Genomic DNA, 72,089 nt, shown 5'->3' with positions numbered 1-72,089 from the left:
GAAGTGGGATGCTCCAGTAAGAACTAAGTGACTGATACCTTCAAAGTACATGCATAAATTAGAATTAAGCAAAGTATCAAACACATCAACCACATAGGCTTAAGGAAAAGAAAGGTTTCAGTTGATTATCACCTATTTAATAATAAACTTTTAATGATAAAATGTTGGTGACTTGTAATGTTGAAATAAATGTAAGTAAAAATAAGTAATTAAATTATTCACCATGAAAACAAATAAATATAAGTTACCAACACTTTGTTATAGTTTCCTGTGAACAAAAGTAGAAAAAAAAATCATAAAAGTACATCTTGCCATTACTTTCCAAACAACAAAACATAACAATTATTTCTGGGAGAATATTCTTTTCCCTGACATTGATTTTAGCATTTATTGATCAGATAGATTTTATATAAGGGCCATTAAGTAACAAAATAAGCAACTGCTCCAATATTAACTTTGCAGAGGATAGGTGCACAGCATTTATGTTTCCCCTCTGGAAAAATGGAAGTTCATAGTTAAATCTATATGCACTGACAGTATTTATACAGTGGTCCTGAGTGCCACAATCTAGAAAAATCCAGATGATATGACAATAAAGAAATATAATTTAAATAAATTGGAAGAATGTTTAACATATGCTTTCAAAAAGTATCTATTTATAATCAGAATTATGATGTAACGTTCTAAAAAGTCAACCTCCCAGTCTTAACCCTCTAACCACTGACCAAGAATTTCTAAATAGGATCAAATTATCTCTCCAAAGTACCAAAAATGTTTTGAGATTTTTGTGAGTGTGGATTATAGTGAGCTAATAATTTTATTTTCTAACAGTTAATAAAGTGTTCATATTTTATTTTAATTAAAGAAAAAGTCATATTCTTACAGCAAGATTTGCAGATCATATATTTGATATCAAGTTGTAAAAATTTAACTTACCAGAAATAATTTAACAATTAAGAAACTCCATTTGTTTCTGCGCAAGAGTGTATATATTAGCCATTAAAATAGGTCTAGGGGGCACCTGGGTGATTCAGTCAGTTAAGCAACTGACTCTTGTTTTCAGCTCAGGTCATGATCTCCTGGTTTGTGAGATGGAACCCCACATCAGGCTCTGTGCTGGTAGTGCAGAACCTGCTTGGGATTCTCTCTCCTGCTCTCTCTCTTTCTCTTTCTCAAAATAAATAAACATTGAAAAAAATATGTCTAAATCTGGCTAAGCACGTGGACAATCATTGCACTGATATCCAAATGTTGTACTAAACATGGAGGAAATGTAAGCAGAAAATATATTAGGACACATGTTACCAATCAGCTGCCACAATAATAAAAAATTAAAAGTTTGCCTTCTATAAAATGTATTGATAGGTCTAAATATTGTAACTTGATTTTTGCATATGTTGCATAGTAATAAGATCTGAATGTCATGGCTACAAAGATCATGAAGTAGCCCTACTTCAACTGTGAGAATTGTTTCTGACAACTCTAGCAAATGTTTTATTGAAGAGATTGAAACTCTATAGGAAATGTAAACAGTGGTTAAATATTGCCAATGAGCCCGTGAAATCCATTATAAATATGATGGTTATTCATTTAAAAGAAAAGCCAAGTGTTACCTGATGCTAAGGAATTGGAGGTCTCCCCCAATTTTCTCTTTATGACATCGTAGAAATGATGACACTTTAATGCACTAAATAAGTACTACCCCATAACTAGGTTTAAATGCAATTATGCAACTCAGTGTGTTTGATTTGGAAACATGACTTTTAAAATTACAGGACTTTTCAACTTTCACTTATGAGGCAGAAAACTAGAAGTAACATCATCTTCACCTGTTGAAAAACACCATAACAAAGCCATACAGTCAGCAAATCCACAACTTTTCTTTTTTTTTTTTTTTTCAACGTTTATTTATTTTTGGGACAGAGAGAGACAGAGCATGAACGGGGGAGGGGCAGAGAGAGAGGGAGACACAGAATCGGAAACAGGCTCCAGGCTCTGAGCCATCAGCCCATCAGCCCAGAGCCCGACGCGGGGCTCGAACTCACGGACCGCGAGATCGTGACCTGGCTGAAGTCGGACGCTTAACCGACTGCGCCACCCAGGCGCCCCAATCCACAACTTTTCTTGAACACTCCCTCATTAAGAAACTAAGATCATAGGCCAACTAACTAACCCAAAATTTATGGAATATTTGTCTTCAGGACAAATGAAGGTAAGCACTTGCTTACATGAGACAGATACCACTGGACACCAGCAAGAAGAATTCAGCTAAAATTCTTAACAAATTACTTTAGGTGGAATATGAACTAGTTACAGAATACAGAACTCCTGGGAGAAGAATGCAGACACAAAGGGACTTTACACTCACTTATAGGCTATTCTCAAAGACCTCTGCAGGAGCTCAAGAAAAAATATTAACAACAGTACTGAGAAAGCATAGCTTGTTATATAAACCTAGAGGGGTGACCAGCAGAGTTTGACGGAATCATCTTCACTATCTCTATTATAGATTGAAAGTTTTAACCTACTGGGGGAAGGGGGATTAGAGGATCGTTAAGAGTGTTCTTCCACTTCCCTACCTCCATGCCACCAGCCACCTGCCCCCCCCTGCACCCCGAACAAAGTGCCTACTTAAGACTCAGCCTTAGAAAGACAATGCCCTTGTCCAACTGTTACCTTTCCCCACCACCAAGTCAATAAGCACTGAGTGACAGTTCTCTACTTCTAGGAGAAGGGACAAGAACATAGAGAAAGATCCTCTCTGAGGAACAACACCAAAGAAAGACTTAAAGCTCAGAGTGGAGCAGACACTGAGGAAGTGTTTGGAAAAGACACACCTCTAATAAACCACCCTAAACTTAGAGTACCACTAGAGAAATTTGAAACGTAGGGTGCACTGACATATCCAAACCCACATCAACTCTGGGTTGACTTAACACCTCCCCTGACACACACACACACACACACACACACACACACACACACACACACAGCTGGAGCAATTCATGTTAGCTGGAGTTAATTCTTTTGTTAATCAGAAACTAGACAGAATTAAAGTCTTTCAAACTTAATTTTTCATATGAGAAGGCCATAGTTGAGTAGCAGAGAAGTTGCTATGTTTTTGACAATAAACAAAGCAGATAGTATATTTTTCTTAATGAATATTTAATTTTTGTGTGAACTACTACTAAACAAGAAACTAGGATTATTAATACTGGTGCCATTTTTCTTGTACATGTTATTTCCTTAAAAATCTTAAAATCATTATAATATTAAATAGTATGCTGACTACTTTAAAATTTATATGAAATTAAAAATAAATCCCAGTGATAAAGGAAAGATTGATATATGTGGATCAGTATTCACTTTATTGGATAACAGTACTTATAACAGAAATTACCCATTTGTGCTGGCTTGGCTGATATTCCATATACATGAACAATCTTCTTAGGATTTGTTGACTAGTTTTTTGCTGTCTCTTTATATACACTATCTGAGAGACAGAAAAGAGATATATAGCAGCCTGTTAGCATCCTAGAGAATTGAGAAGAATATAAGAATAAGTGTAAAATAGAAAAAAAATTTCATTTAGACTAGTTTAGTTATTAGAATCAAGTTCAATCTTGTCTGTTTTACCATAAAATTAATACTTATTGTCTTCCTTAGTGACCACTTTCTACTTTCAGGAACTTATAGAATAGTGAGGAAACACACACACATCATCATTATCATCATCATCTTCATCATCATCATTATGCCATGTGGTAAAGTGCAGAAAGAGAAATGTACACAGTGTTTTGAAAGCATAAAAATCATAACAGCTAATCCAGCTCTAGGTTGTAGGTAAAATAAGAAGAAGGTAGCCTTTTTGAGAAGACTTCCTGAATTCCTGATGTGAGTTAAATTCTGAAAAGTACATTCAGGACAAAAAAAAAATATTCTTCTCAAGTTGATCTAGTAGAAAGGGAGAGCAAGATATGATTCGCATGTGATTTATTAAAGGTGAGTCATAAAAACAGAAGAAAGCCCTTGCTTCTCACTTGAGTTATGAATTTAGATGACAGAGTGGGATGGACATTCAACTGTAACTTCAAAATAAGGTAATTAAAATGAAACAAAATATAGCAAACTCTTTCACACTTAGTAAAATATGTCTTGTGAAACTTTTTTATATTTTTTTAATGTTTATTTATTTTTGAGAGAGACAGAGACAGAGTGTGAGCGGGGCAGGGGTAGAGAGAAAGGGAGACAGAATCCAGAGCAGGCTCTAGGCTCTGAACAAGCTGTCAGCACAGAGCCTGACGCGGGGCTCGAACTCACAAACCGTGGGATCATGACCTGAGCTGAAGTTGTACTCTGTGTCTATAAATATATTTCTTACTAAGTTTTGTTTTCAAAAGTTTGAAAAACATAATCCCAGTCTACCTTTGCTTTATGCTTTGACATTGGAACAAACCTGTTTTATTTTTTTTTCCACTAAAGACTATTCTTTAAATCAGATGTTTTACACTGGGTAGCAGAGTGGTAAAATCAGAGATGAGGAATTGGGGGTCATCCAACTTTATGGTCAACTTTGGTCTGAAGTTAATTAGGCTTACCAAGAATTTTTTTTAATTCCCCAGATTCCCAAGTAGTTGATTACAAATCATCAGCCAGTGATAAAGCATTATCTTGCCTATTTTACTGTTGCTCCCTAGGTCTCTATTTGTTTTGGGTACTTCCCAAGCAGAAAAGTAGCTGAAAAAAGGCCAATATGTGGTGTTTCTGTACCTGCTGTATGTTTTCAAAATGTAATGACTGAATGGGTAAAACTAAAATCATTAAGGAAGTAATAATTTGTATTCTTTGATTAAGGAATTTCTTAAGAACTTTTCTTCTATATTGGATCGGTTCATACATTATATATACATTCATTTTGCCCCAAAAAATAATCATTTAATATCCCCAACATAGAAAATAAAAGCAAAAGGATAAAACAATGGAGTGTCCCTATAGACAACAAAAAAGAATAACATTGCTATTGTTTACTGGCTAGAACAATACACTATTCTTTTCCTCACCATAACCCTACAAGAATGGGATTATGAAAATATGTGAAAGATAAAGATATCCAGATTTAAATATAGATAATGATATAGATATAAGATATCTAATAGATATCTTATATCTATAGATATAAAGATTTAGATATAGATAAAAATATGTGAAAGATAAAGATATCCAGATTTAGAAAAGTTCTTAGTCAAGAACTTTTAGTGACACACTAAAAGTATCTAAGTTAAATCAATTAACTCCAAACCTATGATGGCATGTTGATACTTGCATTTTTAAGCTAATTATTTATTTACAATGGTTATGTTTGTTGTTTATATCTATGCCTGTTAATAAATAAAGGTGTTTGTGATGTCATATGAAATCACAGTTTTACCAGTTTTCAGTTATTCATAAAGGGAAAACAATGAAGTCTTTATGTTTATATTTAACCAGAAAAATAAGCAATCAATTTACTTTAAGACTCAAATTGATGTAAAATATATATAATATTAGTTGTTTTTTATATGGATTTTAGTTTGCGATTCCCAAAATGTTCTATTTGTCATTACTAAAACGTGCTCCTCTTCAACTTTTGTAATTCCACTGCATGATTTAGGATTTATATTTGGGGTAATAGTGCCACTAGGCCCTGCTGTCAATAATACAGACCTGAAAATTAAGTATATTTTTGAAATAAAATTGAGATCAGAGAGACTAGCTTTTAATGAATCCATTATATTTTTTTTCTAATTAAAGCAAGTGTTTTACTGAATGATTATATACAAAAGCATATTTTTTTCTACATAAATGGTATAGAAAATGCAATACCAACTTAAAACAAGATTGTTGGCAAAGATAAAATTCCTAAGAATTTTGACTTGCTTCTCATTATCTAGCTTTAATTTTTTTACTCCCACTACATGTTTTTATTTAACATAATCAGTTTGCAGGCACACAAGGTTTTATTTAAGATTTTTTGCATGTCTCATGCTCAGGAATTCTGAGAGTTTTAATCTGTTAGACCTGATTCCTAGCTGTAAGACTATATTAGAATCTAAGGCTCTCAATTACTTACTAATGTCCTAACACTTCTCTGTAAATTTAGGATTAGTTCCCTTGTTTCTCCAGTTCTGCTCTATTATAGTCACTGAAACATTTACTTACAACCATGGTTTTTATAGTGTTCGAGAATCACATGAAAATCACAAATGTCTTGTAAACAGAGATTCTGCTACAGGGTGTCTGATATCAGAGTCATAAATATGCATTTCAAAAATATTCCAAGTACTTTGATACAGATGGCCTTGGGCTTCTCTTTGAGAAACATTACATAATCCCTTGCTCCCAAACACTACAGTGTAGACCACTGCAGCCAGCCTCTGGAGCTAGTTCACAGTTCGGACCAGATCTCTTTGCCTGTTGCTTCTGGACCAAGCTTCGTTGCAAATCCCACAATTCTGTATCTGATCCCTATGCCTCTTAACTAAGAATAAATGAATTAGGATAAGTTGAAGTTTTCTCCACTGTGTTCTATTTCCAAAATGCAGTAAAAACTACCTACCTACCTACCTACCTAACTAACTAACTAGATGATCTTCCAAAAAACAATTTTATCACCCTCTTTTTTTGCTCAACATTTATTGAAACAAAAAACAAGAAATGCATCTCTTCCTGGCCTCCCTGTTATATATCCCACATCCCTTTATTTATAATGCTTTAGGTGATGAAGGAGAAATTCCCTAGACCCTTTTTCACCAGTACAAGTCAATTTCACACATATTGAAAACTGTTTACTTCCTTCTGTTTCTCTAAGTAAGCACTTGCACTATCAACCTGACTGCAGTTGACAGCAATTACTTTTTTAAATGGATGAAAACTGCTGTTAGACAATTTCATATATTTTCTACACAACTTTTAAGCAATTATGCATAATTGTGCACTTTCTCACACATACCTAATATTATACTCATGTATGTTATATTCACCAAATGCGTAAATATGCATAGCACTATTGTAAATTAACTGATATTACTAGAAATCAATTTTAAGACTTAAAACAGAAAGAAAGTTACAGTGGAAAAGACTAAGTATTTTTCTGATACCTATCTTTTCAGTTTCTTTTAATTAAGCCAGCTTTGTTATTTTGGATTCTGTTTCTTCATACTGAAATAGAATGTAGTTGCAAGTGCAAAACCACTGCTAATGAAAAATATTACATTTTTGTTTTAGTGTTCGTTTTTATTTTCTTAGATTCTGCATTTGTTTTTACTTGCTAACAAAGATAGCATAATTAAGATCAATGAGCAATTATCTATATATTACTTCATTCCAGTTAGTGTTGTGGGGTCGAGGTAAAATCAAAATTCCAAAGTTTTGCCAGATCTTATGTATCCTGAACAGTTGGAACCAGAAGAGATAAATATATCTGTTTGCTAGAGTATATTAATCATTAGCTATGCAAAGAGAGTTTGTGAGCCAAGAATAAAATAGACACTTACATTTTCTTTATAAGAAAGAACATGAGAAATTGAGTTCCCAAAGGTATTACCTTAAGAAAGAAGACATAAGTGAGAGAGGAAAAGGTGAATAGCAGAAAGTAAAAGCAAGCCACCAGAACAATGTGGCATAAAGAGACATTCACAGTGAACAGAACAGGAATGACCAAAGGACTTGCAAAAGCAAGGTTGCCTAATGTTCTATTTTAAGTTTCTGCTGTATAATATCATCTTATATCTATTGTCTTCAAGGTTTCCATAAGACAGGAAAATACACCAAGCCTGTATTTTCTTCTTCAGAATTACTGTGGAACACAGAGAAGTACCCAATGTAAGATATGAGCTATAATATAATGAGCAGTTAGCAAGTGTTTGTAATTTGAAGGGAAATAACTAGGAAACATATAAACTTTCTGAAAATTCAAGATATTGAGGTAGAGAGGCTCTGGGTTTTCCCATATGTGTTATGTGAATTTGAATAATTTTCATTCCAATAAAACTGAAAACATAAACTGAGGAACTGGGATCTCCAGGTAACTATTGGTGTTATGGATTTAATAATACCCACTTCCTATTTTACAGGCCTGCAATGCAGCTTAAATAGTATTGTGTATGAATCCATGTTGTACTCTATAAGATCAAGATCATACACAAGCATATTTAGAAAGCCATTGAAAAAGCAAAGGCTCATGATTGTAAAGAATGTGGGAAAAAAAAAACCTGGAAAATACATTTTAATCACAAAACACATTTTAATCAATTAAATTTAAATTTTAGTGTCATATTTTCCTATTTTGTGATGTTAATAATTTTCTACATTAATTTAGAAAACAAATGTCATATATGAGTGAAAGTGCGTAGAAGAACTTAACAAAGAACTAGCATGAATTCAAGGGAGCTCTAATAACTGTTATTTTTTGCTTTAAATCCCAAAATAGCTTTAAATATGCTAGAATAAGGGGCCCCTGGGTTGCTCAGTCAGTTAATTATCCTGCTCTTGATTTCAGCTCAGGTCATGATGTCACGGTTCATGAGTTCGAGTTCTGCATGGGGCTCCATGCTGAGTGTGAAACCCGCTTAGGATTCTCTCTTTCTCCCTGTGCCCATCTCCCCCACTTGCATTCTCCCTCTCTCTCAAAAAAAATTCTCTAGAATCACAGTGATAGCAAAACTAAAATAAATGAATTTTCAATGACTTAAAACAAGGCAATGATCTATTGTTGCTGCAATAGTGATTGAATGTATGTCAGATTGGACGGACAGGTCATGTACCATGACTTGAAGTACAACTCTCTTGACAGGTCATTCATTTTTAAACATAGATATTAATAGTTTTCAAATGGACCAGAATAGTTTTCAAATTAACCAAAATAGGTTTCAAATTCCTAGCATATTGCTTTGTTAATGCAAACATTTAGATTAAGTCAACTATTTATGGTATCACGATACAAATGACCTTCAAAAATTATAATAAATTTTCAAAAGCAGATGCTGAATATTATAAAAGAGTTAAAGTCAAAGGAGAGAAATTTGTAAGAAAATACTTTGAGTTCTCAATACTTTATTTGAGAACAAAAGTAGAAATGAGATTTAATAAAAGAAAAAATACCTAAAAAGCACGATTAAGCAAGATGAAACTTACGTATTTATTAGAGCAGCGAATAGTAATTTTAAAAGTTAAAGAGATTCAAATTGCTGTGAAGCTGATATAAATTAGTTCAAAATAGACTTGAGCTAAAAATTAAAGTCATAGAAATACATAGTCAAGAGAAAATTACAATTTAGTTTACATTTACACATTTGAACATTTTATGTTACTTCTTGGCATGCTATGAATTTCACGATAATTTTATTGGTTTATTCTCTCAAATTGTAATTAATTTCCCCATTATGTATACATACAGACAGATAGATAGATTCATGTATAGAAATATACTCATAACTCAAAAATGAAGATTTGTAACCTCCTCATCTTGTCACCTCAGACTAATGAGCAATAATAATTCTAATGTGGATATGGCATCACTGTCAAGTTTGACAAGAAAAAGCTTATGATGGTGCTAGAAATGTTTAAAAAATTGTTTTTCTATGTTAAAGCATGTTTTAAAAGTTTGACAATGATTTGAAGGAGAAATTACTCTTTATTAATGATATATCCCACAAGTAAAAGGCGAGGTTAAATACAAAACTCTTTTACTGATCTCTCTAATAAAGAGGCTCAAACCCTAAGATTAAAGGATATAGAGAAAAGAATCACAGTATTTAAAGCAAGACGGGCTATGTGGGAGAAACCAAGAAGATCCTTTCAATCAAGTGACTATGTAAAGACGCTTCTGATCCAGCTCTAATAGCACAGTTGCCAGTGCCCACTACACTCCTTAGGAGAGGCAGAAAAGTGTAGTGACTGAATGTGGTTTCTGGCACCAGCTATCCTGGTTTTGAATCCTAATTCCAGCCCTGGAGTAACCAAGACACTGAATTGTTATGTTCCTGATATAGTGTCTAAAACTAGATACTGACTTAACTTTTAGTGTACATGTATTCAGAACTAGACTATGGAATTGTAGATATGTACGTTTTATTAATTTTTGTATCTTCTGCATTGAGCACAATGAATAAGCTATTTTTATTGATGGGCAAAAAGAAGAGAAAAAAGAGACAGAAAGAGGTATACAGTGGGAGAGAACAGACAAGCTAAGTCTATTTTGGTTATAAAGATCTTCCCTCTAGCTGTTGAAGAATTGGCATAAAAATTGGGTTGGGGAGGGGCTCAGGTCATGATCTCTCTTGGTTCATGAGTTCAGCCGCACGTTGGGCTATGTGTGAGAGCTCTGTGCCTGGAGCCTACTTTGGATTCTGTGTACTCCCTCCTTCTACCCCTCTCACGCTCTGTCTCTCTCTCTCTCTGTCAAAAATAAACATTAAAAAAAAGAAAAGAAGAAAAGAAAAGAAAAGAAAAGAGAAGAAAAGAAAAGAAAAAAAGAAAAGAACTGTCAGCACAGAGCCCAACATAGGGCTCGAGCTCATGAACTGAGAGATTATGACCTGAGCTGAAGTCAGAGGCTTAACTGACTGAGTCACCCAGTACACCTAAAAAAAATATATTTTTTAATTGGGTTAGGGGATGATTCTGGGTACATTAGCATGAAAATAAACCTATGGATATAAGACATTGAGAATCCATATCCTCAGTTTAGGATTCACATATTGACCTCTGGAGCTAATTGACAGATACAAAAGAGTCTTTAGCTAAGACTAGAATACACAATTTGACTTAGAGCCTTCAGTTAAAAAAAAAAAATCTTTAAAGACAAAACTGACTTCAAACTTTTAGACTTGCAAGAAAACAAGATATGGAGAATTAAAAAAAAAATCCACAGGAAAAGAACACAAAAACAAAATTTCTCAAAAAGCAATTCTTAAAAAGACAGCATGTGTGAACCAGTGGCTTTTTTTTTATTCAAAATATATTTCAATGATCTTTTTGGAATTATTAAGAAGAGAAGGATTCTAGAACACTGAAAATGTGACAGAATGGACTATATGGGATGTGATTTCAAGATGGAAAATTCTTAAGTTCAGTCCAAAGGGACGTATCTCCTATAAAAAGGAAAAGTGTGGCTGATTCAAATTGTATAGTGGTGTTTGAAAAAGTTGAAGCAATCTGAAAGTAACCTGCAAGGTTACAGATCCTTTGAATATCAATAAAGACATGCTTATATATTTTTTGTTTTTTCCTTACTTCCTTTTACATTCATTAATTTATTCACTCAACAGAAAACATGAATTAAGGGTCTATACAAGGTACTATTCTAGGTCCAGGAGAAATAAAAATTAGGAAGTTAAAAACAGGTCTTCAAAGTACACAGTTTAGTAAAGTAGGAAAAATAATTATGAAGAATTGTATAAATATAAAATAGTATTAATGTAAAAGATGACTGGAGAGTGTGATGTTAAGTGAAATAAGCCATACAGAGAAAGACAGATACCATATGGTTTCACTCTTATGTGGATCCTGAGAAACTTAACAGGAACCCATGGGGGAGGGGAAGGAAAAAAAAAAAAAAAAGAGGTTAGAGTGGGAGAGAGCCAAAGCATAAGAGACTGTTAAAAACTGAGAACAAACTGAGGGTTGATGGGGGGTGGGAGGGAGGAGAGGGTGGGTGATGGGTATTGAGGAGGGCACATTTTGGGATGAGCACTGGGTGTTGTATGGAAACCAATTTGTCAATTAATTTCATATATATATATATATATATATATATATATTTATATATATATATATATAAAGAATTAGTAAAGTCTATATAGGAAAATTTTTCAGCCACTTGAGTCAAAAGAAGGAATTTTGGGGTGCCTGGGTGGCTCTGTCGGTTAAGCATCTGACTCTTAGTTTCGGCTCAGGTCATGATTTCAAGGTTCATGTTTTTGAGCCCCTCATTGGGCTCCACACTGACAGTATGGAACCTGATTGGAATTTTGGAATTCTCTCCCTCTCTCTCTCTCTCTCTCTATCTCCCCTTCTCTCTGACTCTGCTCTCCTCTCCCCCCCCCCCACCAAAATAATAAACTTTAAAAAAAGAAGGAATTTCACGGCTGGAAAAACAATAGAAAACAGTATATGCTTTAGTATATTTAGCCATAGAAAATAGTATATTCTTTATACTGTAAAAAACCACATAATGAATCATAATACTCATTGACTTTTAAAAACCTTTAATACAAGGTAAATAAATCTGTTTTCTAAAGCGAGATATTTATTCTCACTTTCTTCTGGAATTGGGAGTAATTGATCACCTTGATGTTGACTGATTGTTTTATGGGTGGGTCTATTTCATTTTTTCCTCCTACTCTTAAGGTGTAGTGCTATTCCCAGGTAGGGGTAATTAGTTTTAACTTATGTCCCTTCCTCAAAGTTTGTGACCTTATGAGTTTTCAACTAAAAGCCCACACTCTAACAGCTCATTCACATTGATACGGCATTACATGCCTTCTAGTTTCTGAAATCTCTAGTCAGCATTTTATCCCCTCCACTGTTCTGTTCTTCTGAGCAACTTAAAGCTCTACCATGTACTTTTGAAATGTACAGCTCAGGACTCAAAAAAATTGACTGGTATTTGTATATAGATTTCTGTGTCCCTTCTCTACAGTTCTTTCCTCTATTCGTTATGTTTCTTTTTTTTTTTTTTTTAATGTCTATTTATTTTTGAGACAGGAAGAGACAGAGCATGAACAGAGGAGGGTCAGAGAGAGAGGGAGACACAGAATCTGAAACAGGCTCCCGGCTCCGAGCTGTCAGCACAGAGCCCGATGCGGGGCTCGAACCCATGGACTGCGAGATCATGACCTGGTCCAAAGTCGGATGCTCAACCGACTGAGCCACCCAGGCGCCCCGATGTTTCTGAAATCACAGTCTGATGAAATTAAACTTCAGTCGCTCCCAGCAGCAGTAATACTTTTGGTTTTTACTTGCACTCCACTGCCCCACACCATGATTTGGAAATACCATTAAGGTGAGAATGAACATTAATATATCATGTTTCCTTTTGTCAAATACTATAGCCCCTCAAGTCCTATGTACATTGATTGCTCCCAATGCCTTCCAAATGTGATTGTATGTAAATTAATATAGGTTATTTAGTTATATTTTTGCAAAAGACTTAATCTATTAGCATGTTGGTGGGAGGTGAAAGAGAATGGCAGGTTCTTTGATCTGCTTAAAAGCTTAAACTCTTAGGTGGGCATTGTGAAACTGGAATAGAAGGTGTGGACTTCAAAACTATTCGTCCCTCCTTTAATCACAATACTGGGCCGAGTATGTATCTTTGCCCTTTTTCCATGGGTGATGATTGTTTTTATTATCTAAATCCTTCTTCCACTGTACAGGGTTTCCACCAATGTCCTCAGGTAATAGTATTGCGGTCCATCCCCTGAAGATGAAGGCATCTGTTAATTAAGAGAGATAGGTCTAGGTAAATTTTAGGTATTGGGTTCCATTCCCCACCCTAGTTGCAATGGGATTTTGCCAGTACCCACAAACTACAGGTTTTGAGGACTTTCTTTCTGGAGTCTTTTGTTTTGTGTTAGAAGCAATATAAATAAGCCAGGGCAGATTTCAGCAATGGCTGTTGTTCCCTTCCATCAGTCAGTAAATGAGAACTCTCTCTAGATTGTCCCTGATCCATTCTGTAAGATTCCAGTGGGTTCCTGGAGAAAACATTTGCAAGAGGTTGAGAACCCTTGTGTCTATCATCTTCAGAGTCATACTCTCACACTAGCTCACACTGGTCTTCAGAAACTCATTAAAACTTTCTTGTTTAATCACTCTATTGCCTTGTTTGGCCCAGATAGTATCTGCCTTAGGTAATCAAATGTTCTGGGCTTTTTCCTCCCTGAAGGTACCTTTCTCTTTCCAAATTTTTGTTATAAGTTTGACTTGCAACTTTAGTTCTCTAATGAATTCGAGAAAAGTTGTTAATTTACAGTTACTCCAGATTTTTAGTTGTTGTGAGAATTTCCAGCTCTACTCTTCTTTGAGCTGCTAACCAGAACCCTGAATATATTGCTCTTTTAAGCCCCTCATAATGTGAGATCAAATATACTTTAGATATATCCTAATGAAAATACATTAAAAATGGGAAATAAGATTTAAAAATATTTATTAGGAAAATGATAAATTATATTTACTTTCATATCAGTGATATTTGAAATTACCTTTAAATTTTAATCTATTTTTCTTCTTAAACATACTGCCCTCAATAAACAATGTTTATTTTGGGTAACCTCAAACTTACCTACTGGAACACTCTACTCACCCTCCTTGGCCCAGGTTATGTGGGCAATTAGATTACAATCTGAAGCATAACTCTATGCCTTGGTTATAAAGATAGAAAATATTAAGGATTGAAAGGATCTTAGAGATATGATCAAGAGTTCTTAATCAGTTCATAAATTTGTTGTAAAATCATGTCTCTAGATATTTCTGAAATATTCTGAGGAATAAGTTAATGTATTTTATTAAATTTACAAAGACACTAGTATTGCCCTAGGATTGTTAAATCCCATTGATGAGGTTCTATATCATAAAGATTATGTCATATTATCTATCTACCTTCTGTTTCTATTATATACTCCTAGAGAAATTATCCTGCTGCTCAGTTTTTATTCCTGTAACTAACCTTTAGAACTTGGGTTCTAAATATCCTTTCAAAAAATCCAAAGAGAAGAAAAATAAGAAAACAGGATTTTCTATGCCCGAATTGTGTGTTAATACCCAAATCCTCAGTATCTTCCCTCAAAGAAAAAAAATTACATCTCATGTTCTATGTTCATGACTACTGCTTCGATTGCACTATTGATGGGTTCTCTAGGACATTAAATCATCACCACTAATAATACTGGTAAATTTATTCAATACATAAGTGAAATACCTTCCCATAAGTCAAACTTCTGTGTTGAGAATATCTGATACTTAATCACCTATTTTATTAATGTAATAAATAGGTTTAATATGATGAAGCTTTGTAGAGATACTCAGGTGGCTATTTTAAGAGGACTTTTATTCATAAAAGAAAAAAATTAATAATATTCAAAATTAATAAATACCTGAAGATTTGCTAGAAATTTGTGTTGGCCAGATGATTTTTATAAGAACAAAATATATGAAATAAACACATAAATGATAATAAAATATATTTAAAAATGCAAATAGGAATAAGTGCTAAAATAAGACTATCAATTTAAAACATCAAATATATTGAATATACACAGAATCACAGAGCTCAATTATGAGTAACTTGTATAATTGAAAGAAATATAGCAATATAAATGTAACTGTAAGTGAAGTTCACCTAGGCCTGGGAAAATAATTTTAAAAAGTCAGTTTATTTTGAAAATCCCTTATCCTAATTTGTTCACTGCTAACTGTTACATTGGCTATCCTATTGAGTAATATAACTATTTTATCTCCAGTACCAAGCTCAGTGCACAGCATAAAAATTGGTTCTTAATCTATATGCGCAAATAATTGAATAAAGGCATCATACTGTTATGGTCTTACTATCATTTGTACTGTAGTGTGCTATTTGAGTAAGTCTGACTAAATTGTATTTACTTATATGCTTGTGACCTGGAAGAATTCGTTTTGCCAATAAAACTTAAATTTCTTTTATATCATTTTCCTTTTATTGTAGGAAATAGGGCCAATTAACTTAATGTAATATACCAATGATTAAGTTAATTTTAATTTCTCAATTTTTCAAAAAGGCAGAGACCTTATGGTATATAACTTTGCATTCCCAAAGAAATTTGTCACAAAGTGGGAAATAGGATTAAAATATACACAGGTTGATTTTCTAGCTTTATAGGCTATAATGTATGACCTTTGGCTGCATTCTAATCTACCAACCTTGTTTACCTTTTTTCCATTTTTGTCAAAGTTGAGGTTATTTGGTTTTCTGAGTATTTTTATAAAAATAGGTACATTTTTATTCTTTCAGAATTGTTTACTTTTAGGTGTTTAACTTTAAAATATTTCTAAAGTTTCTTTTAAAATAGAAATGGAATTTTCAAGATATTACATATTCTACAATCAAAATTTACTTGTATGCTTACAGTTGACTCTTGATTTACATACCTATTGTGTGTTCTCTAAAGTAATCAAATATTTTTGAGAGTTTCTTCAATTCATAGAGTCTAACTAATGCCATTTTTGTAACTGTTTTTTTTTCCCCAATGTGCTGGATAATTTCAAGTAACTAAACATTTAAGAATTAGGTTGTAGCTTTCAATTTGCTCTTTTTATTTCTTTTTAATCCAAGATGATAGTATATTCACTTAAGCACTCTACAAACAAATATTATATGCTGACCAAGAAAAAATTCTCTTCAGAAAAATGAATTTAGGTATATCTAAATGATTTTAAATGTTCATAGCTATCCAAGTTTTCAAACTGTAAAAGTTCTGAGCAGAATGTTTATTTTACAATTGATCAATCTTGTAACAAAGAAAATAATTATCTTAGTTCCGATTGCACTCAAGAAGCAAACTAGGTAAATAAATATAAGTGAGAAATGATCTTCAGATACATTATAATCTCCTTGATGGTGTCTTCTTATTTTTCTTAAATCTCAGAGTGGTGGCACAGAACAGGTTATTAATAAATCAGTGTTTGGCAATTAAAGGTGATTATCATAAGTACTCATGCTAATATACATTAAAGGTGAAATAAATCAAATAGGAGAAAAGTTAAATGCCTTTTGAAATACAAAATATATTTATTTGCACAGCTCTGTAAATGTTCTCTTATTTCTCCTCTGACAAAACAAAAAAACTCAAGATACATTCTTCAAAACGTGGCATTCAAGACTACTCTTTTCAAGTTACCTGAACCCAACTGTATAAACTCAGTTTGGAAGGAAACTGGTACATATTTGTTAACGGAAATGGCCACACACACACATATGTACACATATATATTAGTTACATGCGTGTATCTAATTCACACTATAAACTTCTAAGTTAGATATGTTCATATATTTCCATTTTTTATACAAAGAAACTGAGACACAAGAGGGTAATTTAACATAGGTCACACAATCAAAAATAAATAAAAAGAACCAGTTTTGAATCCATCTAATCTGGCTCTAATTTCAAGCTCTAAGTTACTTTTTTAAAATGTTTACTCATTTTGAGAGAGAGCGTGTCCATGAGTGTAAGTAGGGGAGGGACTGAGAAAGAGGGGAGAAAGTATCCCATGAAGGTTCTGTGCTTTCAGTGCAGAGCCTAACAGGAGGCTTGATCTCAGAAACCATACAATCATGACCTGAGACAAAATCAAGAGTCAGTTGCTCAACGAACTGAGCCACAGAGGTGTCCCTCAAGCTCTAAGTTACTTTCAGTGCTACCTTGGAGACCAAAGGAATCTCCATGGGATACCTGTTGTGCCCCTTACCCTCCACCATAACTCCTTAACATTACATAAGAGACATGATATGAACTAGATGTGAACTAGAATTTCACTAATGAAATGAATAGCTGTTCATTAAGTCAAAATGTTTTACAGGAATAATAAGTTCATTCAATGCCTGAATGAAAATGCTGGTAAACTGTGGCAATTAGAATACTTTCACTCTATTTTTTTTTTCAATTAATTTCTTAGTTGCATGGTGGACTAAACCTTTAATTCCTTCTTTAAGGGACAATTAAGAAACATTCCCTAGTAACATGGTAAAATTTAAATTAAAATAGTAGCAGTAGTAAAAACAACAATGATAATAATTTGGTAACACTATAGCTGATAAGATCTTAATAAGTATAGCAGATGATGGTAGTGCCCAATAAATCTCTTAATCACTTTTATTCACATAGCCCCAAATTCTTCCAATAAGACATGTATTTCTTTGCCTACAGTCTTTTTCTAGCCACTGAAACATTCTTTTCTTTCTATGCTCCAGGCCAGAGAGTTGGGGAATCAATGCTACCTGAGAGCAGGCCTCATCCAACTGATGGAAATTGGTGTACAAACTCCAAGTCTGTCAATTTGCAGACAGTGCAGATCTGAAGAGTATACCCTACACAAGCATTCCTATCACCTACAGTAATAATTGGCTCAATAATAAACTCAACATTGCTCCCTTCCATTTCATTTGTCTAACTTCCTCACTCCCTTATCCTCTACCTCCCACCGTCCAAGTTAATTGCTTGCACTTGAATTATTGTCTCAGAAACAGCTCCTGAAGAAATCTCTATTATCACTTTAAGGTTAGTCTGAAAAAATATACAAACATTCAGCTTAGATTTGGATTATGAGATTTACATGGAATAGTCTGTTCCATCTGTTCCATCTGTTTCTAATAGCCTTGGCATATCTGTAACTGTATAAAGATGAAGTATATTTAATATACTAAATGCATCAGTTACCCTGACATTGCAAGAATGATAATTTCCACAAAACATTAAATCAAATTATTTTGATTTCTTTCATTTAAGGAAGAATTTTAGTAGTCACTGTATGTAATTAAAAACTTGCCAACTTGCTTATTTTACTGTTTCAAAACTTTTTGTGAAGAACCGAGTAAAGTGTGCATTTGTGTGTATTCAGTGGTATTTCATTCACTTCTATAGTTTGTTGTTTTGTGATTTATAGAATTTTTAAATTTATTTACTAAAAATGGCAAACATATGCTTCATTGGCAATCAGAGAAACCCAAGGTAACCAATATTTTCACTCTTAATTCATCATAACAACTGGAAAAACCAGGAATTATGATTACCTAGAAAACTTAGTAAAAATAGGACTCAATGATAACTTCACTATAGATATATGATTGCTCAGGTAATCAAAACTTATCCAGGATAATGGCATTAAATGATATACATTCAAATTCCTTAGAATTCACTCACTTCAGTGACAAGATAAAAAATATGCCAAGCATTCAGAAGAAATATATAATTCATATTTATACACCTACACATACACATAGGTATGTGTATTTTTTCTTTTTTTAACATGAATTTTCATTAGAGCTTATTATTTAAATAAATTTTGGATTTATTACCTAAAAATTGCTCAGAAATCAAAGAGAGTTCCCATATATTCCCCCCTCCCTTTACTCCACATACAATTTTTCCTATTATTTATTTTTTTTCATTTTGTCTTATTTTTTTAATTTACATCCAAGTTAGTTAGCATACAGTGCAACAATAATTTCCCATTTAGCCCATCCCCCCTCCCGCAACCATTCCAGTAACCCTCTGTTTGTTCTCCATATTTAAGAGTCTCTTATGTTTTGTCCCCCTACCTATTTTTATATTATTTTTTTCTTCCCTCCCCTTATGTTCATCTGTTCTCTGTATTAAAGTCCTCATGTGAGTGAAGTCATATGATATTTGTATTTCTCTGACTGACTAATTTCCCTTAGCATAATACCCTCTAGTTCCATCCATGTAGTTGTAAATGGCAAGATTTTCTTAGTTTGATTGCTGAGTAATACTCCATTGTGTGTGTGTGTGTGTGTGTGTGTGTGTGTGTGTGTGTATACCATATCTTCTTTATCCATTCATCCATCATTGGACATTTGGGCTCTTTCCACACTTTGGCTATTGTTGATAGTGCTGCTATAAACATTGGGGAGCATGTGCCCCTTTGAAACAGCATACCTCTATCCCTTGGATAAATACCTAGCAATGCAGTTGCTGGATAGTAGGGTAGTTATATTTTTAATTTTTGGAGGAACCTCCATACCGTTTTCCAGAGTGGCTGCACTAGTTTGCATTCCCATCAGCAGTGCAAAAGAGATCTCCTTCCTCCGAATCCTCACCAACATCTGTTGTTACCTGAATTGTTAATGTTAGCTATTCTGACAGGTTTGAGGTGGTATCTCATTTAGGTTTTGATTTGTATTTCCCTGATGATGAGTGATGTTGAACATTTTTTTTTATGTGTTGGTTGGCCATCTGGATGTCGTTTTTGGAGAAGTGTCTATCATGTCTTTTGCCCATTTCTTCACTGGATTATTTGGTGTTTGGGTGTTGAGTTTGATAAGTTCTTTATAGATTTTGGATACTAACCCTTTATCTGATAGGTTGTTTGAAGTATCTTCTCCCATTACATTGGTTGCCTTTTAGTTTTGCTGACTGTTTCCTTCACTGTGCAGAAGCTTTTTATTTTAATGAGGTCCCAATAGGTCATTTTTGCTTTTGTTTCCCTTGCCTCCAGAGACATGTCAAGTAAGAAGTTGCTGGAGCCAAGGTCAAAGAGGTGGCTGCCTATTTTCTCCTCTAGAATTTTGATGGCTTCCTGTCTTACATTTAAGTCTTTCATCCATTTTGAATTTATTTTTGTGTATGGTGTAAGAAAGTGGTGCAGGTTCATTTTTCTGCATGTCACTGTCCAGTTTTCCTAGCACCACTTGCTGGAAAGACTGTCTTTATTCCACTGGATATTCTTTCCTACTTTCTCAAAGACTAGTTGGCCATGTTTGTGGGTCCATTTAGGGGTTCTCTGTTCCGTTCCATTGATCAGAGTGTCTGTTCTTGTGCCAGTACCATACTCTCTTGGTTATTACAACTTTGTATTACAGCTTGAAGTCCAGGATTGTGATTTGCTTTGGTTTTCTTTTTCAAGATTGCTTTGGCTATTCGGGGTCTTTTCTGGTTCCATAAAAATTATGAATTGTTTGTTCTAGCTCTGTGAAGAATGCTGGTGTTATTTTGATAGGGATTGCATTAAATATGTAGATTGCTTTGTGTAGCATTGACATTTTAACAATATTTTTCTTCCTATCCAGAAGCATGGAATATTTTTCCATTTTTTTAGTGTCTTCTTCAATTTCTTTCATAAGATTTCTACAGTTTTAAGTATATAGATTTTTCACCTCTTTGGTTAGATTTATTCCTGGTATTTTATGGGTTTTGGTGCAATTGTAAATGGGATTGATTCCTTGATTTCTCTTTCTGTTACTTCATTGTTGGTATATAGAAATGCAACCGATTTCCGTGCATTGATTTTATATCCTGCAACATTGCTGAATTCATGGATCACTTCTAGCAGCTTTTTGGTGGAATCTTTTGGGTTTTCCACATAGAGTATCATGTCATCTGTGAAGAGTAAAAGTTTGGCCTCCTCCTGGCCGATTTGGATGCCTTTCATTTCTTTGTGTTGTCTCATTGTTAAGGCTAAGACTTCCAAAACTATGTTGAGAAACAGTGATGAGAGTGGGCATCCCTGTGTTGTTCCTGACCCTAGGAGGAAAGCTCTCAGTTTTCCCCATTGAGGATGATATTAGCGTTGTGTCTTTCATATATGGCTTTTATGATCTCAAGGTATGATATTTCTATCCCTACTTTTTCAGGGTTTTTATCAAGAAACAATACTGTGTTTTATCAAATGCTTTCTCTGCACCTATTTGGAGGATCAGGTAGGTCTTGTCCTTTCTTTTATTGATGTGATGAATCACATTGTTTTGTGGATATTGAACCAGCCTTGCCGCCCAGGTATAAATTCCATTTTGTCGTGGTGAATATATTTTTTTAATGTATTGCTAGATCTGGTTGGCTTGTTGAAGAGTTTTGCATCCATGTTCATCAGGGAAATTGGTCTTTAGTTCTCCTTCTTAGTGGGATCTTTGTCTGGTTTGGAATCAAGGTAATGCTGGCTTCATAGAAAGAGTTTGGAAGTTTTCCTTCCATTTCTTTTCTTTTCTTCTTCTTCTTCTTCTTCTTTTTTTTTTTTTTTTTTTTTTGGAACAGCTTCAAGAGAATAGGTGTTAACTCTTCTTTAAATGTTTGGTAGAATTCCCTTGGAAAGCCATCTGGCCCTGGACTCTTATTTTTTGGCAGATTTTTGATTACTAATTCGATTTCCTTACTGGTTATGGGTCTGTTCAATTTTTCTATTTCTTCCTCTTTCAGTTTTGGTACTGTGTATGTTTCTAGGAATTTGTCCATTTCTTCCAGATTTCCCATTTTATTGGCATATTATTGCTCATAATATTATCTTATTATTGTTTTTGTTTCTGCTGTGATCTCTCCTCTTTAATTCTTGATTTTGTTTATTTGGGTTCTTTCCTTTTTCTATTTGATCAAACTGGCTAGTGGTTTATCAATTTTGTTAATTCTTTCAAAGGACCAGCTTCTGGTTTCATTGATCTGTTCTACTGTTTTTTTGTTTTTTTGTTTGTTTGTTTGTTTGTTTGTTTGTTTTGATAGCATTAATTTCTGCTCTAATCTTTATTATTTCCTGTCTTTTGCTGATTTGGGTTTTATTGCTGTTCTTTTTCCAGCTCCTTAAGGTGTAGGGATAGGTTGTATATCTCAGACATTTCTTCTTCCTTTTTGAGGAAGGCCTGGATTGCTATATATTTTCCTCTTATGACTGCCTGTGTTGCATCCCAGAGGTTTGGGGTTGTGATGTTATCATTTTCATTAGCTTCCATGTACTTTTTAATTTCTTCTTTAACTTCTTGGTTAGCCCATTCATTCTTTAGTAGAACGTTCTTTAGTCTCCATGTATTTGTTATTTTTCCAAATTTTTTCTTGTGGTTGATTTTGAGTTTCATAGCTTTGTGGTCTGAAAATATTCACTGTATGATCAACCCTTTTGTACTTTTTGAGGGCTGATTTGCCTCCCAGTATGTGATCTATTCTGGAGAACGTTCCATATGCACTGGAGAAGAATGTATATTCTGCTGCTTTAGGGTGAAGTGTTCTGAAAATATCTGTTAAGTCCATGTGGTCCAGTGTGTCATTCAAAACCATTGTTTCCTTGTTGATTTTCTGATTAGATGATCTGTCCATTGCTGTGAGTGTGGTGTTGAAGTCCCCTGCTATTATGGTATTATTATCAATGAGTTTCCTTATGTCTGTTATTAATTGTTTTATATATTTGGGTGCTTCACATTTGGAGCATAAATGTTTACAATTGTTAGGTCTTCTTGGTGGATAGACCCCTTAATTATGATATAAAGCCTTTCTTTATCTCTTGTTACAGTCTTTATTTTAAAGTCTAGATTGTCTGATATAAATGGGGCTAATCTGGCTTTCTTTTGTCAATAATTAGTATGGTAAATGGTTCTCCATCCCCTTACTTTCAATCTGAAAGTGTCTTTAGGTCTCAAATAGGTCTCTTGTAAACAGCATATAGATGGATCTTGTTTTCTGATCCAGTCTGTTACCCTACATCTTTTGATTAGAGCATTTGCCTTTGATGTTTAGAGGAGTACTGAAAGATATTAATTTATTGCCATTATGTTTCCTGTAGAGTTAGAGTTTCTGGTGGTGTTCTCTGGTCCTTTCTAGTCTTTGTTGCTTTTGGTATGTATGTATGTATGTATGTATGTATGTACGTATTTTGTATTTTCTATCCTCAGATAGTCCCCCTTACAACTTCTTGCAGGGCTGGTGTAGTGGTTACAAACTCCTTTAATTTTTGTTTGTCTGGGAAACTTTTAATCTCTCCTATTTTGAATGACAGCCTTGCTGGATAAAGAATTCTTGGCTGCATATTTTTCTGATTCAGTACATTGAATACATCCTGCCGCTCCTTTCTGGCCTGTCAAGTTTCTGTGGATAGGTCTTCTGTGAACCTGATCTGTCTTCCCTTGTAGGCTAAGGACACTTTTCCCTTGCTGCTGTCATGATTCTTTACTTTTCTGAGTATTTTGTGAATTTGACTCTGATATGCCTTGTCAATGGTCAGTTTTTGTTGAATCTAATGGGAGTCCTCTGTCCTTCCTGGATTTTGATGTCTGTGTCTTTTCCCAGGTTAGGAAATTTTCCACTATGATTTGCTCAGATAACATTACTACCCCTTTTTCTCTCTCTTCCTCTTCTGGGACCCCTATGATTCTGATGTTCCTTTTTAATGAGTCACTGATTTCTCTAATTCTTAAATTGTGCTCTTTTACCTTATTCTCCCTCTTTTTTTCTGCTGCATTATTCTTCACAAGTTTGTCCTCTATATCGCTGATTTGCTGCTCTGCCTCATCCATCCTTGCTGCCATGGCATGCATTCGAGATTGTAGCTCAGTTATAGCATTTTTTATTTCATACTGACTAGATTTACTTCCTTTATATCCACAGAAAGGGATTCAAATTTATTTTACACCCCAGCTAATATTCTTATTATCGTGATTCTAAATTCTGGTTCAGACATTTTGTTTGTATCTGTGTTGGTTAAGTCCCTGGCTGTCATTTCTTCCTGCTCTTTCTTTTGGGGTGAATTCCTTCATTTTGTCATTTTGAAGGAAGAAAAGGAATTAATGAGATAAAAAAATTTTTAAATTAAAATTAAAAGAAATTAAAACTAAAAAAATTAAAAACAACACACACATGCACACACACACACAAAATCAAATAAATGATTCCAGCTCCTATAAATTCTAGCTCCCAAATAAGTGATTCTAGAGAAAAATTGGGGAAAAAGAAACAAAAAAAAGAAATCATTTAAAAGTTGGAATAAATGAATACAATTAAATAGAATAAAAAAAATGATTGAAGTAAAAAAGAATTTGAAAAATTTACAAAAAAGTAGAGAATATAGTAGAAAAATTAAATAAAAATATTTTTAATAAAAATTGAAAATAAAAATACTTTTTTCTCTTTCCATATTCAAGAAAAAGAAAAGAAACGAAAAGGAGAAAAAAAAGAAAGAAAATTGAATAGATGAACCAGTGAACAGACTGAAACACGATTGAAATTACTTTGTTTTCCCCTAGAAGTCAAACCATGAAATGCTTTATAGTCTGTAAGCTAAGCAGGCAGAGAGACTTTTGTTCCTGAAGAGCGAGGTTGGCCCAGTTGGGTGGAGCTTAGTGCAACATCTCCATTCTCCACTAGATGGCGCTGCCTAGCTTACTGGTGTGGATTGTTGTGGCGCTTGTAGGTGTGTATGCTCGCATGCACTGGAGAGGTGAAAATGGAATCACCCAGCTGCCCAGTCTCTAGTATTGGAACTCTGTTCTCCATGGTCAGCAATCTTGCACCTTTTTTCTCTGGCTTCCATCCACTCCCTCTTTTACACTGTCTGTGACCAAGCCCCAGGCAGCACCTCTTTCCTGAGTTTTATCTTAGGTGCGGCTGTTTTTCCAGACCCCTTCCTTCTGACAGGCTGTGGCTTTGTCCCATTCTGCCCCTCTGTGGGAGGGTCTCAGTGAGCAATGGCTGGGTGCTGGCCTCACCCAGAAATGTTCACGGGACCGTGCTGCTGCCGATGCCCAGAGACTGCAGCTGGGTGCCAGCCTGCCCCAGATAAAGTTCACGTGATTGTGTAGCAGCAGCATTTTAGGTATTATGGAAAATCACAACACACATCTGGCACCAGGCTTCACCCTTAATGACCTTGTTCCAGCACTAGCGAATGTGGTTGTTCTCCTGGGTCCACTGGGGCCTTTGCCTGTTTGGGGGGGGGCACACAGACTCTACCAGATGTCCTCCCAGCAGGAGAATTTTCTCTCCCCATGTGCCTTGAAGACCCCCAGACTTCACTCTGCTCCTGGGGATTCACCCTTCCCACCAGAGGACTGCCAGGTATTGAGCTGCAGAATTTCAGACTCTGTGCTCCCCCTATTTACAGAGTCTTAATGGAGTTTAAACCCTCTCCTTTCTCCATTCTACCTTTTTAATTCAGTCCCTGAGGCTGCTTCCACTTTTCTACTTTCTCTCCAGTTGCTTTGCAGGGGTTGCTTTTCCCATATTCTCCCTCTCACCCATCTCTGTCCTCTCTCTGCAAGCAAAAATAGCCTCCTGCCCCCTGCGGCTTCTCTCTCTCCCAGTTCACTTCTCCCTGCTGTGTACCTGCTGAGTTCCATGGTTCAGGTTGTGCAGTGTGCAGATTGTTGTGTTAATCCTTAAATCAGTTTTCTAGGTGTGCAGGATGGTTTACTGTTGATATGGCTCTATTTCATGGATGTGAGATGCAAAAAAAACTTCCATGCTGTTCAACCATCTTGGCTCCTCCCTCCAATTTTTTCCTATTATTAAACATCTTGCAATAATGTAGTATATTTGTCATGATTGATGAACCAATACATTATTGCTAACTGAAATACAAATACATAGTTTATATTAGGATGAAGTGTTCTGTTATACAGTTCTGTGGGTTTCAACAAATATATAATGTTTTGGGGGTGCCTAGGTGTCTCAATTGGTTAAGCATCTGACTTCAGCTCATTTCATGATCATGCAGTTTGGGAGTTTGAGCCGCACATTGGTCTCTGTGCTGATGGCTCAGAGCCTGGAGCCTGTTTGGGATTCTATGTCTCTCTCTTTGTGCCCCTCCTCTTCTCACACTTTGTCTCTGTCTCTTGTTCTCTCTCTCAAAAATAAATAAACATTTAAAAATTTTAAAAATATAGTGTTATGTAGCCACCATTACAGTTTTACACAGAATACTTTACTACCCAAAATATACTCTCAGTTCCATTTATTCATTTTTTTCTTTCTTTCCTTCTCTCTTTTTCTTTCTTTCTTTCTTTCTTTCTTTCTTTCTTTCTTTCTTTTTTCTTAGAGAGAGAGAGAGAGAGTGTGTGTGTGTGTGTGTGAGTTGGGGAGAGGGGCAGAGAGAGACAGAGAGAGAGAGAGAAAGAGAGAGAGAGAGAGAGAGAGAATCTTAAACAGGCTCCATGCTAAGTGTGGCTTGATGCAAGTCTCAATCCCATGATCCTGGGATCATGACCTGTGCTGAAATTAAGAGTCAGACACTCAACTGACTGAGCCAATTAGGTGTCCTTATTGTTATTATTTTTAAAAACTGAAATTCTAATTCAAGTTCTCTATGTCCAAGGAATTTTGCTAGAGTGATTATAAATAGTAAAAGCAGGTCAAGAGGTCTAACAATAGTAAAGCAAAAATTTATTGTTGCAGGGTACTGTAACATCAAATCAACCTAAGAGATTTCAAAAAGGAAAGAAGATGAAAGTATGTGACAATTTGCTCCACATCAGGATTGAGTTTATTGAAGGAAGGGATATGATTACTGTATGTAGAATTGTCCAAAATAATTAAAATTTGGCCACAAGTTGGAGAAAAAATTACAAGTGAAATTACAACTTGATGAAGCATTCCAAAGTATGTCTGCAGAATGAGATTCTATGGCCAGATGCTCTAATACATGCTATTCTGGAAAAGGTTAAACGGGTTTATTTACTGCAGGCCTTTTCACAAGCTTTAACAAGATAATGTTCACCATCAATTCCCAATAAATGGGGATAATATGATGCAGCCATTCCTAACCTAGTTTTCCCTACCGGTCTTTGTTGCTTAACAATTTTTCTTGGGATTAGTGTTTCAGAGGACACACTTAGAAAGCACTACATTAGAGAATCGTTAGCTGTGATAATGCATTTCTATGATCCCTACTCTTCTCCATATGTAACACAACACAAGGACTGCCATAAAATAAATAGTTACCTTGTAACAGACTAAATGTATTAAAACATAATCTATTGCATCCTTATACAGGCTTCAAAAATAAGTATTGCCATTTATTTTATAAGCCAGGATATTGAGGCTAAAAGTATTGCTTGACTTGTCCACAGTATACACACAAAAATGTGTACTTTTTTATTGTGGTAAAGTCAATATTACATAAAATTTACTATTCTAACCATTTTTAAGTATACATTTCAATAGCATTGATACACTCACAATGTTGTGTAAATATTGTCACTATTTCCAGAATTTTTTCATCATTGCAAACAGAAACTCTGTCATTATTAAACAACATTGCCTATTCTTTCTTTCCCATCAGCCCCTGGTAACCTATATTTTACCTGTCTCTATTAATTTGCATAGTCTAGGTAATAAATATAATTGAAAATATACAATATTTGCCCTTTTGTGTCTGGCTTGTATCACTTAGCATAAAGTTTTCAGATTCATTCATGTTGTAGCATGTATCAGAATTTCACTTTTGTTTATGCTCAAATAATATTCTATTATACGTATATACATACAATAAACAGTGTGGAAAGTCCAAGACGGTTTGTCCAATTTATTGCTTTCTGATTGGGTATTATATATGATAGAAATGGAGATACAATATAAACACTGAGAAAATGGAGAAAATAAAACAATATCTATATTACAAAGCGTAAAAATGCATAATCTAAAATAAATGGATTTTTATAGATAAACATTAATTTTATTTTTCATATAAAATTTCTTATAAATAAAGATGTTGCAATTATAGCATTTCATATTTTTCCTGTTGGACTATCATGACCTTCACATTAAAAATTAAAATTAATAAATAATAGTACAAATGACTAGTTGAAATCTAAATCACAAAATAGCATTTTTAAATTCATCCTGGCTAGTTCTTAGGTCTTTGATCTCTGCAGCAAGGGTTTTCTGGTGCCTTCTATGCTTTTTCCAAGCCCAGCTATTAGTCTTATGACTGTTATTCTAAATTCTTGTTCAGGTATATTGTTTATATCTGTTTTGAGCAATTCTCTGGCTGTGATTTCTTCTTGACCTTCCCTTTGGTGAGAATTCTCTATCTTGTCATTTTGGCTAAGTTTCTGTCTTTCACGTGTCTTAAAAGCTTGTTGTGTGTCCTGCTATATTAAAAAGTGGTCATACAATGTCCAGTGCCTGGCACTCCAGGAAGTGTTTCTGGTTGAATGCACTCTGCTGTTGTGTTTTGGCTGCTCTATCTCACTGGTCAGTCCTCTGCAGAGCTCCTCCTCACTTGTAGTGGTGGAGTGTTTGGACCTTTAACTAGGTGTGCTTTGATTTGTTTGTTGCAGTAACTCTGGGGGTGGGGGGAGGTGGGTGTATAAATTTTATACATTTATATATGTATAAAATAAGAATTGACAAAAAACAAACCAGAAACTATAAGCCTGATTCCAAAATTAAAAATAAATAAATAAATAAATAAATAAATAAATAAATAAATAAAGCTTTGTCTGTTGGTGCGTGGGACTGGTGGCTGTGCTGGTCTGGAGGAGAGGTTGGCTGCATTAGGTCAATTAGTCTTGCTCCAGTAAATAAGCAGTTGCCAGGCACAGAGGGGTAGGGTTTGGTCTAAGCTTGTCTGCTCCTCTCCACTGAGGGTCTGCTGTGTTGCTTTCTTAAGTCCCACCTTTTCGGTGTTGGGGGGAAAATGGCATCACCCCACTCTCTCCTCCCCAGACTGGGAATCATAACCCATGCTGTTCAGGCAGCCCTCACAGAATTGCAAGGGCAGTCAGCTTTCCCTGATCCACAGTTCTCCTCTGCTTTATTCTTGGTGCTGGGCTGGGATTCAAAACCACATGTCTTAAAGGACCTAACACTGCATGGATTCACTCCCAGAGTAGAGTACTCTCTACCCTGATGATGAAAGGCCTGTGACTGGTGACTGTCACTTGCAGGATTTTTTGTCCTGGGGGAGGCAACAAGCACTCTTCCCAAAGTACTCCAGGAAGGGGACTGTCCTCTCCCAGTGCGTCCTGGAGATTGCTACACCATGACGTACATTTCTGGGCCAACTCCCTTGTCTCTAGGAGTACAAGCCAGGGCTCTGCTATGGAGAAAGTTGACCACTTCAAAAGCCTTGGAGTTTCAGCTCTAAAGACTGTTTGCAAAAATCCGTGGTCCAGAGAGTTTTGCCTCTTGTGCTAACTCAATGCCGTACTTTCACAACTCCTCTCCCTTTCTCTCCTTTTGTTTCTCCACAGAAAGGGTTCTCTCCCTTCCATAGCTCCACTGTTTTATCTCCTTCAACACACATACATGAACCTTGATCCTGCCAAGTCGTCTCCTTCCAGCTGTGGAGAACCTTCTGGCCCTCCAGATCTATTTCCTGGGTTTCAAAGTGATCTGACCTCAATACTGCTGTGTTTGAGGGATGAGAAAAATCCAGGTCCTCCTGCTTCTCTACCATCTTAACTCCCTTCTACATCTGCACTCAGTTCTTATATTCTCTTTTCTTCTCATTCTTCTGGAAAAAAACCAATCTCAATTAAAAAGACCTTTGTGCCTACTCCATGCCTTTACTTGTGCAACTGAATGTGGCTTGGAAAAAAAATTCACAAACTTATTAAGTTAAAGAAATGTATTTTCTAGACCTGAACTAACCAACATAATAGTCACTAGCCATATGTGGAACTGAGCACTAGAAATGTACCTGTATGGCTATATTTAAAATTTTTAATTAAAATAAGGAGCTATATTTAAAATTTTTATTTAGTTTTGATTGTTTTGAATTTGATTTTTAAAATTTTTTAATGTTTATTTATTTTTGAGACAGAGAGAGACAGAGCATGAGCATGGAAGGGGCAGAGAGAGAGGGAGACACAGAATGTGAAGCAGACTCCAGGCTCTGAGCTGTCAGCACAGAGCCAGACGCGGGGCTCGAACTCACGAACTGTGAGATCATGACCTGAGCCAAAGTCGGACGCTTAAACAACTGAGCCACGCAGGCGCCCCTTGAATTTGAATTTTAAAACTATTTCTCAGTTCAGTTACTTGAAAACTTTTAAATATGCTTCAAACAACTCACCTATATAAATCTACTTTTTCAATCATAAACTTTATCAGATATAAATTAAATTTTTCTCATTAAAATTTAGCATTTGAATTGAGGTGTGCTGTAAATGTAAAATGCACACTAGATTTGGAATACATTACAAAAAGCAAAACATATAGAATATCCCACTGTTTTTTCTATATCAATTGTATGTTGAAATGATAATATTTTAGAGACAAATCAAGATCAATGAAATATATCACAAAACTATTCACACTATTTGTTTTTACTTTTTTTAAAAAATGTTACTTCTAGCAAAATTTAAATTACCTATATGGTTTACATTGAATTTTTATTGGACAGCAGTGTGCTGGGTCCTTTAACTATGTGCTCAGTGCACAGAAAGTACTGGTGAGAACTGTGATGGAGGCATGTATACACAGGGTGCTGAGGGCATGTAGTAGGGGAAATTAAATCATAGTAATGGCAAGGAAATTTCTAAAATTGAAAGTGACCTGAGAATACAACTAAACATAAAAAGATTATGTGATGGGATCTTCATTCATTCAGCAAGTATTTCAAGTTTTTTTTTTTAATTTTTTTTAACGTTTATTTATTTTTGAGACAGAGAGAGAGCATGAACGGGGGAGGGTCAGAGAGAGGGAGACACAGAATCTGAAACAGGCTCCAGGTTCTGAGCTGTCAGCACAGAGCCTGACGCGGGGCTTGAACTCACGGACCACGAGATCATGACCTGAGCCGAAGTCGGCCGCTTAACCGACTGAGCCACCCAGGCGCCCCACAAGTTTATATTCCATAAGTTACTGGGTATATATGCAATTATATATTTGGCAAGGTGTGCTTTTAAAACATATTTAGTATCTGCCCCCTCCTCTTCCACTGGTAAAACACAGGCCCAACTACCACCACCTTTTCTCTACTGGTTTATGGCAATTGTGTTTTACCTTATCTCTATGCTGTGTCCCTACAATGTTAATTTCCCCATCACCACCAACACATATGTGCATGTGTGTGTGCACATGCATGGGTGTGCACAGACACACACAAAGGATTTATATTGAATTATGAATCTGGAATGAGACTTTTAAAATATAACACAAATAATCTCACCATACATCTCAAAACCCTCTTGTGGCTTGCTATGTTGTCCAAAATAAAATAAAATTCCTTATGATAGCCCAAAGGTCATCCAAGATCTGGATATCTGGCTACTTTAGTATAGGAACTGAGATGCTAACACTTCCCCACCCTCACTCATACAACCAGAAGCCATGGCCCTTCTTCCCTGTCTCTGGATCAGTCTTTCCAAAGACATCTGTTTTTCTCAATCTTCACTCCTTTCTGGTCCCTGACAAAAGCATACCTTTTTAAAAGACATTTTCTTGAACACTCTATTTAAAATAGCAGCTCATCCTCACCCCATTACTTTGAATCCCCTACTATATTTGATCAAAATCTCAAATACCCCATATTTTACTGCAAGTACCACCCCCCTCCCCGGCCTGGCTTTTACAAGTATGAAAGGTCTTTGAGGGCAATGACTTTTGCCTTTTGTTTTCACTGCTGTATCATCACTAACTAGAAGAGGGCCTGATATATAGTGAACATGCATTAAATATTTTGAAATAATAATTTTTCAAAAACTGGAGAAAAGTCAAGTATCATGGTGAAAATGCTGAAGGTATAGCAGTCAGTAAGCCAATTGGTATCATCAGCATTTTATTAGGATGGCAAGACTACAAACAACATTATAGTACTTCTATTATTTAATATACATGCATATTTGTTTTTTAAAGTCTTTTGATACTGATGTTTTCTTTATTACAAATTTCTAAAAGCTAATAAAATTTTTATTTTTATGGTACATTTAAAAATTAGGGGCGCCTGGGTGGCTCAGTCGGTTAAGCAGCTCAGGTCATGATCTCACGGTCCGTGAGTTTGAGTCCCGCGTCGGGGCTCTGTGCTGACAGCCCAGAGCCTGGAGCCTGTTTCAGATTCTGTGTCCCTCTCTCTGACCCTCCCCCGTTCATGCTCTGTCTCTCTCTGTCTCAAAAATAAATAAACATTAAAAAAATTAAAAAAAATAAAAATTAAAAGTGATAGAAATGAATGTAAATAAGTGAACTTTAATTTTGAAATGCAAACTGATGAAAGTGACTAAAAGGTAAAAATGTTTCTGGAGCTTGGTTTAGTACCTTAAGCACCAATGTTCAGACATTATGTTCTCACATATAATATTCACATATGAACAGAAATGTTATCTAAATTTAAAAATATTTGGAATATTTTAAATCTCTTGTGTTAACAAAGGTTTTTCCAAATTCTATAGTTAATTCCATGAACAGAAGGCATAATCTTTTTAAGAAACAGAAGACAAGCTGAAGTTTATGCCCAACTTGAATAAAGAGAGAAGGGAATCAAATAAGGGGGCTATAAGGAGATAATGATTGAAAAGTAAACCCAGAAAAAAGAAGCCCATTAATGTCAAACTAATATAAAGCGGTCATAGCATGATTTAACTCTAACATTTCATTAAAGTGTTTTAAATATACATTATATGTGTGTGTGTGTGTGTGTGTGTGTGTACATACCCACACACACTTAAAATAAGCATACAGTTTAATGAATACTTACATGCTGACTATATTCATAAAACCACTACTAAAAAAAAAGGGCTCTTTAGCAACCCAGAACCTTCTCTTTGTGTCCCAATCTTTTTTTTTAAGTTTTCTTTATTTATTTTGAGATAGAGACAGGCAGAGAAAGAGGGAGAGAGAGAATCCCAAGCAGGTTCCTTCTTGCAAGTGCAGAGCTGGACATGGGACTTGAACCCAGGAAACCACGCTATCATGACCTGAGCCTAAACAAAGAGTCAGATACTCAACTGACTAAGCCTCCCAGGTAACCCTCTTTGTGTTCCATTCTAACCACTTTCTCCACCTGAAAAAGTAAACATTGCTTGACTTCTAACAGCATAGATTAGTTTGCTTATTTTTATATTTCATAAAAATTGGATTAGAACATACGATTTTGAGTCTTGCCTCTTTTATTCAACATTTTATTTTTGATATTTTAACATCCTTTTAATATAACAATTTATTTATCCATTCAACCACTGATAACTATTTGGATAGTTTTCAGCTTTGAACTATTGCAAATAGGGTATTATAAACATTCTAGTACATATTTATGTGTGTTCATGTGTGCAGTTTGTGTGTGTGTGTGTGTGTGTGTGTGTGTGTGTGTGTATGTGTGTGTGTCTACAGTTGATCTGCAGACAACACCAACTTGAACTGCACAGGTCCACTTACACAACACCAACTTGAACTGCACAGGTCCACTTACACATGAATTTTTTTCTGATAAATTCAGTACAAGAGTGTAAATGTATTTTCTCTTCTCTATGATTTCCTTTTCTCTAGCTTAATTTATTGTAAAAATACAGTAAATAATACATATAATTACAAAATATGTGCTGTGAAGGCTTCCAGTCATTAGTAGGCTGTTAGTAGTTAAGTTTAAGAGGAGTCAAAAGTTACATGCAATTTTCTTTCTTTTTTAAAATTTTTAATATTTATTTTTGAGACAGAGAGAGACAGAGCATGAACAGGGAAGGGCCAGGGAGAGAGGGAGACACAGAATTTGAAACAGGCTCCAGGCTCAAAGCTGTCAGCACAGAGCCTGAAGCGGGGCTAGAACCCACAGACTGAAAGTTGATGTCCTTAGCCGAAGTCAGATGTTCAACTGACTAAGCCACCTAGGCACCCTATAAATCACATGCAATTTTCTACTGCACTGGGCTTGAAGCCACTAACCCACCTATTAGTCAACTGTTTAGTGTCCGTATAGTGACATATATAATATTTGTATATATATACACACACATATACACATTTCTATTAAGCATATTTCCAGGATCGTATATTTGATATGACAAATATCATATAAACTATTGATAGTAGTTTGCAGCATAGTAGAATTTATACAAGATTTATAAGCGTGCCTGGCAAATGCTTAATAAATGTTAACTGGTTAATAATAGTTGTATATCAAATTACCAGAATAACTGTCTTTTAGTAAATATTTGAACTCTAGACATGAATAAGCCTGCATCAGATTCCTCACTATGTCATTCCCAAGCTGAGTGGTATTTAGGCACATTGCTAAAAAAATTTGAAGTCTCATTTCCTCTTTATAAAATGTAGAAAACATAGGCTGTTGTGATGCTTGAGAAGAAAGTAAATATACACTTAGCACAGCACCAGGTATGTAATGGAGGTTAATAAATGTTTGTAGTTTTTAGCATATGACATAATTAACAGAGCTGCTAATACTATTGTCCTTTACTAACACCATGTCTTTGTAATACACCATATGAATTTAAACAAAGGCCGTGTTTAATATCTTAGCTATTTCCCTGGATACAGAGATGTGTTGCCCAAGAAACCAACTATCTCCTAGCAACTTCATGTTCCAATTCCCTTTTAACTTGGAAGTTTTTCAGATGCAGTGCTGGATCTTTCTGAACTTCTGTATAACTCATAATATCCAGGTAAAAGAGAGTTAATATAAAATAACTAGATTAAACAATAATCTCATCTCTTTGACTTTAAAAAAGCATGAAAGACAAGGTTGCTTATCCTGCTAAAATTAATACTGAGTTGTTTGAAAGTAGAGACTCAAAATGCTCAGCAGTACTGAGAAGTACATCCTCGGGCTTATATGCTAATTAAAATTCTGCCTAAACTTATATTTCAAATACTATATTTAAACTAAATTTATTTGAAATGAAGAGACATAATTCTTTAACTAAAGCTCACTGTTTCATTTTTTCAAAGAAAAATCTATAATGTGATGTTCTTCAAAATAAATCCCTGGATTTTATTAAGGTAGTAAAAATACCAATATATGTGACAGTGGATTTTCTAAGACAAAGGGATTTTTTTTCTTTTATACACTAATAAAAAAATGAGGTATACGTATTTCTGGGAGGAATTTTGTGTGGGGAAAAAAAGCACAACTTTTAGAGTATATCTTATTTATACAGCTGCCAAATCTTTCCACCAGCTTTCGCTCTGACAGAAATGCAGCTATGCCTGGATAAGGTTGATTTTTAATTAAACATTCTGTGTCTTTCAGCAAGTGAAAAATGAGCTAATAGCAATACGTTCATATGACAATATTAGAGTTTTAATTCTAAAATCTACTACTGATGATGGGTTTATTTGTGCTAATCATGTCCACAGCTATTAAGAAACAGATATTACAATATATGTATGCACAGATATCCTGTATTAATAATTACTTTCAAAAGTACATAGAACACTTTTAAAATGTCATATTTAACCCAGTAGTTCAAGCATGGATTTCCAAATCCCTATTACCTTTAATTTAAGTGATTTAACCTTATTTATTTGTTTGTTTATTAATTAATTATTTATTTTTAAAGTTTATTTATTTTTAGAAAGAGAGTGTGAGCATGTGTGGGGAAGGGACAGAGGGAGAGGGAGAGAGAAAGAGAATCCCAAGTAGGTTCTGCTCCATTAGCACAGAGCCCCATGCAGGGCTTAAACTCATGCACCGTGAGTTCATGACCTGAGTTGAAGTCAGGAGCTTAACCAATTGACCCACTCAGGTGCCCGTAACCTTATTTAAAGATTTAATTATATAGGATGAAAGGATACTTCTATGTTTTGGGAGACATACAGTAGGTGTCATGATCTTTTCTTAATTAATCCCTTGAGAATGGATCCATTTTTATGTATAGTGCCTGTCTATTAATCATAGTTTTTCCAATGTTAATGAAAAAATCTATAGGGCATATTTCCTTCTTACAATACTAATACTCAATGACAACTGTATATCTTTGTTTAATAATAAAATCTCAAAGTTTTAAAATTCAGTTCCTTACTGCAAAACACATCACAAAATAAAATATTTCCTATTTCATTAGAATGATAACACTACCAATTTTAATAAATAGATTTAGAAGGAGAATGAGTATAACTGCAAGATCCCTGCATATAAGTGAGCTTCTCTATACTACATGTTTCATTCCTCATGGTCTTGGACCCTAATTACTACTTACACTAGATTTAAGAAGTGATCATATGTAAGGCTAAAATTTTCTATTTGTATGGTTCAGATCTTCTCTCTTAGAAAAAAACTACTTTGTCACCTTTCTATCCTAATTCACCCCATTTAATTTCAGTAAAGAAAACTCAGAATATCCCTTCCTCTCCCTTCTTCTCTTATCTCCTTCCTTCTTTTGTTCCTTTCTTTTCTTTGTTTCTATGATTCTCATAGAATTTAAGGATGTCTTGCAGGATGTGTCAAATTACAGTAACTGTGAAGGGAAGCACTCCCAAACATATTCTGTTGGGTAGTTTGTGTAAGCCAAATCAGAAGTATGCACACTGAACAAAGCTCTGGCTAATTTATCCACCAGTGAGTTAGGTAGTTGCTTTGATGACAACCTTTGAGACAGGATACAGTTATTGGTAGTTTTAGCCTTTTATTGTTGGGGCAGTGCCCTATGTGATTCAGCAGTATAATTATTAAGCATTTATAAGCCATTTCAAAGCCTCCCAAATAATTTCTGTTTCCTATTCTTTGTGGTTATGGACAAATCTCTCCTTCTGGGCTCCCTTCTTGGGCTATAAAGTTACCTCTTCATCCTCCTAAACAATACTAATCTCAGTACTTATGTCTCAGAAGTTATTTCCAGGAGGTAAAATTTGATTTAATTCCTTAAGGATTTCTCCCATGTAATTCCAATGGGATCAACAAAACCAAGGGGTTAGATGTGTTGATTCCAGATGACTTTTTGGCATCTTTTTTTCAAAGAATAATTAAAAATCCAACCTGAAATTTCAGTGCACACACATTCTCTTCATTAGCCAACTACTCTTTTAATATAAAACTTTGGCATATGGTTTTTGATTAAACACGACACTAATAATTTATGTATTTTCTGAACATACATTTAAGAAATACATTGTGCTATTTATTAATCAAAGGTCTCAGCATCCTCTCCATGGTTTAGCATTAATAGTACAGTATTTTCTGTATTATTTTCTTATTCTCTTATTATTTTTATTACTTTTCTGCATAAGATAAAAGAGATGTGTTGCAATGGCATATGTTTAGCATATATATGTTTGTGTTATAATAGAGCATAGCAAAAAGAAAAAGAATACTAACTAGAGGTTTGCATGTTGATGCAAAGTGCATGATGATTTCAAGTGGAAAAGATGAGACATCTAATCTGAAACAGTGTAATTTGAAAAACAAGCATGATATTTTAATGATTTTTACTTTGAAAACAAAAATATATGGTGTTTCCATAATACAAAATGGTGAAAGTAAAGCACCATTAAATAATCTCAACTAGTGAAGACAAACAGAATATAATGACTTGTGATGCTTTAGGTGGAAGGAATGATTTTTTTAAGTCTGCAAACATGGAAGCATGTTCTTATTAGCTCAAGGTTTTCATTCTTTTCTTCCCTTTCTTCCTTTCCTCTTTCCTCCTTTTCCTCTTTCCTTCCTTCCTTCCTTCCTTTTCCTCTCTTCCTCTCTCTCTCTCTCTCTCTCTCTCTCTCTCTCTCTCTCTCGTCTTTTTTTCTTTCCCCACTGACTCTTAGTGAATCATCAGGAAACTCCTCCATCCAAACAGCCAGCCCTGAAAAGAAGAGCTGCAAGAAGAACCTGGGGTTATCTTTTCTCATCCAAACTGATTTGTCACATACAAAGGAGAATTAAGACAAAAGTATGTTTAGAATTATAATGAGGAAAACAGGTCTCTCATTCAAAACATAGTGACAAAAAAGACTATTTCAGAGAGAGATTACTTGAGGTTTTATGGCCTGGTAATGTATGTACTAATTAATTCCTCTCTGACAATGTATTGCTTCATGTGGGCGTCACCTTAATTTGTCAAAACCATAAATAAACTGATTTCATACTTTGAAGCCTTTCTGGGGTGCCTGGGTGGCTCATTTGGCTAAGTGTCTGACTCTTGCTCTCAGCTCAGGTCATGATTTCACACTTCATGAAATTGAGCTCCTTATGGGGCTCTGTGCTGACAGCAGGTAGTCTGCTTGAGATTCTCTCTCCCTCTCCCTCTGCCCCTCCCTTGCTTGTTCCTACTCTCTTTTTCTCTCTTTAAAAACAAATAAACAAAAAATAAGACTTCCTCACAGATACAGCTTCACATATTTTCCCAAAGTCTACTTTCCTGCTTATTATTTACATATAATAGAAAACAAAATCAAGGCTTATCTGGTGTAGCTGAAGGAAAATATTATGTTTTATTAACTTTTAAAAGGATGTGCATTTGACTAAATATGTTAAATGAATGAAATAACATGAAATAAAAATTTAGATCCTAAGAATCTATGCTCATACTGTCTAGAAGGTTTATTGCTCATATAATAAAGGCTATTTAAAATTCATATTGAAAACATTATATTAGAATTCATTTTATGTATATTTAAAATATTGGACATACATGTTATGAATGAATTTTTAGCAGTAGCATAATGTTTCTTATACTCTAGAATGTAACATCAAAAGTGGATTTATGAAAGCAAATAATATTCATCAAATAATGCCTTAGTCACTTCCTATTCCATGAAGTAATTCATGAGGTTTGAAAGCAGATTAACTATCTTATCCTGAGCTAAATTGTGTGGTGATGTTTATCTTTAGGATCAACAAGTGTTCTCTGGATGTTCTGGAAGGACAAATATTTATTAATTTTAATTGAAGATTTAGAATGTTCATTTCATTCCCAAATCCAATGTAGATTTAAAAAATCATGTCCTTAGAATTAAAGAAATGCTATTTCTTAATTTTTTTTTCCCAACGTTTATTTATTTTTGGGACAGAGAGAGACAGAGCATGAACAGATGAACGGGGGAGGGGCAGAGAGAGAGGGAGACACAGAATCGGAAACAGGCTCCAGGCTCTGAGCCATCAGCCCAGAGCCTGACGCGGGGCTCGAACTCACGGACCGTGAGATCGTGACCTGGCTGAAGTCGGACGCTTAACCGACTCCGCCACCCAGGCGCCCCGAGAAATGCTATTTCTTAACCTTTATTTATTTTTGAGACAGAGAGAGACAGAGCATGAACGGGGCAGGGTCAATTTTTGAGACAGAGAGAGACAGAGCATGAACGGGGCAGGGTCAGAGAGAGGGACACACAGAATCTGAAACAGGCTCCAGGCTCTGAGCTGTCAGCAGAGCCGGACGCGGGGCTCGAACTCATGGACCGCGAGATCACGACCTGAGCTGAAGTCGGGAGCTTAACCGACTGAGCCACCCAGGCGCCCCAAAGAAATGCTTTTAAGTTTAAAGGATATGATTTATTGCGACACTAAGGTGTTCATTTTTGCCCCATTAGCTATGTTCTTTAGCTGAAGACGAGCTGTCTTAGCCTCTACTCCTTCTCTCACTACCACAGTAATGTTTGCAGATTTCTTTCCTAGCACTCTGAATTTGGATGTTATCATGAGACATTAAGGATTCTTGGATTTTTAAGCATTATTTCATATTTCCCTTTCAGAATCTCTTGTCTTAAAATCTTAACATTTGTCTTAAAATTTTGTCTTTTTTATTTGAATATAGTTGACACACAATATTATATTAGCTTCAGATGTAAAACATAGCAACTCATCTTCTCTATATGTTATGCTCTGCTCACCACAAGTGTGGTTGCCATCTATGGCATACAATGCTATTATAATACTACTCACTATAGTCCCTATACTGTGCTTTTATTCCTTTGACTTATTTATTCCATAATGAGAAACCTGTATCTTCCACTCCCCTTCAACCATTGTGCCTGTTCACCTACTCCCTTCCTTTCTGTCAATCATCAGTTTGTTCTCTGTATTTGTAGGCCTGATTCTGCTTTTTGTTTGTTTATTTATTTTTGTAGATTCCACATATAAATGAATTCATATATGTTGTTTTTCTTTCTCGGTCTGACATATTACACTTTTCATTATTCCTTTCAAGTCGTCCATGTTGTCATAAGTGTCTCACCCTTTTCTAAGGCTGCATAATATTCAATTGTGTGTATATACCATGTCTTCCTTATTCACTTGTCTATTAGGGAACACTTGGGTTGCTTCCATATCTTGTCTATTACAAATAGTGCTGTAATAAATATAGAGTGCATGTGTCTTTTTGAATTAGTGTTTTTGTTTTCTTTGGGTAAATACCCAGTAGTGGACTTTATTGGATCATATCATGTTTCTATTTCTCATTGCCTGAGGCATATTCATATTTTTTCCACAGTTGGTATATCATTTACATTTCCATCAACAGTGTTTGAGGATTCCTTTTTCTCCACATCCTCTCCAACACTTGTTAGCTCTTGTCTTTTTTATTCTATTTTAACATGTGTAAGGCGATATCTCATTGTGTTTATCACATTAACAAAATGAAGGATAAAAATCATGATCATCTCAATAGATGCTTGACAAAATTCAGCATCTGTTCATGATTAAAAACTCTCAACAAACGGATTTCAAGGGAACATACCTCAACATAGTTAAGGTCATATAATAAAAACCCACAGCTAGCATCATGTTCAATGTTGAAAAACTGACAGCTTTTCTTCTAAAACCAGGAACAAGATAAGGATGCCCACTCTCACCACATTTATTCAACTTAGTACTGGAAGCCTAGCCGGAACCATCAGACAAGATAAAGAAATGAGGTATTCATGTTGGTAATGAAGAAGTTAAACTGTCACTAATTGAATGAAACTGCATAGAAAAATCTGAAAATTGCACCAAAAAAACTACTAGAACTGATGAATAAATTCAGTAAATTTTGTAATTCAGGGTACAAAATTAATACCCAGAAATTGGTAGCATTTTTATATACTAAAAACAAAGTAGCAGAAAGAGAAATTAGGAAAACATTTCCATTTGCAGTATCACCAAAACTAATAAAATACCTAGAAATAAACTTAACCATGGAGGTTAAAGACCTGTAGTCTGAAAGTTATAAAACACTGATGAAAGAAATTGAAGACAGCACAAACCAGTGGAAAGATATCCCATGATCATGGATTAGAAGAACAGATATTGTTAAAATGTCTATGTTACACAAGCAATCTATAGATTCAGTGCAATGCTTATCAAAATCCAATAGCATATCTTACAGATCTAGGAAAAAAATAATCCTAAAATTTGTATGGAACCACAAAAGACTCTGAATAGCCAAAGGAAACTTGAGGAAAAAACAAACTGGAGGTATCACAATTCCAGATCTCAAGATACACTGCAAAAATATAATAATCAAAATAGTATGGTTTTGGCACAAAAATAGACACATAGATTGATAGAACAGACTAGAAAGCCCAGAAATAAACCCACAATTATATGGTCAATTAATATTTGACAAATCAGGAAAGAATATCCAATGGAAAAAAATAGAGTCTCTTCAACAAATGGTGTTGGGAAAACTGGACAGCAACATGTGGAAGAAAGAAACTGGACCACTTTCTTACATGATACACAAAAAACTAAACAAAAAATCGGTTAAAACCTAAATGTGAGGCCCGAATCCATATAAATTCTAAAAAAGAACACAAGCAGTAATTTTTTTTTGACAGTTGTAGTAACATTTTTTTCTGGATATGTCTCCCGAGGCAAGGAAACAAATAAACTATTAGGACCATATTAAAAAAAAAAAAAATAGCTTCTGCACAGCAAAGGAAACCATCAACAAAATAAAAAGTCACCCAACTGAATGGGAGTAGATATTTGAAAATTACATATTCAATAAAGGGTTAATATCCAAAAAAATATAAAAAACTTATCTTTCTAAACACCAAAAACACCCCAAACATAGAATTAAAAAAAAAACGGATAAAAAACTTTACTAGATATTTCTCCAAAGAAGACCTATAGATGACCAAGAGACACATGAAAAGTTGCTCAATATCACTAATGAGAATTCCCTATTCCTTTTTTTATGTCTGTTTTTCTCATCTCTGAGTTTATCATGAGCAAAGAGAATATCACAGGTATTATTGAACCTACAATAAAAATATTTATCAGTAGCTAAGACATTACAAAAGTCAGATGAGGTCCTGGAATATTATGGAATTTTTTGTATCAGAATTATTCATATCAATATCAAGTTTTATCTAACAGCCATATATTTAAAAACTTAAGAAAACAAATACCATGTGTATTTAACTAGCAAACAAGAAAAAGAGAAAATCAAGGGATATTTGAATAAAAGAAAAACAAAAAAACAAAAAAAGCCAAATTCCTTAAAAAATGATAGCTAAATCCACAAAATATAATGAGGAAATTTTGATAAAATGTGATATTCAGAAGAAAAAATAATATATTAAAAATAGTTTTAAATGGTCTAAATCCTAGGGGTGCCTGGGTGGCTTAGTCAGTTGAGCCTCTGATTTCAGCTCAGGTCATGATCTCACCATCCATGAGTTCAAGCCCTGCATTGAGATCTGTGCTGACAGCTCACAGCATGGAGCCTGCTTCGGATTCTGTGTCTCCCCCTCTCTCTGCCCTTCCCCAGCTCATACTCTCTCTCTCTCTCTCTCTCTCTCTCTCTCTCTCTCTCTGTCTCTCTCAAAAATCGGCATTATTTTTTAAAAAATCCTATGGATGGAAGAGTTTCTTCAGAAACATTATATAAAAGTAATGCTTTGATCAGCAAGAGTTTTGGAGTATTGGTCAGAAGAAAGAGTAAAGTATATGAACTATGTCTGTAGAGAAGTTAGCAGAGTGTTTGAATGAGTTTTGATAGAATGATGGAAGTGTGTAGTCACAATATTTCCTAATTCCTTTTTTTGACAAAAATTTTTAATTAGAAAGTGAGGATATATAGATGAAAAATAAGCACATAAAATGATGTCCAACCTATCAGCCTCTGGGGAAATGTAAATTAAAACCACAGTGAAATATCACTACACACACTTCAAAATGGCTAAAATAAAAAAAAATAATAATTAACACCAAAAGCTGGTGAGAATGTGGAGAAACTCAATCACTTGTAACGTGCTAGAAGAATGACAAATGATATAGACACTCTAGAAACCTGTTAGGCAGTTTCTGGCAAAACTAAACTTGCAACTACTTTTTTTTTTTTTTTTTTTTAGGCTGTGAAGATACTTAGTTTTTATTATTTTTTTAACTTTATTTTTTTATTTTTTTAAAATTTACATCCAAATTAGTTAGCATATAGTGCAACAATGATTTCAGCAGTAGATTCCTTAGTTTCCCCTTACCCATTTAGCCCATCTCCCCTCCCACAACCCTTCCAGTAACCCTCAGATTGTTCTCCATATTATAAGTCTCTTCTGTTTTATCCCCCTGCCTGTTTTTATATTATTTTTGTTTCCCTTACCTTATGTTCATCTGTTTTGTCTCTTAAAGTCCTCACATGAGTGAAGACATATGATTTTTGTCTTTCTTTGACTGACCAATGTCACTTAGCATAATACCCTCCAGTTCCATCCATGTAGTTGCAAATGGCAAGATTCCATTTTTGTGATTGCCCAGTAATACTCCATTGTATGTGTATACATATATATATATATATATATATATATATATATATATGTGTATGTGTGTATATGTATTACATATATACATATGTATATATGTATATATGTATACATATATATGTATATGTATATATATTATATATTATATTATGTGTATGTATATAACATATATAATATATATACATATATATATATACATATATGTATGTGTATACACATACAATGGAGTATTACTGGGCAATCACAAAAATGGAATCTTGCCATTTGCAACTACATGGATGGAACTGGAGGGTATTATATATGTATGTATATATATATGTATATGTATATGTATGCATATATACCACATCTTCTGTACCCATTCATTCATCGATGGACATTTGGGCTCTTTCCATACTTTGGCTATTGTTGATACTGCTGCTATAAACATGGGGTGCATGGGTCCCTTCGAAACAGCACACCTGTATCCCTTGGATAAATGCCTAGTAGTGCAATTTCTGGGTTTAGGGTAGTTCCATTTTTAGTTTTTTGAGGAACCTCCATACTGTTTTCCAGAGTGGTTGCACCAGCTTGCATTCCCAACAATGTTCCCTAATTCTTTACCTTTTTAAAATGTATGCAAGCTTAGCACTATAGGAACATTCTGTTTCTGACTAGAATTTTTTTTAAACTAAATATAAAGTCAAGAAGGAAAGAAAGTCAGATACTAGAGTTCATATTAGATTGTCAAAATCATAGTCCTATGACTATAGAGTCAGAATTTTAGAGTTGATTGTAGAGTCCACTGTTACAAGTATAAAAATAACATCAGAGAAAAACACATGAGACTACATGTACTAATGTGTCTTGCCTAAGACATGTAAGTACATACAACATAGTAGCTACATAGCTATAACAAAACCACTTCTAACACAGAGTGTCCTGATTCCTTACTGATTTCCTGTTCAAATGCTACTATGTAGCTATCATCAAACCATTTAGAACATCTAAATTGCCAGAAGATTTAGGCATATATATTAGTTCAACATGTGTAAAGAACAAAATATCAAAAAATATTTTGTAAATATTCTCATGTCCTATCAATAATTTTGGTCTGTACCATTGCAACCATTGAATTAACAAAGACTGTTTTTTTTTTATTTTAAAACTGATTTTCTTTAAATCATAACAATGCCAATATTTCAAAATTCAAGCTTTATTGAAAAAAAAGGGTTTTGCAAATTTCCAAAATTCCCATTGTCAAGTGGAAAACTAGACCTAATAGTCTTAAACTTAAAATTTTACCATTATCAGCAGTTATCTGAGTTAGCAAAACTGGCAACCAGCAGGAAGAGTCCTTCCTTTCCAACAAGGTGGCTGAAGCCCATGATGGGAGGCAGAGAGAGAGGAGAGGAGATAAAGTGTGACAAGAAGTAGATTTGAAGATTCTGACTTGCTTTTTGATATTAAAACATTCAAAGGGGAGGTCAAGGTTCAATAAACACCCCTAAAACAGATCATTACCCCTCAATTTTAATGGTATCACTGAAAGAAATCGCAGAACTTAAGATCCTTGCAGTGTTAGAAGCGTGTGATGCTACACAGGAAGAACAATAATAAATTATTGCATTTTGTGTATAAACTCATTATTTTTAAAAATTATATAGTAGAGGGAAAGAGTCATGCATTCATCCTGTGTCTCTTATATAAGTGATAATGAGTCATGAAATAGTAGGTCGGGGAAGCTTCCTTTATAGAAATATTTCACCATTCGTTCTGTGCTCTGTTCTCATGGTTCTGACCTCAGCATGATCTCTTCTTTTTCATGAAGGGTACAATCAATCACATCTTAGTAGTTTTTCCTGCTGATAAAGTTTTAGTGTTGGAATAGACTCTTCGCTTTGTATTCATTGTCCATTTCAGTCCAAAATGACAGTACTTCCAATATAACTCTAAAAATATTTTGGGTGTCCTCTAGATAATTTTAGGTTTTAGTTCACTTGACAAAGGGTAAAATCACATATCTCTTCTAGATTAAGCCCTTCTGTACCTTGGGCTACTGCTGAGACTGTTGAGATAGAATACCCTTAAGCTTATTAGGAGCACTACTGTTTGATTGCAAGGATCTATAATGTATATGCTTAATTTCTATAGAAGGATTTCTTTTTAATGAAAAGGTACTCTAAGATGGTACTTTTAATTTTTTTGAGAGCTTAAAAAAGATTTTATAATCATACTCTCAACTTCATCTTTATATCCTATTTGTCTTGGCATACCTTAGATGTAATTTTTGCCCCAAAATAATTATTTTTTTAAGTTTACTCATTTATTTTGAGAGAGAGAGGGGCAGAGAGAGAGAATGAGTGATGGGTAGAGACAGGAAGATAAGGATCTGAAGCAGGCTTTGTGTTGTCAGCAGAAATGCTGATGCAGGGTTAAACTCATCAACCACGAGATCATGATCTGAGCCAAAGTAGGATGCTTAACCCACTGAGCCACCCAGGCGCTCCAGATCCAGAATAATGTCATAATTTTAGTATCATTTGCTTGCTAAAAAGGGTGAAAAACTTCAAAATCATGAAGTTTTGACCCCTTTTTGTCTAACAGTTTTTTCCTTGTTCTTTCTTAAAAGTTTTTCTTTGTCCTCTTGCATTTCACTGTAAAGAGTGAATAAAAACAACAACCACTACAATAACAGGTGGCACCTTTCTGGTTTTTAATCTCCTTATCCATATCACCCAGTTTATTAGTTATATTTTCTATTTTCCATATAGCTATAGGCAACAGTTACTAAACTTTCTCAATTTTTTAAGTTTATTTATTTATTTGAGAGAGACAGAGACATCACGAGTGGGAGAGGGGCAGAAAAAGGGAAAGAGAGAGAATCCCAAGCAGGATCCACACTGTCAGCACAGAGCCTGATGCAGGGCTTGATTTTACCAACTGTGAGATCATGACTTGGGTTGAATCTAAGAATTGGACACTGAACCAACTGAGCTACCCAGGGAAGCCTAAACTTTCTGCTACTACATAACAAAGATCTCCTTTTCTCCAGTTTCCAATAATGTTTTTTTTTTTTTTCACTTTCTGGAGAAGTCTCCTCTACAGCATGCTCAAAGTCCTAACCTCTACAAGTGGTGTGTTTAAGGTACTCTAAGCTTTCAATAAACTCTCCTCAAGACCATTCACCCAGTTTAGGTTGTAGCTGTGGCTGCACTCTACTTCCAGATACAAAAAATGATGCTAGTTACCTACTGCTGCATTAAAATCTATTCCGCACTTTTTCAGATTAAAACAAACCTTTATTAACACATCTTCTAAGGGTCAAGATTCTGGGAGAGGCTGTTGAGTTGGGTGGTTCTGTTCCAGGGTCCCTTATGAAGTTGGAGTCAAGCTGTCAGTCCAGGTAACAGTCTTTGCATTTAAGGGTTTGTGGATCTGATTTCAAGTTCATTAATGGGGTTTATGGACAGAAGTTTCATTCTCTCATTATGTGGGCTTCTCAGTAGGGCTACTAATGATATAGATTCTACATAGTGAGAGATTAGAGATTATAGAAAGGGAGAGAACCTCTAAGATGGGAAGCCATATTTTTTTTATAACCTAATCTTGGAGTGACATGTCTTTGCTTTTACTATATTCTATTCATTAGAAGTGGGTCATGAAGCACAGTCCATACTCAAGGGAAAGGAACGAAGCATGGTTTACTACTATCTCTTTGTAATGTAAATATGGTTAAAGAAATTGTGTATGGATTCTAGGTTGACAAGGCGTTTGATGGTGGTAATTTTGTGACATTCCTTAGCTAATTTGGGACTAAATGTTCCATCATGTGTTGGTAATGTTCAGATAAGGAAGAACACAAGTGAAACAGCAAAAGATTTGTAAGGTGTAAGTAAAGTGTCAACTGTTATATTTCTGCAGCATAAGTCATTGTCACTGATTGGCTCTCCCAGCTTGTTTGTGCATGGCAGAATTCAGGCTTGAAACTCCTCCACTTCCTACAGGATATCTTTGATTTTATCCTTCAAGTCCTGGGCCAGGTGTATGTAGAGTTAATTAGGAAAGTTCACTATTTTCTGTCTAGTTAATTAAATGCCATCAAGGTTGTAGGCTCAAATATAGGTCCTTTTTCCTACACTAGTAGAGGTTAGCTGTGAGTCACTTATACTCTGCTGTTTCTTCTGTTTCAAGAGCAACAATTTGAAATTTTTTTAATGTTCATTTATTCTTGAGAGCATGAAGAAGGGAGGGACAGAGCAAGAGAGGGACACAGAAACCAAAGCAGGCTCCAGGCTCTGAACTGTCAGCACAGAGCCTGACCCGGGACTCAAAATCACAAGCCGTGAGATCATGACCTGAGCTGAAGTCGGACGCCCAGCTGACAGAGCAGCCCAGGCACTCCAAGAGCAACAATTTGAAAAAAAAAAAAAAAATACTGCATTAATTAAAGCCTATGGTTTGGTCACTTCACACTTAGAAAATCTCAAGGTATGCATTCTCAATTGCCTTCAAAATAAAATCTAAATGATAAACCCAAACTCTTATCTCTCATCAGTACCATCTGCATGTGTATATTCAAACTCACCCAAACTGCCTACTTCCCTTTTTTTCAGAGACATTATGTTTGTTAAGGCACATTGCCCTTATACATGTTCTTTCCTCTGCTGGGAACTACCTTTGTTTGGCCTTTTTTGTGGATAAAATCTTCCCATGTTTTAATAAAACTATCATGAAGCATTACTGACTGGGTTAGATTCCCTTCCTTTTTCCATACTCTAAAATATACCCTGACATGGTATTTATTGCTTGCATTTTATCTTTCTGTCTTCCTCACTACATTATGTTTGTTAAATGAATGAATAAATGAAGTAATTTATGTGACATTAACTGAAAGGATGAAATATTAATTAACAATATGACCTTGGAGCTTAAGTACCATAACTCACATAGTTAGAGACTATTGTGTTCTTTTACTGCCTCTCTGAAAAACAACAACTGAGCATTGCATGGATGATGCTTAGAACATTGCAGACATTCAGTGAATATAAAAAACAGAGAGTAACAGTAAATATAAAAAGCATTTTTTTTTCTAAATGTTTATTTATTTTTGAGAGAGAGAGAGAGTGAGCATGCAAGAGTGTAGCGTCAGAGAGAGAGGGAGACAGGATCCAAAGCGAGCTCTGGATGCCCCAAAAGAGAAAACATTTTTAACATCAACCACAATGAGAATACACAGATAGACAATAAACTTCTTTAGCACTGCACATGAAATAAAGAACAGCTAGGACATAAAATGTAACAATTTTCTTTATTATCTGAAATGTGTGGGAAAGCTATTGATATTTTGCTTTTGGTAAAATAAAAACGTAGAGAAAGACATTAAAGATAAGGAGAAAACAAGAACTGTGTTTTGCTGATAATGTCTTTCAATGTCAGACATTTTTTGATTTAAAGTCAGTTGCTGAGAATGGGTCTATGAGTAAACACGTAGTATGGATTCTTCCCTCACAGAGCTACACTTTTGAGAAGGTGTAGCTATAACTCAATGTGCATCTTTTGTGCAATAAAAGGTTCTATTTTCTTAGACATATACTGTCACCATAGACACTAAAATAGAAACAAATGCAGCCTAATGAGGCAGTTGCTCATGGAGGATTTGGAGAAGCTATAGCCCAATTTTCCATACCCATTATTTGCCACAGAAGTTATAAATACGATTACTAAAAAAGTAATCATCTAATAATTACATTTAGTGTAAAGAATGGGATGAGTAAGAATTTTGTTTATTCTACTTAAAGACATGCCTGTACTGGCAATTTTATACTCACTCTAAGACTACATTACAAATATATGGAAATGATAATATTTGAGGGTACTTTGGCCCCCAAATCCTCAGGTATTTTATTATATGTTCACTGATAGCTGATATTCTTTAATTATGCACAAATTAATATTTCATGGTTTCATATATGGAAATAAATGCTAATATCCTTATTATAGCTGATGAATTGGCAGCATAGCCAACCATTCTGGGTTTCAGTTTTTATGGAAAAAAAACAAAAACAAAAAGCAGGTAAAGCTTACCTAGTAAATTGCTATGAAGAATAAAAAACATAAAGTGTGTGAAGTGCTAAGCAACCCCATGTAATAAAATATTTTAGCTACTATGTTTGTTTTTGTATCTAAATATTCACCATCAAATTATTCCAGAAAATAGGTTTGAACGTAAATGGAGGAGAGGGAAAATTGAGGAACTTTCAAGTGGTAGGAAAGGGGATTGGGTGACATGCATAGAGTCGTACTAAAGGTTGAATAAATGGAACCTAGCACCAGAGACAAAGTATGAGAACATTAGAATTGTCCTGGAATTGCCAGGACCCAGATGATTTTGGCTCGCTTAACAGTGTTATATTCCAATTGAGGTTATTAAGTACTTAAGAACTCAATTTTATCATCTTGTAAAATGGAATGATAATATACATTTCATTAACTGATATGGTGTGTCCCAAAGCCCTCATCATAAATCACATTTCATTGAGTTGCTTTCGTAATGAAGATAAAATTATAATAAAAGAATCATGGTCATAACTAAAGAAAAAATTACATAAGTTGTATTATTATCCTTTTCATGACAAAGAAACTCGCTAAGAAAGTTGATATGTTGACAGTATATTTTAAGTGTCAAGCAGAACTAATGGTCGGCAAATTCTCTATATCAGCATCTTCTAACACAGCGATTGCTGCCTACATTGGAGTCTTTAAGTATTGAATAATTTGACAAAAAATAAATAAATGACTTACCCGTGGTAGGAGAAAAACTGGGCTGCTAAATCAAGTATTCAAAACTATGCTTTTGTGGCATCAGAGCACCCTGGGTTGTTAATTCTTCCTTCCTGATGTTTCCCTCCACTTTCTTCCATTCCCTCACCTCCTCTTCATCTCTCTCTTTCTCTCTCAACCCCTGTCTCTCTCCCCTCTTTCAAAGAGAGCATACTGAGTGGTGGGCTACTGACATCTAAGTTGTAGTACAGAATTTGGGTATCTGTAAAAATGCAAAGAGGTGGCATGTAACCAATACATATCTCAGTAACTTTAAGCCCATCCTAGAACAGAATATGGTATAGAACACAAAAGAATTTCTTTTTTTTTTTAAAGGTCAAGTTCAGCATCTTTAAGGTACAAATATAAAATATGGTAAAATAAATTTTTTCAGTAAAAATGTAATAAAATATGATAACAACAGATTCAGAAATTCTATTTAGCAAAAATATCCCACTTCAGCAATATTCCATATCTGTTTATAAACAGATACTCTTTATTTATCTAAGGAGTTGTTTCTGCAACCTTCTATGATGCTTCCTAGATTTTCAAAAATCAATTTTTAAAAATCTAACATTGTCAAGGAGGCACTCAAGCTATTTTTAAGAGTTAGCACATTTTTCTTTAGGGCCTAGGGAAACTAACTGCAACTTCACTCCCAATTTTTATGGATTTATGCCTCTATTCCAAACAGAAGCTCAAGATTAGGGTTATTTTCTACCCAGGGTATGAAACTCTGAAAAATATATTTGATTACGCTGATACCATTCTAAAGTAAATCTGAGAACAAATACATGCATAGTTTACCATACTCTCCTTAACAGAAATGACTACTCTGTTTTGGCTCAAGGGCTTGAAATGCTTTTTTACAGCAAAGGTTTTTAAAGAGATAACCTTTGGGTACCCAGGATATAATCAATCCATTGAAAAGAAAATGCATGTTATCTTTTTGTTTATTTGTTTTTAATTTTTTAATGTTTATTTATTTTTGAGAGGGAGAGAGACAGAGCGTGAGCAGGGGAGGGGCAGAGAGAGAGGGAGATAGAATGCGAAGCAGATTCCAGTTTCTGAACTGTTGGCACAGAGCTGCACATGGGGCTCAAACTCACAAGCCATGAGATCATGACTTGAGCCAAAGTTGGAGGCTCAACCAACTGAGCCACCCAGGCGCCCTGTAAATGCATGTTTTTAGTAGTGCTATATGATGTGGCATTTACATTTTACTTCATATTTCTATACCTCATGCCTTCATTACATAAATATAGAAAGAGTGTAATACAATATTTCAGATAACAGTCTGCTCTTAGTGGAACCTTAATGCCAATCTGTCAGAAATACTTTTCAAATATTATTTATTCATTTTTCTTTTTTTAAAGTAATTTAAGTTTTTATTTATTATTTTGGAGAGAGAGAGAGAGAGAGAGAGAGAGAGAGAGAGAGAGAGAGAGAGAGAAATGGGGGGCAAGCAGGGGAAGGGCAGAGAGAGAGAGAGATAAATGGGGGGCAAGCAGGGGAAGGGCAGAGAGAGAGAGAGAGGGAGACACAGAATCTGAAACAGGCTCCAGGCCCTGAGATGTCAGCACAGAACCCGATACAGGGATCAAATTCACAGACGGTGAGATTATGACCTAAGTCAAAGCTGGATGCTCAACCGACTGAGTCACCCAAGCACCCCTCAAATTTTATTTTGTTACACACTTCAATTTAGTAACCTTCATATATTCTGTAGTTAAGCTAACGTCACCTAAACTGGGAACTTAAATTTCCTTCTATTTGCTTCATTTTTTTATCATTTTTATCTTTTTAAATTATATAATTCTAATATTCCAAGAATGTTTTTCCTTTAACTTTCTTAAATTAGGATTAAATAGAATAACCACAATATCAAATCACTATATTAAACTCTCTTTCCATTTCCCCTGCTCAATTTTTCCCTTTAGTTTGAACTAGAATAGTTCTCTTGGACCATTTCAGCAACAAGTAGCTCACCAAAATATTGACTATAATGGCTATAAAAGAATAATTTTCACCAGTTTTGTCTGATAACATCAAGTTCCGGTGGTTAAATATGACATTTTAAAATTTTATTCTATGTTATGTCAGTTCATGTCAAAAAAATATTTTGTTCATGTGTAGTGTTTTTAACAAATTTGATTTCTTAGTTTCTTTGGAAATTTTTAACGAAATAACTTACATATCTGATTTTAAAAGCACCTAATAGTACAGAGAAGCCACAATAAAACAATCAATCTTAACAATCCCTAATGACAGATGTTATTTTTCCTTTTACTTCTTAAATTATCAGTTCTAATTTAGTATGTAATATACTTGAATCCGCTTTTGATTTGTTATCAAAACATTATTTTTTCACTCTTTCACCTAAAATAGATAGCTCTAGATACCTTGCTGTATCCCCACTTCTTTTTTATGTCTCTCAGTTCAGTTGTAGTTATTCTCAACTCTCTTTCCATTGGTCAAATCTGCATTTTCAAATGATGTACCAAAACTTTCATTCCTTCTTCCAAATTCATAGATATTATCTCTTGACTCCCCAATTTGTCAGATGTAGATATCATTAATCTTCTCCCTCATCATCTCTTTTCCACTGTTTTATTTCCCATGTCCCAGTCTCAGTGCTGTAAATCTATTTTTGTATTTCCAAGTTAGAAATATTTTATTATATATTAATTCAAAGTTAGATCTTCTAAGATTTGTCTGTGGTTTTTGTTTGTTTGTCTGTTTCTTGGGGTTTTTGTCTTATTGTTGTTATTATTTGTAAGTAAAACGTCAGTAAAAAAATCTAATTTTCATAATTGTAATTACTTTCAGGAAGAAGAAATACCCTGTGTAGTGAAGAACTGACTTTACCCAAAGAAGGGTCTAGTCTTTGCCCTTTTCCACAGAGAGAAGACCTCTAGGATCATGGAAGGTCATGCTTGATAGGACTGTCTTGGTTTTCCTGGAAGCTTTGTCCACTGCAAAGTCTAACAATGTGATATATGATGGAGGCATTGGACACACCATATAAATCCCCATCTCCCAAGAACCTGAAGACTAAAGCCATTAACCTTAACCCCCAAGTTCAGCCACACAAGCAGTATGCAATCAAGTCCTAATAAACTGTTGACACCAAAGGATTGAGTGAGCTTCTCTGTTTGGCAATACTCTGTGTGTATGGTCCTCATGTGGCAGGAGAAGGCCACAAGAAGAAGACAATCAGAAGCTCCATGTTTGGACTGCCTGAACTTTGTATTTTTTCTCCCTTCACTTGGTAGATTTTAATTGTATACTTTCACTATTCTAGAAAACAGTAATAAGTATAGCACTTTCCTGAGTGTCACTTTCCTGAGATCATCCCTTAATTTGTCCAAGGTTGGACCTGAATTCAATAAATTTCCCTTCCTTATTTTAACTACTCATTTTGCTAACATTTGCTAATACTTGATTTTTCTGGAGATAAACTTTGAGTCCTTGCAAATATGAAAAGCTGTCCTCATCTTTTTTTGATAAATTTAACTGAAATAAATTATAGATCAGAAACCATTTTCCTAGTGGATTTTGAAGACTTTGCTCTATAGTCTCCCTAGATACATCTTTTCTCTTTAATTTCCTATCTCTCTAATATTTGTTTGTTTAACAAAGGAGATTTCTTGGCCTTATCGTCAAACCACACTAGTATACTTTCTTGCTCACTATTTGATCTCCAGCATGTAGAACAGTGTCTCCTATAAGTAGGGTCACAATAAATATTCATTGATCTTTTACAGACTGGATTCAATGTTCTTTTAATATATCTTCATTATTATAATGGCTTTATTAGGCAAATAAAATTTTTTAAATTAGAAAAAATTAGACTTCTTATAAACATACTTGTATTTTCTTCCATTTTGCTTATTTTCTTAATTCATTATGATATCTATTTGTAGTTATTCTTCTTAGAACTGCACCCTTCTGTTTGGCCACACTCCTCTGAGAAGATTCTTTTTAGAGTTTTAGGCCATTTCATTCCTCATTTTTAGCTATTGTGGTTACTTTAAGCTCACAGTTTTATAGTCAGAAGTTATATAGAACATGAAATTTTCTATAGTAAACTATTCTTGGATTTTTCTTATCATTATATTTTAAGTAAAATGTGTGTTTTAAATAGAACCAAAATCTCTAAGTCCTACATGTATAATATCAATAAATAGATGCATTTAATGCATTTATTCATTCACTTAAGAAATATTTAATAGTGTGTGAGTCAGAATAATATAATAGTATCAGAATAATAATATAGTATCTATATACCAGGGGTACAAAAATGAAGAGAATATAAGGATTAGTTGTTGTATTATTAACTAGTTATTGTATTAAGTTATATAAGTACATTTGGATGTATATTTAAAACATATAAGTATATATAACTTATATAAGCATATAAAAGTTATTAACTGCAGGTACAAATATTGTAAACATATATAATTTTAACATAATCACTGTAATTTTCTCAAAGGAAGAAATTTCAATACCTTTGGAACTTACACCAAAACAAAAAGTGGGATGATTAAAATGTCAGCAGAATAAAATTTGAAATATTGTATCACATTATTTGAACAGCCAATTTAAAATGTTATATCCATTAGCATCCATCATCCAAGGTGGTGAAACTGTTTAGAGCTAACCATTTGAATTACATTACTTCAGATAAGATGTGGTATTGCAGATTCAGCCTTATGTCTTTTTTATGGTTAAAATTTATAACCAAATAAAATTTGAACAAAAGAAAAACCCTCTTGTCTATAAATATATTGTCATTTAAACAGATGCTACACACATAGTAGGCTCTCTATAAATAAGCAATGAATTATTGAATTCGAAATTTAGATACAAAAAAGAAATTGAGTTGCATAGAAAAAAATGCCTGGGGAATTAAAAGTAATCACCATACATAAATATTCACATTAGATAATTGTGTTTCAAATTCAAAATTTCATAGTAAATTAAAATATCTTGTCACTGAAAAGGAATGTCTCACTTTATGTGCTTGTGGGTGTGCATAATACTCAAACAAGCTTTTAAATAAATACCTGTGATTACAAAATAATGTTTACTTGTAATATGGGGCATTTCCTAGCATCATGAACTATTTAATGAGGATAATAAGAATCTACTCATCTCCAATAATCAGGTAAAGTAGTGTTTATAAAAGAAAAAAATTCTAACTTAAGAATGTATGTTCTAATGTGTTTATTGTACAGCTCAGTCACAATACAGTGGAGTGCTAAATATCAGTTTTATTTTTAGTAAGTGTATAAGAAAATACTAATTTATAGCAATAATAATCATCACTTAGTACTTTTTTGAAAGTATATAGTCATACCATCCTAATTTTCTTTCTGAAAACCAAAATTAAAACAATATGATTACATTTATGATAGATGTAGAATAACATAACTTCCACCAAAGAACAAGTAAAAGCTGAAATTTTATTTCAAAATTTCTAGCTTCAAAAAATTGGAAAGAATGTGAGGCAACCAAACCTAACAGAGACAAAAATCAAGAAATAGGAGAAACAGGGCACCTGGGTGGTTCAGTTGGTTGAGCCTTGACTTTTGTTCATGTCATAATCTCACAGCTTGAGAGTTCGAGCCCCATGTTGGGCTCTGTGCTGACAGCTGATAGCCTGTCTCCTGCATCAGATTCTGTGTCTCCCTCTACCTCTGCCCCTCCCCTGCTCATGCTCTGTCTCTCTCTCTCCCTCAAAAATAAGTAAACATTAAAATTTTTTTTAATAAGTAAATAAAAAAGAAAAAGGAGAAACAACTAAAAGAGATGAGCTGACATTTTGCAACTCTTGTTTTCTTTCAAGACATCTGTCAATTCTGGACAATGGGCAAAAAGTTAAGGATTGGGAAAGTGCCCAGGCCACGAATTGCCACTAAGAGGAAGGAAAACCAACATAGAAATGACATTCTTTTTGTGCTTCATAAATAAAACAAAACAAAACAAACAAAAAACCCAAACAAACAAACAAAACAGCTACATACAAGAGACTTCTAAAATTGTAGTGAGAAGAAAGCGTGGGAAATTGAGTTCAGAACCCCATCAGTTTTCACAACAGGGCATTCACTTCTTAAGAATTCAAGTCTTAAGTTTACTAGTGTTGGAGATTTAAACACTAAGTAGATAGCCTCACTGCATGAGTTCTGACAGCCAGTGGGACTTAACATCTGGAATGTTAAAAGTCAACAGCTCTGCTCTCGGAGAGCGGGGAGGGCAAGAGGAAACTTGGAGGGAGAGTTGTTGAGCCCTGGGACACAGAGCTCAACTCGGCAGGGAACAAAGGCACTGGCCAGCGCCATCTCCCTCACCCATCCCCCCAGCCAAAATCCCAAAGGGAACCAGTTTCCCTCACAGAACTTGCTTGCACCCCGCAAACACCCAACGTTGTGCTTCTGTGGATCCATCACTCTGAAGGGTCAGCCTCCCTCCTGGTGCTGCAAGGCCCCTCCCTCAGGGGACCACCAAAAGCAAAGCTAGCTGAGTCCGCCCCTCCCGCCCTGGATCCACCCCACTAATACGCCAGATCCCATCAAAGTAGTACCACAAGCCTGGCAGTGTGCAAGTAGCCCACAAAGGGGCCACACCACTTCACACTAAGTCCCACCCCTGGGAGAGGGGAAGAAAAGGTACACACCAGTCTGACTATGGCTCCAGCAATGTGCTGGGGACAGGTATCAGGTCTTACTGTTGCCCAGCCCACCAACACAAGTTACTCCAGACAGCACAGGGGAAGTGTCCTGCAGTTCCATGCCACTCCATGAACTATACAAAATGATGAAACGGAAGAATTCTCCTCAAAAGAAACTCCAGGAAGTAGCGACAGCTAACAAATTGATCAAAAACAATTTAAGCAATATAATGGAGCAAGAACTTAGAAAAATAGTCATAAAATTAATCGCTGGGCTTGAAAAAACTATAGAAGACAGCAGAGAATCTATTGCTACAGAGATGAAGGGACTAAGAAATAGTCAGGAGGAGCTAAAAAAATGTTATAAATGAAGTGCAAAATAAAATGGAGGCGACCACAGCTGGATTGAAAATGCAGAGGAGAGAATAGGTGAACTAGAAGATAAAATTATGGAAAAAGAGGAAGCTGAGAAAAAGAGAGATAAAAAAACCCAGGAGTATGAGGGGAAAATTAGAGAACTAAGTGATATTCCAGAAGAGGAATATTCCAGAATATTCCAGAAGAGGAAGAGAGAGAGAAAGGGACTGAAGGTGTACTTGAAAAAATCATAGCTGAGAACTTCCCTGAACTGGGGAAGGAAAAAGGCATTGAAATCCAAAAGGCACAGAGAACTCCCTTCAGACGTAACTTGAATCGATCTTTTGCACAACATATCATAGTCAAACTGGCAAAATACAAGGATAAAGAAAATATTCTGAAAGAAGCTAGGGATAAACAAGCTCTAACATATAAAGGGAGACTGATAAAACTTGTGACGGATCTCTCTACTGAAACTTGGCAGGCCAGAAAGGAATGGCAGAAAATCTTCAATGTGATGAACAGAAAAAATATGCAGCCAGAAATCCTTTATCCAGCAAGTCTGTCATTCAGAATAGAAAGAGAACTAAAGGTCTTCCCAAACAAACAAAAACTGAAGGAATTCATCACCACTAAAACAGCCTTACAAGAGATCCTAAGGGGGATCCTGTGAATTAAATGTTGCAAGGACCACAAAGTACCAGAGATATTACTATAAGCATGCAACCTACAGACATCACAATGACTCTAAATCCATACTTTTCTATAATAACACTGAATGTAAATGGACTAAATATGCCAACCAAAAGACATAGGGTATCAGAATGGATGAAAAACAAGACCCATCTATTAGCTGTCTACAAGAGACTCATTTTAGACCTGAGGACACCTTCAGATTGAAAGTGAGGGGATGGAGAACTATCTATCATGCTACTGGAAGTCAAAAGAAAGCTGGAGTAGCCATACTTATATCAGACAAACTAGACTTTAAATTAAAGGCTGGAACAAGAGATGAAGAAGGGCATTATATAATAATTACAGGGTCTATCCAGCAGGAAGAGCTAACAATTATAAATATCTATGCACCAAATATGGCAGCACCCAATTATATAAAACAATTGATCACAAACATAAGCAACTTTATTGATAAGAATATGGAAATTGCAGGGCACTTTAATAATCCACTTACAACAATGGATAGATCATCTAGACACAGGATCAATAAAGAAACAAGGAGCCTGAATGATACATTGGATCAGATGGACTTGACAGATCTATTTAGAGCTCTCCAACCCAACGCAACAGAATATAGTTTCTTCTCGAGTGCACATGGAACATTCTCCAAGATAGATCACTTACTGGGTCACAAAACAGCCTTTCATAAGTATATAAGAATTGAAATTATACCATGCACACTTTCAGACCACAATGCTATGAAGCTTGAAATCAACCACAAGAAAAAGTCTGGAAAACCTCCAATAGCATGGAGGTTAAAGAACACCTTACTACAGAATGAATGGTCAACCAGGCAATTAGAGAAGAAATTAAAAGATATATGTAAACAAATGAAAATGAAAATACAACAATCCAAATGCTGTGGGATGCAGCAACGGCAGTCCTGAGAGGAAAATACATTGCCATCCAGGCCAGCTCAAGAAACAAGAAAAATCCCAAATACAAAATCTAACAGCACACCTAAAGGAAATAGAAGCAGAACAGCAAAGACACCCCAAGTCCAGCAGAAGAAGAGAAATAATAAAGATCAGAGGAGAAATAAATAATATAGAATCTAAAAAATCTGTAGAGCAGATCAATGAAACCAAGAGTTGTTTTTTTGAAAAAATAAACAAAATTGATAAACCTCTAGCCAAGTTTCTCAAAAAGAAAAGGGAGATGACCCAAATAGATAAAATCATGAATGAAAATGGAATTATTATAACCAATCCCTCAGAAATACAAGCAATTATCAAGCAATACTATGGCAAATTATATGCCAACAAACTGGACAATCTGGAAGAAATGGACAAATTCCTAAGCACCCACACACTTCCAAAACTCAAACAGGAAGAAATAGAAAACTAGAACAGACCCATAACCAGCGAAGAAATTGAATCAGTTATCAAAAATCTCCCAACAAATAAGAGGCCAGGACCAGATGTCTTCCCTGGGGAATTCTAACAGAGATAATACCTATCCTCAAGGATTTAAAGCAGAGATAATACCTATCCTTCTCAAGCTATTCCAAAAAAATAGAAAGGGAAGAAAAACTTCCAGACTCATTCTATGAAGCCAGCATTACTTTGATTCCTAAACCAGACAGAGACCCAGCAAAAAAAGAGAACTATAGGCCAATATCCCTGATGAATATGGATGCAAACATTCTCAATAAGATACTGGCAAATCGAATTCAACAGCATATAAAAAGAATTATTCACCATAATCAAGTGGGATTCATTCCTGGGCTGCAGGACTGGTTCAACATTTGCAAATCAATCAATGTGATACATCACATTAATAAAAGAAAAGATAAGAATCATATGATCCTGTCAATCAGTGCAGAAAAAGCATTTGGCAAAATTCAGCATCTTTTTTAATAAAAACCCCCGAGAAAGTCGGGATAGAAGGAACATACTTAAACATCATAAAAGTCATTTATGGAAAGTCCACAGCTAATATCATCCTCAATGGGGAAAAACTGAGAGCTTTCCCCCTGAGATCAGGAACATGACAGGGATGTCCACTAACACTGCTGTTGTTTAACGTAATGTTGGAAGTGTTAGCATCAGCAATCAGACAACAAAAGGAGATCAAAGGCATCAAAATTGGCAAAGGTGAAGTCAAGCTTTCGCTTTCTGCAGATGACATGATATTATACATGGAAAATCCGACAGACTCCACCAAAAGTCTGCTAGAACTGATACAGGAATTCAGCAAAGTTGCAGGATACAAAATCAATGTACACAAATCAGTTGCATTGTTACACACTAATAATGAAGCAACAGAAAGACAAATAAATAAACTGATCCCATTTACAATTGCACCAAGAAGCATAAAACACCTAGGAATAAACCTAACCAAAGATGTAAAAGATCTGTATGCTGAAAAGTATAGAAAGCTTATGAAGGAAATTGAAGAAGATAGAATGAAATGGAAAAACATTCCATGCTCATGGATTAGAAGAATAAATATTGTTAAAATGTCAATACTACCCAAAGCTATCTACACATTCAATGCAATCCCAATCAAAATTGCATCAGCTTTCTTCTCGAAGCCAGAACAAGCAATCCTAAAATTTGTATGGAACCACAAAAGACCCCAAATAGCCAAAGTAATTTTGAAGATGAAGACCAAAGTGGGAGGCATCACAATCCAAGACATTAGCCTTTACTACAAAGCTGTAATCATCAAGACAGCAAGGTATTGGCACAAAAAGAAAGACTAAAGAGTGTTTTTGGTGGATAAAAGACAGTCATTCTAGACTGAGGTATAAGAAGCAGAAGGAAAAGATTATACTTAAGAAGGTAAACGTTTGGGCTAAATATACTGGATATAGCTACACAAAATAATAATTATAATGTAAACATTAAATACATGTAGAATTAAAATACACAAAAGCAAAAGTGGGAAATTTTGTACATCACTGACATTGCTGGAAGCAATAATTTATCTTAGATAAAATAAGTCTAGAATCCATGCTTCATTTTTTATTGGAACTACTTAATAAAATAATGTACATAAAATAAGCTGATCATATAAACTAAAAAGTAATTCAAAAGAAGGCAAGGAAGTGGAGTACACTGAAACAAATAGTAAGATGGTAGATATAAATATTATATATGTATATATGTGTATATACATGTATGTATACATGTAACTATTGTCAAAAAACTAAATACTAAACAAAAAACAATAATTATCATTCTAGAATTGTAATAAAAAGTGCGTTATATATTCTTTACTAGAGACACACCTTAAATATATGTGCACATAGAGTAAAATTAAAGGATGAAAAGGGTCTAAGATGGTGGTCTAGGAAGATCTTGAATTCACTCCCATGAAGACACTGAATCTGCAAATACATATGAATCATTTCCCTCTGAAAAGAATATGAAAACTAGATGAACTTCTTCTCCACAAAAAATGATAAAAGGACTACAGTGAGACACTTAGGAGTAGAGACACAGTCTCAGCCACAGCAAACTACCCCCCACCCCGCCAGCATGGCAACACACTACAGAGAAGGATCTCACTCATCTGGTGCTTCTAGAGGAGTGAGTGGTTGGTGCCCCATATCAGGCATCCCAACCTTTGGGATCTACACTGTAAAGACAAGCTCCAGAAAGTGCCTGTCTTGGGAAACCAATGAGGCTAGCATCCAAGGAACCCAAAGTGTTATAAGAAACTGAGACTCTCCTTTGAAAAGCCTGGGATGTGGGTTCATTCACCCCTGGATTCAGCATAAAACACCAATTTGAAAAGCACCCAGACTATAAGCGAAGGAGATTCATTTGCTGGTCTGAGGCACCTACTCAAGAAGCAGAGCAGTTGGACATCTCTCTAGAGTTGGAGGTGCTGGCACATGCCCTGTGTACTCTCCATTTATACTACTAACACTGGCAGATGTGCTTATATGAGGCACCATCCTGCTATTTCACTCGGATGGAGAAAGTAAACAGTCCTGGCACTGACCCACTTCCTTGCTGAAGCCAGAGAGTGTGATGGATGTTATGTTCCTCTGCTCCCTAGCTGGAGCAGGTGAGTGCAAATAATTGCAGCATTCTACTGCTCCCTTGCTAAAGGTGGCAAGCTCTGGTGTTTGTAACACTCCCATAAACCCTGGCTGGGGATGGCAAGTACAAGTAATAACAGCATTACCTTACACTCACTCTTGGGCCAGCATACACACTCAGAAAAGTCACTCTCTTGCAGCATTGCTGAAGCTCATGTGTGCAACATGGAGTCAAAACACTTTCTCACTGCTTTTCTGAGGTGGGTGAGTATACCTCACTGTGTATACTTTCTGGATGCTCTACTAAACCCAGAAGGTTCACACAAATGACACAGGGAACAATACACACAGGGAATAAATTGTCTTGTCTTGGGGTTAGCATTTCTGAGCTCTATGGAACTATTACAATCAGAAGGACAGTTTCTGGCAAGCCAACACCTCCAGGGCACTGTACAAATATCAGAAGCATACCCCTAGAATTCCTATGAAAATTTTATATTTACTTATACTGGAGATTCAGCCTGAGGGCATCTGTGCTCTCATTTTTATGAGCTAATACAATCACTGTGTAAAAGCATGGTTTGGGGGATGGGGGATAGTGGAGAGTCCTGGAAAAGTCTGGCAGAGGAGAGACCATGAGTACAGGTTCTAGTTGAATAAGAAGACCTGTCTCCACTTTCATTCACAAAAAAAGAATGGGACACTTCCACCCATAGTTGCTACAGCAATTAGGCAAGAAAAAAAAAAGAGCCATCCAAATTAAAAAAGAAGATGAAAAACTACATATAGACTTAAGTGACACATTAAACTAGATGTACATAGTAGACATATATAGAAAATACTACCCAAAAGCAACAAATGCACACTCTTCTCAAGTGCACATGAAACATTTCTCAGGGTATCATATACTAGGCCAGAAGACAAGTCTAAATATATTCAATAAGTTAAAAATCATATCAAGCATCTTCTTTAACTACAACAGTATAAAACTAGAAATAATTAGGACAGAATTTGAAAAAATACAAATTTGTGGAGATGAAACATGTTACTGAACAACAGTAGCAACAACCATAACAACAACTGGGTTATCAAATAAACCAAAGGAGAAATTTAAAAATATGTAGACACAAATGAAAACAGAAAAATGACAAAATCGTTGTGATGTAGCAAAAGAATTATTAAACTGGAAGCTCATGGGGCACCTGGGTAGCTTGGTTGAGTGTCTGGCTTCGGCTCAGGTCATGATCTCAGTTTGTGGGTTCAAGCCCCACATCAGGCTCTGTGCTGATAGCTCAGAGCCTGGAGACTGCTTTGGATTCTGTGTCTCCCTCTCTCTCTGCTCCTCCCCCGCTCATGCTCTGTCTCTTTGTCCTTCAAAAATAAAAACATTAAAAAATTTTAAAATGTAAGTTCATAGGAATAGAGAAATAAGAAAAAAAATCTCAAATGAGCAATCTAACTTTACATCTAACAAAACTAGAAAAAAGAAGTTAAACTCTTCTTTTTTCTAGTAGCCCAAAGCTAGTCAAAGGAAGGAAATAATAAAGATCAGAGCAGAGCAAAGTGAAATAGAGACTAAATAGACAATAGAAAAGATAAATAAAACTAAGATATGGTTCTTTGAAAAGATAAAAGTTAAAAATAGAATTACCTTATGAGTCAGCAATTGCATTACTAGGTATTTAACCAAAGGATACAAAAATACAGATGTGAAGGGGGACATGCACATCAATGTCTATAGCAGCATTATCAACAATAGCCAAACTATGGAGAGCTCAACTGTCCATCTACTGATGAATGGATAAAGAAAATGTGGCATATATATATACATATATATATATATATACACACATATATATATAATGAAATATTATATATATAATGAAGTATTATATATAATGAAATATTATATATATAATGAAATATTATTCAGCCATCAAAAAGAATGAAATCTTGCCATTTGCAATGATGTGGATGGAGCTAGAGTATATTAGGCTAAGTGAAATAAGTCAGTCAGAAAAAGACAAAGGTCATATGATTTCACTCATATGTGTAATTTAAGAAACAAAACAGATGAACATATGGGATGGGGGAAAAAAGAGAGAAGGAAACAAACCATAAGAGACTCTTTATGATAGAGAACAAACTGAGGGTTGACCAAGGGAGGTGGGTGGGAGGTGGGCTAGATGGGCGATGAGTATTAAGGAGATCACTTGTGATGAACAGTGTGTACTGTATCAAGTAATGAAACACTGAATTCTATTCCTGAAACCAATATTGCACTGTGTTAACTAACTGGAATTTGAATAAAAAATTGAGAAAAAAATAAAGCAAATTAAGCCAAACTATGGAAAAAGGAGGGGGGAAATAGAAAAAAAATAAGAATGTAAATTAATGGAATAGAAAGTAGAAAAATCAAGGAAATAAAAAGTTGTTTTTTAAGACTAATAAAATTAATATAACTCTAACAAGACTGATGAATTAAAAAAAAACAAGAATAGGAAAAATTAACCTAATACTAGGAATGAAAAAGTGTTCATCACTATATATATTTCAGATGCAAAAAGGATGTAAGGCAATATTAATAATCCTATAGCAATAAACAAAATTTCCCATTAAATAGAAAAATTCCAAGAAATACACAGGTTATAAAAATAAAAAGAATACGAAGGAGGTGGAGAAGGAAAGGAATGAAAAGAAGTAGGAGAGAAGAAAGAAAGAGAGAAAGAAAAAAAGAAAGAAAGAAAGAAAAAGAAAAAGAAAGGAAAGAAAGAACAAGCATGTAGGATATTGAAATTGTTTTATATTTATTTAAAAATTGAATCCACATTTAAAAGTTTGCTGAAGAAGATCTGTAGGCTGAAATTGATTCTTCAGTATTTTTTTTCATATGTTAAAGACAAAAAGAACACTAACTTTTCTTCAGACAAATCCATTGTATTGGAAAAGAGAAAATATTTCTGAATTAATTTTATGACAACATAACCTTAGCATCAAGCAGGACATAAAATTTAAAAAAAGAGAGAATTCGCAGGTAAGTAATTTCTTTGTAATAGATGCAGAATTTCTAAGCAAAGTATTAGTAAGTAGAATATAGTGATATGTTAAAAAAGATAATACTTTCTAACTAAGTTGTGTTAATTTCAGAATGAACGTTTGGTCACAGGTCAGGCAATGTAACTGACAAATTCAGTGGGGAAAAAAAAAGAAGGAGACAAATTATATGTTTTTGTTAATACATGAAGATGTCAGTGAAATTCAACACCAACTCAAAATTCAAAACCTCTCAGTAAACTGGAGAGGGAAAGAACTTCTTAATCTGATGAATTTTGTGTTAGGCTGCTTTTAGAAAAGTTCCTAATGATTTCTGCTTTCTGGTGTTTGTGACCTTGTATAACCCTTTTCTTCTGATAACGCCTGATCTAGTAACTTCATATGGATAGAAAATAGTAAAATTAATGGAATGAAATGTCCAACATTACATTTTAAAAGGCTATAATGTCCATCTCTGTCCCACTCACCCTCAATCTACTTGCTTTATCATTTTGTTGAAGCCAGCTACCATTTTGTGAGTTGCCTTATGAAGAATTCCAAATGGCAAAGAATAAGTGGACTCCAGTCAATAGCCAGTAAGGAATTGAAGTCCTAGTCCAACAACCCATGAGAAAGTGACTTCTGCTTATAAACACTGAGTGATCTTGGAATTGGAGGCTGCCTAGGCTGACATTTTGATTAGACTTGAAAAAGACTGGAGGCAAAGGACCCAGATAAACCACACTCAAATTCCTTATGCAGGAAACTTAGAGAAAAGAAATACTAATTTTATGTCATTAGCCTAAAGTTTGAGAACAAAACAAGAAAAATCATCATTTTTTAGAGATCATTTTTATTAGAGATTCTAGGTAGATCATAAACTATTTTAAAAAGTAACATTACACTAGTTTCCAAAACATTAAAACTTAGAAAAACATTAAAACTTAGAAATGAATGAAATAAACATTCAAAACCTCTACAGTGAACATTACAAAACATTATTGGAAGGAATTAAAATCCTAAAGAAATGATAGGATAGACTATATTTATAGGTTATCAGACCAATCTTTTGAGAATGATAATCCCACCTAAACTAATCTATAGAGTCACTGAAATACCAATCAAAGGTGCAGGTGGATTTCTGAGACATTGGCAGGCTGATATTAAAACATATATTGAATAGTAAAGGGCTAAGAACAGCCAAGACGATTCTGAAAAAGAACAACAATGGCACCAAATGGAGAATTTCTACTACCAGATCTCAAAGCTTATTTTAAATTAAGCAGTTAACCCTTTGCAGTACTGGGGAAAGGATAAATGCATAGACCAGAATAGAGTTCATGAAGAGACCACATACATACATCTAATTTAAGAAAATGTGATGCTGCAGTACGGTGAAGAAAGGATGGCCCTTTTCTTTATTTTTTCAAAGAATTTTTTTTCAACGTTTATTTATTTTTGGGACAGAGAGAGACAGAGCATGAACAGGGGAGAGGCAGAGAGAGAGGGAGACACAGAATCGGAAACAGGCTCCAGGCGCTGAGCCATCAGCCCAGAGCCTGACGCGGGGCTCGAACTCCCGGACCACGAGATCTTGACCTGGCTGAAGTCCGACGCTTAACCGACTGCGCCACCCAGGCGCCCCAGGATGGCCCTTTTCAATAAAAGACTTAAATTGTTTAATTATAAATCCATATGAAAGTACATAACCCTTGTCCCTTACCTCATAGCTTAAATGAAAATCAATTCCAGATGGACTGTGTGTATCTAATCATAAAAAGGAAACCTTTGTTTTTTTTTTAAATAACAGTTAATATTTCTTTTTTTTTATTTTTTTAAAATTTTTTTTTCAACGTTTTTTATTTATTTTTGGGACAGAGAGAGACAGAGCATGAACGGGGGAGGGGCAGAGAGAGAGGGAGACACAGAATCAGAAACAGGCTCCAGGCTCGGAGCCATCAGCCCAGAGCCTGATGCGGGGCTCGAACTCACGGACCGCGAGTTGGTGACCTGGCTGAAGTCGGATGCTTAACCGACTGCGCCACCCAGGCGCCCCAACACAGTTAATATTTCTTAACTGAACATAAACACACCATAAATATTAATCATAAAATAAATTTTTAAAATGTTATATGACATCAAACTCTTCTGTGCATTAACAATCATTATTGAGAGGGTTAAATGTAAAGTCAAAACAGGAAAATAAAATTCACAATACATAAATTTGAAAAAAATTTGAAAAATGTATTGATAGAATATAGAAAGAACACTTACATATCAAGGAGAAAAAATAACTACAAAAAGAGATATCCAAATGAGAAAAAAAAAAAAAAAAACAACATCACTGAGTCATGCAACAAAATGGATGAATCTAAGAAAAAAAAAACAGTAAAATAAGCCAAGTTGAAAAATACGAATACTACAAGATTCCATTCATAGAAAATTCGGTAACACATAAACTAATTTATGGTGCTGGAAATTGAGGGAGTCATTATCCTTGGTATGTTGATTAGTAACTGAAAGGAAGCACAATGAGGATTTTGGCACATTATTAATATTCTATTATCTGGCCTACCACTGATTACGTGAGTGTGTTCAGCTTATAAAATTATGTTGTAGGGGTGCCTGGGTGGCTCAGTCAGTTAAGTGACCGACTTCAGCTCAGGTCATGATCTCACAGTTCGTGGGTTTGAGCCCCATGCAGGGCTCTGTGCTGAACAATTGATCAGAGCCAGGAGCCTGCTTCGGATTCTGTGTCTCCTCCTCTCTCAGCCCCTACCCTGCTTGTGCTCTGTCTCACTCTGTCTTTCAAAAATAAATAAATGTAAAAAAAATAAATAAATTGTTATAATAATATATAATAATAGCTTATACAAATCAGCAAACTGTACACATCATTTGTAATTTTTACAAATCCTCTTTGTATGATATTTTTAATAAAGAGATTATCAGTTTAGATATCTATATTCTAAACATCATTCCAAGTTTGTTCCATCTAAAACAATACTTATCTAAGAAATCCATTCGCTAAAGCTTCTGGTGAAGCTGAGCCAAAATGAAACAAGCCTTATACATTTTATTTAGGAGTACCTTTTTATGTGTAAATTCATAGTGAGGATTATTTTACATTTGGTACACACACACACACACACGCACACACATCTGTAAATGGAAGTTTAATTTATGTAGTTAACATTTCTCCAAGTCTTACAGGTTTAGTAAGCAGGGATGAGGTTATAATAAAAATTACAAAAGCAATAACCATTTCTGAACCTCAAGTCTCCACCTGTACTTTTGTCCCACCCTTTACAACACTGCCTTCACTAATCCCTTCAAGTTATATTCTGTAGTCCCTATGTGTTCTTGTCATTTTACAAATCTTTGTCAGCTCATTTCCCATCTATTATTTTCTTCCTTGTCTCTTCCCTTAGCAGGGCCTGCTGCAGAGGCCTGTGCTGCCCATAAAATTTCATAAGATTAGCCACAGCGGTTACTGCTTTAGCTAGCACTCGTTCTTAAAGTGCTCTAAAGCTTCCCCGCTGTGTGAAAGCCACCCTGCTGTGACAAACCAACCATGCCTGACTCTCCTCTGATATACTAGGGTCCAGGGTATATCTATGCTCCTGTCATTTTTGCAGATGCCCAGTGCCGGATTATGGGCCATGATTCAGAAACGTACCACTTGGAATTAGGGACAATAATAAAAATGTACATAGAATTCTATGTAATACTAAATATTTAAAAATAAAGCAAACAAACCAAAAATTCCAACACATATAACAAACTCCATGCGTACATGATATATATTTTGTCAAAACTATGAGTTGAAAAAAATTATATTTTGAAATGTTTAGGTGAAGTGCACTGATTTTTCAGGAGCACAGTTGAAAGTCTGCATGTGTGAATTCTATATGCAGGTGTTTATACAAAATTTTCAGGGCTTATTTGTTCTTGTGCTTCTTCATTTTTCTATTTTTACTATATTTCATATTATACTACACTCAAAAGTTAGGACAAAAAATGATTGAAATGTAACAAAAAGATTATTAATTCTAATATTTGATATCAAAATGTAAAATCAATAAATATTCTAAAACCTCCATTCTGAAACAATAGTATCAGTCCTGGGGAATTATATGAACATAAAAGCAATTCATTATTACTGTATTAATTATTGTTTTTAATCATGTTTGAGATAATGTGGAAATAATAATGTGAGATAAAATGAATAAAAGTAAATTCTAATAATAAATTCTTTTTAATGGTGAATTAACTTATTTTTATAAGACACACTTAATGAAAAACAAAATTGTTGGGTACATGAAAATACGCATGACTGGAGAAGGCTGACAAATAGTACTTATGCCAAAGAAGAATTTCACAGTACTGACTATCCCAAGAAAGTGTTCCAGAATATCTCACTTGTCAAATTGCCTGAATATATCAAGACTGACTGATAAGATTCTTTATGACCCAAAGGTATAAATTTACAAATTAATCTAGTTTACAATTACAAAATTACAAAACTAATCTAGTTTTTCTTAGAGGCTAAAATATTCAAAGACCTGTATTATAGTAACCCTTCGAAATATCCAAATAGTGCTGAGGTTGAAGCAAGATAAAGCTATCAAGAAAGGTTAGCTTGTACCTTGCTACAAAATCATGTAAAAGGAGTCACTGAAGATGAAACTTTCTGAGGATATTTCATTGGCATTATGAGCTCATTATTTATATTTCCAATAAAGCCAGACATTCAAGTAAACTCACCAACTATCATAGCTTTATAGCCAGGAGACTATGTTAGGACCGCCATAAAGGACTGTGCTAGATATGCCTGCCATTGATGAGGGAGACCCATGAGGAGAGTGAATGGAGGCTGAAATCAAGCTTTCACACCTCTCACATGTGAATAGATAGGCACGGTGCCGCAGGAAAGTGGGCACCTTTAGAATTAGTTCAAAAGTATAGCCTAGAGGTGACTATGGGGGATATCATGAGTGTGTGTGTGTGTGTGTGTGTGTGTGTGTGTGTGTGTGTGTTATGGCAATTAGAAATCATTTCGATAAGTCACAAGTTCCATTTCAAATATCTACCATATACAATAAAATAGTTAATAAAATGTCAGCATCTAATAAACTAAGGAAAAAATCCTTGATGATTTTCACTTCTGAGAGACAGAGGGAAAATGTTTCATCAAATGATAATTTAGAGTTGTATATTTCATTTTCCACTTTCCTTTATCTCCCAAGCATGCTTGTGACACCTACAAAGTTTACAAATAGTATGAGCTTAGTTAAAATATTCCCTACAGTCCACCAAATTGCTAATTTAACCTCTCTCCTGTTTTCTAGGTAGACAGATACAATTTTACTCAATGCTTTATAACAAACATAGTCCACTCTATGTCATGTTCTATGGGGCTAGGAGGAAAACAATAATTGCCTCCCCATTTTTAGGTACAAAAATGTGCTCAGAAACCTCCCACAATTTAAGACTTCAAGCCGGTCTCTCAGGTCTTATATTCACATTGGTTATACTGATATAGGCATTATCCTTGCCACCATGATTTCTGAAAGGTAGATATATAGTTCTATAGCTGTCTGGCATTGTAGATTTTTGTCAAGTTCCTTTTCCATATGACCATTCTTCTTTGAGATCCTATCTTATCACTAAAACCTTCAAGGTAGTATAGGACACAGCTAATTCTGGATCCAATGAGTCCCCACCAATTCTTTCCAGACCAGAGAAAGTACTTCTTCATCAAGTACAGTCATGCTTTCTTTGTGGCTCGTTTCTTTTCTAGAAAAATTATGCTTAAACTTCCCAATGAGGAGTTGGGAGACGAAATACTAAAAAGGGAACTTCTTCTTCAGGAAGATTCATTTTTTAATGGTATAAATGTGTCCCAAAGCAAAGAAAATTATATACTTCGCTATCTTCTTGTAACAAGAAAGAAACAAAACAAACTAAAAACACAAAATAGTATTTTAGTTAATTATTTTGTCATTCTCTATAGTATACTTAACTTTACTGCATAGACAATCCATTTCTCATTCTGAGATTTTTTTTTAAGAGCAGGTAGACTCCTCCGGGCACTACCTCTTTTCACACAGTTGCTAACTACTTCAATATTGTTTTCATTTATTTTCCTTGTTTCATTGAGTGTAAGCCTTCAAGAGCAGGCAGTGTTATTTGACTCCTAGCCCAATGCTTCCAATCAATTCCTTAGTTACAGAACTCTTCCCAGTTTTTGAGTGCTATAAAGTTGGAAGAGGATTGTGTGTTCCTTAAATTTGAGGATCCCTTTCTAATCCTTCCCTGAAAACCAGATTATTGTCAGAAGGCAGAGAAACAGTCCTGCTATAATCACGCCCAGCCTCTCCCAGTAAAAACACTCACCATTCAATGAGTGATTCAGCCACTTTTCTCT

At 34.8% G+C, this 72,089-nt stretch overlaps 1 long non-coding RNA gene across 1 annotated transcript; it reads left to right on the top strand.

Annotated features, from left to right (window-relative positions):
- Positions 1-34,981: 34,981 nt before the first annotated feature.
- LOC123380435 lies at positions 34,982-54,633 on the top strand. The gene is made up of 2 exons (XR_006586180.1): positions 34,982-35,056; positions 53,697-54,633. It is a non-coding gene; the product is annotated as an uncharacterized LOC123380435 (long non-coding RNA).
- The last annotated feature ends 17,456 nt before the right edge of the window (positions 54,634-72,089 follow it).

Source organism: Felis catus, chromosome D1, assembly GCF_018350175.1.
Source record: "Felis catus isolate Fca126 chromosome D1, F.catus_Fca126_mat1.0, whole genome shotgun sequence".
NCBI classification, from domain to species: domain Eukaryota; kingdom Metazoa; phylum Chordata; class Mammalia; order Carnivora; family Felidae; genus Felis; species Felis catus.
The sequence above is the reverse complement of the archived record's forward strand: the minus strand, read 5'-3'. Positions and strand labels throughout refer to the sequence as shown.